General features: G+C 40.9%; 3 protein-coding genes across 3 annotated transcripts; all 3 read left to right on the forward strand.

Annotated features, from left to right (window-relative positions):
• Positions 1-4,265: 4,265 nt before the first annotated feature.
• LOC119725455 lies at positions 4,266-5,756 on the forward strand. The gene has a single exon (XM_038196862.1). The coding sequence runs from the start codon at positions 4,266-4,268 to the stop codon at positions 5,754-5,756; it is 1,491 nt and encodes a 496-aa protein (XP_038052790.1).
• A 17,065-nt stretch (positions 5,757-22,821) lies between these two features.
• LOC119725855 lies at positions 22,822-32,980 on the forward strand. Its single transcript, XM_038197447.1, has 3 exons — positions 22,822-23,028; positions 23,381-23,638; positions 28,124-32,980. The coding sequence occupies exons 2-3, from the start codon at positions 23,530-23,532 to the stop codon at positions 30,448-30,450; spliced, it is 2,436 nt and encodes an 811-aa protein (XP_038053375.1). The 5' UTR covers positions 22,822-23,028; positions 23,381-23,529; the 3' UTR covers positions 30,451-32,980.
• A 5,533-nt stretch (positions 32,981-38,513) lies between these two features.
• On the forward strand, positions 38,514-42,416 carry LOC119725456. The gene has a single exon (XM_038196864.1). The coding sequence runs from the start codon at positions 38,514-38,516 to the stop codon at positions 42,414-42,416; it is 3,903 nt and encodes a 1,300-aa protein (XP_038052792.1).
• The last annotated feature ends 29,673 nt before the right edge of the window (positions 42,417-72,089 follow it).

Here is a 72,089-nt window from a genome sequence, read left to right on the forward strand (position 1 = left end):
GAAAGGTGGTCCTTCAATTTGATGATACTTTTGACTTGTTTGGTGACTACATCGGTGATTACTATTAAGGAATGACTAATGATTAATTTCATGACTATATGTCAAAGGGTTTTGGAATTATGGCTAATTAATTATTCATATGTATGAATGCCAATTCTGCTCGGTGTACACGACGTATATGCGAAAATTCAGTTTTCACGGCGCGTAGCGCCGGAAAATTTTTCGCTACGTGCAAACCCGTGGTCCGATTTTTATTTTTTTGGTATCAAAAGATGCGCAAAGCTTGAGGCTAAAAAGTCATAATAGCTTGGGTCGCGAAAAATTTTTTTTTAGAAGCTATCGCGGAAAATGTTGAGGGGGGGGCGGATTCCGCCCCCCCGGCCCTTTTAGGGTTAACCTTACGTATACATCTTAATGTAGACAATCGATAACCTCGATCTTAAAACTTGATAATTGCAAGTTGGACAAAACTGTAATGACAATATTTTGGCATCCTGATGAGAAATATTAACCGAAATCTAGAAAATGCATGCAATATGAAAGAAGTATCATCTAGCAAACACTCGTTACGTGCTAAAAGGTTTTTTTTTTTCATGCAGAATTTTGGCGTTTTTATCCCAGATTTTCTCATTCCCAAACAAACTGTTGATCGGGGAGCATGTTTTTTTTCAATACGGTACATCATAATCCACATGTCTGGAACGTTTTATAAAATATCTCGAAAACTAAAGAGTTGTTGGCCTCTAGTCCAACGGACTACCAAACGTGTAAAGACGGACCATTGGGAACGGGTCTAGATGAACATCACGTCGTAACTACTGTTATTATCTTTTATTAAGTTAAGAAGTTAGGGAAGCATAAATTCCTAACCCTGTTCGTATCCCTCCTTACGAAACAAACTAGATGGTACATAAGAAACCACATTTGACGATCGTTTTCTAATGATCATGGAATAAAACAGAAACACATGCCCGTCGATACATTGTGATTGTTCTTATCAGGTAGTTTCGCAGAGATGTGGGTTAAGGGGAGACTGTCAATCTTATCGTGATCCCTTCCTGAGTCGTGCCTGGCCAGTTACAAACGTGAATGGGAGTAACAGGTGTTTATTGGAAACTTATAAGGATACAAAGAACATGGAAAAAACAGTGTCAGCCCAGGCATTACTCTCCGAATACAATCTACGTCCACTGATAACTAAAGCCATTGCATATTTGTTGTTTTCCAGATAATTATCGTCGAATTGGGCCACACATTATAAAGAGCGAAATGTCACACTGACTTCACAAAATGAAGCGAACGTCTTCACATCAACAAGATTCTGACGGGCCCGTCAAAACATCACGACAGGCCGTTGGCACTCGGCCTGCTGATGACGCTGGTACTTCTACCAGGCCGTCTACAAGTCAGATCCCCAAAATATCTGGAGTTACATCAAGGGAGGAGGTTGGCACTCAGCCTGCTGATGATGCTGGTACTTCTACCAGGCCGTCTACAAGTCAGATCCCCCAAACATCTGGAGTTACATCAAGGGAGCAGGTTGGCACCCAGCCTGCTGATGATGCTAGTACTTCCACCAGGACGTCTACAAGTTGTACGTTAAAAATTCGTCATTCTTCTTTTGTTTCATTGTAATAAATATTCCGTCATCTTTGTTTTCACACTCTAAAAACTCCCTGGTTAGACTGACCCGTTATCTGCATCCGAATTGACCTAACACTTTTCCGGATAAAAAAATGACATTTTGCTAGGTCATTTCGACACAGATAGTGTCGTTTTTCATACCTGGGAAATTATGTCTAGGGTACATTGTATTTTGGACTCTTCACGCGCAAATATGAATACAGTTCGGAGTAATATATTTTTGTTCTTGTAGCGGAAGTATCAGAGCCGACTCTCTCCGATGTCGCTCGGAGGCTTGGTCACGATTGGAAGGATCTTGCAATACACCTTGGCTTCACATCCGCAGACATCTCAACCTTCGAGGCCGACAGCCCAGGCAATGTCAACTATCAGAGATTCCTGATGCTCGTAGCATGGCGACGAAGGCAGCCCACCATTGGAGGTCAGATGGACGTGTTGTGTGCAGCATTGGCCAGGATCGACAGAAATGACATCGTTACGTGCCTTCAAGGTAAGTCTGGTTTGTTTGTATCATATCAACCATGATTGCTAAACTTACGAACTAATTAACGTACGTACTACGAACTGATTGAAAATTCTAATTCAATTTCCGTAGGAATACGACATTTACTCATAATAGGTATATAAATATTAAGTTTTCTTCAACAAAATGGCAGTCAAGTATGTCTGTAGTAAACGATTTTTCAAATCCAGTCCATCATGCAGTTTGTGGAGTTTTGGTTTCATCTTCGTTTTATATTGCAATCAACTTCACACAGTAGGAAACCAAATATTGTTGTCTGATTTCAATGCGCTGTTGTTTTTAAAATTGTGAGAAAAAAAAACAAAAGGCACTTTTGGATGCTCCAAGACGCTTTGCATTGAACTTTGATCCAGAAAAACTTAAATACATCGTGATAGAAAGTTTTTTTAAAGAGGTATTATCAATGTTTTTCTTGTACTCGTTGTTTTTAATCTCCTATAACGATTGATTTATATGATTTATTATTACGGAAAACTATGATTGTTTTTCCTCGAATAAGGCTTTCATTTTTTCAAAATCAATGAGATCCTCATATTCCACCCCCAATTATACAGGATAAAAAATGATGATAATGAAGGAATGCTTAAGTTCATAAATCTATTCTCAAATAGCCTTACAATTGTGCAGGAAATGCATTGCAGATTTTTTTGTTATTTTTTTAGTGGGGGTGGGAAACCAGGTCACCGGATCCCTCTAGCAAGGCGTGCCTATTCCTTCATTCAAGTCCCCATATCACCCTTACTTGCTAAAATCTATATACACCCCTTCACTAACCGTCAAATAAATGTCGTCGAAGATTGCCCTTTTATTATGCATTTTTTTAGCATGTTGTACATTTGCCCCATATGCTACAAATATGGATCGCAAAACAGTCGGCAGATTGACTTTACAAACCCCGAAGAAAACGCCCCTATTGCATTCTGATAGAATGGCCCGAGACGGCCTAACCCACGAGAACCATATAGTCGTTCCACACAACTATTTTTCACGTGATTAGTCCGGCCGTAACCAACGTTTGGCGGATTTGTTTTTTTTTTTCGATGTTTCGTTTTAAAATAAATACAATTTTTGTATTGTAAAAGAGTAGTCCAAAAGGTCACACAAAATAGATTGTTTCGCAAACATCTCAAAATGGCATACAGTACTGTTCAACTGTTATCATCATCCTAATTACAGCTAATTTATTAACGCTGTTTTAAGGAGAGTGGCTGCTATAGTGAGAAATGTGGCCAGGCTAAATGTTGCATTTTCTGGTATTTCTGACCTCGTTTCAGGGCCTACTGGTGGATTTGCACCCCGTACTAATCTGACGAATATCCAGCAGCTTGTTATGGAGCACAACAAGGACCAAACACGCACCATCCCTGCACACCCCTTGGATCCTTCCAGGACATTGGATATTGACCAGTTTTCTGATCTGGAACTCACTCAGAACGTAGAAGGTAATGAGACAACACAAGAACCCATTCGTTTACCGAAGGGGACACGGAATTTAGATAAAGCTAAAACAAAGCCCCTAGACTCTTTAGAAGATATGCTTGACGTTATAGTAACAAAGCTTAGGGTCCTTCTTTCAGGAAGGGCGGGATTTGGCAAGTCTACTCTTTTATTGAGATTTGCAAATGCGAGCACCGATCCCCATTCCGTGATGGCAAAGTTCAAACTTGTGTTCCCGTTAAAGTTGAGCCAAATGCAACAGACGAGTTGCGTCCTTAAGGCCATACTCGACCAGATTTTACCTAATATTGAGAAGGCAGTTTTGAAAAAAGTTATTGAAGAACACGAAGCGGATACAGCTTTCCTATTGGACGGATTGGATGAGATTCCATCCGATGTTCTCAATTCTCCGGCCCCGGATGGTGGCTATGGGATCAAGGATATTTTGTATAACAAGGTGTTGAGACGCAGTACTGTCTTAGTATCAACTCGACCACACATGGTCGACTTTGCCATCAAGGGATACCCACGCTACACTCACATGAAAACATTGGGTTTCACGCTCGACACTGCAAAGAAGTACATAAGTTCTTATTTTGCTCAAAAAGGTGCCGCCAACAATGGGACATTATTAATTTCACAGCTGTCATCCAGCTCATTAATGCGCACATTGGCCCAGATCCCAATCCTTGTACTCTTTCTGTGCATAGTTTGGGATAATCTGTCCAAATTGCCTGATCATTTAACGACACTTTACAAACAGTTTGCTGATGTTCTAGTCAGTCGTTGTTGCAATGAAGGCGAGGATCAGGAGGCGCTGATGAATTCAGTCGCAAAAGGGCTTGGGCGAGTCGCTCTTGATGGGTTACTAGACCCCAATGGGGAAAGGCTCGTATTCTCCTCAGAAGAATTTGATGAGAAAGCCTTGACGGATGGGTGTCGATTGGGTTTCGTTCAAGAAGAAAGTTTCACGAGTGGCTTGACGAAGATGAAGGTAGTAGCTTTTCTTCACAAGTCTATGCAAGAATACTTCGCAGCAGACTACTTTGCCAATTTGCATAACGCAAGCGAAGAGGAGTTTCACGAGAGGTTGAAGCAGATCAATCCATACAACGTCCGTGCAATGGAATATCTGCTTCGGTTTGCATGCGGCATATCATCGGGGTCTCCGGTTACTTGGCTCATTCTGGAGCACGTTCAAAAGCTTGACGAGGTTTCACTGCAGAAACTGCCGCGCCTGCTGTGGTTTGAGTCTGGTCGTGACGAACTGGCTGATAAGCTAGACCGACCAACACAGGCGCAATGTGATAGTCAGGAGGATCTGTTAGCAATGCGCTATTACTTGCAGTGTCTCCGTCAGCCATTAGTAGAACTTAAGCACTTAACCGTCAGCTGCAGATCGCATGAAGAATTGGCGCTTTTGAGGGGAATTGATAGCCAAATGCATGATGAAACTTCAGTTTACATTGATTTAAGTATCACATGTGGATTGCATGAATGCCTGGAGATGCTGGGGAAGATACTACCGATTAATAACATCAGGTCAATCAGCAGATTTCAGGTGTTTGTTTCTTACTACGTGTCGGAAAAGACAGATGAGGAGAGGCACCCGCCCGTGGAGGTGGATGAGAGGCTTCGTGGTCAAATAGAGCTTTCACTGGCGATTGGTGAGAATTCCCACCTTGGTGAGCATGTGTTAGGATCCCTGTCTCGTGTATGCAAGCAGATCATTAAGCAAGTCGCACTGTATGGAACAACGTATAATGACGTCATTAGACTAGCGAATGCACTGGCTGGTTGTGATAGGTTGACAGACGTAGAAGTGCGCAATACCAACCTTCACGGCCATCTGGCTGGTGTAGCCCCTCTTATTTCTCCATCCCTGGGGTTGATGACATTACACTCATGTGGACTGAATGAGGATGACGTCCCTGACCTGATCAGCATCCTCCCTGCCGGGCATGGTTTGGAGGAGCTTGATGTTTGTGGCAATGCATTCAGCACAGTTGGATCGGAGTCTCTTACTGCTCATCTGAGGAATCTACCTAAACTGCACTCTTTTGGGCTTTATTACAACGGTCCCAATGCAGAGTGTATCAGGGAAATGGTCGAGCGAAATCTTCCAAACGTCCGGTCCAGTCATTTTTATTAAATGATACAAAAGATATCATTAATGTGTTGATGTTCTTACCAGTTACATCACCAACATTTCAAATTGGGCAGTTGGGCTATTTCGCTCGAATCTCCAAATTAGAACTGTTGTTGACATCATTGCAGTGACATATTCCTATCATATTTCTGTGTAAATCACAACGTTGGTTGTGATTTAAACGGACACATATTCCGTGAAAATACACGTTGAGATAGGCGGGGATCCCGGGGGTTGAGGTCGAAAACCCCTTCCTGCTCCGTCACCCAAAAACCAAAACAAAAAAATTATAACAATTATTGTAATGATAATTACCCATATATATGTTACCTGTCTGCAAATATAGGATATAAATATAAAAAAACGGTGTCGGGCATAACAACCTCCCCCCGCCAACAAAAATATTCCTGGATCCGCCCCCGTTTAGAAGTATTTCAAATGAAACTAGAAATGTGTTTGTGGACAAACACAAGCTGTTTCGGATATTTGAAATACTCTGTGCACGTGATGAACAATCAGTGACGGCACTATAAATGTCATATATTACAGCACATTATACTATGTACATGTCAAGTCACAACCAAATCGAACATTATAGTTCTGTAGATATAGACCTATAACAGAATAAAATGCCCCTTTAAGGGACTTCACATGACATTTGATGATGATATCACTTCAATTTCCATCTATAACACATCCATGTGAATATGCATACCAAGTTTTAACCCAATCAGACTTGTACTTCCGAAGTTCAGTTTGAAGAAAAACGTGCATCTTTAATGTGATGTAACCTGACACTTCATGACGCCACGATGACGAATTTCTTCTAGGACTATCTAAGGGTAGTGGTCTAAGTGTGTACCACGTATATAGTCGATCAAATTTACGAAAGTGCCAAAGAGGAGCGTTTTAAAACGTGTACAAAACCTATGGGGAAAATGTGCATCTTTAATGTGAAGTAACGTAGCACCTGATGACGTCACGATCACGAATTTCTTCAAGGACCATCTGTGGGTGATGGTCTAAGTGTGTACCAAGTGTAACGTCGATCGGATTTACGAAGATGCCAAACTGGAGTGTTTTAAAACGTGTACAAAACATATGGGGGAAAATGCATCTTTAAGGTGACGTAACCTGACACCTGATGACGTCACGATCACAAATTTCTTCTAGGACCATTTGTGGGTGGTGGTCTAAGTATGTACCAAGTCTGAAATCAATCGGATTAAAAAAAAAGTGGCAAAGTGGACTGGTAGAATAAACGTGTGTTTAACCTATGGAGAAAAAGGCTGAAAAAGGAGAAAAAAATAAGAACCAGGAAAAAAATCTTAACGAAAACAAGAGCTGTTTCGGTGTGTACACCGAAACAGCTAATTACGCGAAGAACATCACGTATCAGACGTTTTTCAGCGGAATTGGCGTAATGGTGAATGCATTAGTGTTAATTACGATGGAATAATAAACAAACTACAGATCAAAAAATTACCCGAGCAAAAATACAGAGGAAAGATAAAAATACAAATGTCATCCAAGATTAAATGTAAGTTTAGTAACTTGGTTCATGGTCTGCCTCTGTCCTCTTGTACCTTATTCATATCCCAGGACTTCGTGAATTCACGCCCCTTGCCTTCCACCTCAGCATGTCTACGAACGGAGCTTGGCATTACAGTGCATGCTTGCCTCTACACAATCGGTACCGGGTTCACATCTTGACAATGTGGAATGACTAAAAATGTATGTAGTGTTACGTACTTCCCTTGCCTTCGATATTATCTTTTCCACGGTTTGAATCCAACCAAGACTTTGTTGTTTTCACTGAATGCTCGTTTTACTCAATCTGGCTATCCGCTTGATCTTTTCTTGTTTCTTGTCTGTATTGGCGAGGTTCACATCCAACTAGGGTTTCTTTGAGGCTTATTGACTCTGAATCGTGGCTGTTGTAATAGATGTGTTGTCTGGACATTTGAGGTGGTGGCCGGGTACTCCCATTGCACAACCATTCGGTTTGATTCCCGTCAAGGTCAAATGCCACAGCTGCATCACGTGGTTTCTGCCAAGAACTGTTCTTTCTCATCCCTCTCTTGCTTCTTAGACTTGAATTTCCTTCCTTATTTTCTCTCAACTCTAACGAGTCACCTGAGGATTGCCAGAGACAAAACGCTGAACATTCCTGAACACATCCAAGGCAACCACATGAAATACATATCATGAAGATTTCAACATTTGTTGGCTTAGTCCCAAAAATCTGTTCAAAATTCCAGCGTACAGCTTTACAACTCATCATTTGCATTTTTCAATCAGACCTTGAACTGTGCTGCGGTCATATTAATAATGACTCACACAGAGCTGTTCTGAGCAAGTGAAACTTTATGACAAATCAATAAAATCTTGCGTAAATATCCACTACATGTATTGTGAAACACAATTGTCAGACATTAATCTATGCTCCGCCTGAAAGAGTAATTAATCAATTGAAACAAGAAGAGTTTTTTGAACACTCATTGAGACATGTCATGTGACGTGTCATGTGACATGCAAGTACAGAACTTAGTTTGAATGTGTATGTAGTCTGGTTTTATGAAACATCTTCAAGACTAAATTTTGCTCTGTTTTATTTGTTGACTGTTCATTCTTAGTAATACGATGTCAAGATTTGTCAATTCCATTGTCTCGAGGTTGATATTCTAAATTATTTTCAATACAGAAACTTACCAATTGAAAGTACAGTATGGTACTATTTCGAAACATTATCGCATTTCATTTTGTTTTTTCCAATATACTTCATTTCTGCAGTACAATAATTGTAAATTTACAAGCATCCAGAGTCTATGTTAGCTGTGATTCGCAACGAATCTACAGTAATCTCTGGATTCCTACTACAGTCGACTCTCGTTAGTACAAACTCTGTTAATACAAAATTATGGTCATAACAAACATACAGCCTTGGTCCCGACTGTGCATTTATGTGCACAATGAATGGGACTGATGTTCCTCTTAATACAAATTCTGATATAACAAACAAATTGGCTAGGTCCGAAAGAGTTTGTATTAACGAGACTCGACTGTATAATACCTCTAATAAGCTACACTTTTATTAACTGTAATATCACAAGGATAGATTAATATGTAAGAAAATTGCACACCATGTATGTTTAATGTATGTAACAGCTAATGCAAACGAAAACTTCAAGCTGTAGTCGAAAATATATTCATGGATTCCAGAGGAAGGTTTGTTTTTGTAACTGTTTCTTTTGTATTTGAATTTAAAAATGAAACCACGGTTTCCACAATTTTTATATGAGACGCTCCACTAATCTAATTGTCAGTTTCGGTAATTATTAGAATGATTTATTTACTTGTACGCTTCTTTGTTAAGAGTATAATATAAATCATTAATATGAAATGAATGTTTTCCGAATTGTCTGCTATTCGTTTTGACCTGGATGCATATATTAAATGATGCAAGGTCATAATCTCTTCCATGTTACTTTTGCAACGTCTATGACTACAACTTTTGGTTGAATTTAACAGAAATTATTTAACCAATTGGTTATAATTATGTTATGTTATGTTTTATTCCACAAATAGAAACAAGCCCCATAACCCCGGGGAAGGGTACAACAGTGAAATTAAACATACAATATTTGGCAGGTGGGTTAACAAAGAATATGCTTTGACATTACGTCATGCTTTGCCTCTTTTTAGGATTTGTACATTGGAAAATAGAATTAGCTACACATATAATAGTATGTATATCTGCCGACGACATCACGAAAATTAATTGGTCATTTTTGTTAAACCATTAAAACCAGGCTCCATTTCACAAATGTCACTGAGTTATGGAACAACCCAATTTTGGGTATAGTTGCAGTTTTTACCATTTCTTGAGTAAAAAAAAAACCAGGCAATTTCTTTCAGTGCATTTCTTAGCACTTGTTGATTTTCCGGATTTAACATCTTTTTTTTGTTTTATATTTGCCTGGAAGAAAAGTTCTCAAATCTTCGACTTCAATGATACTAAAACACTAGCAATTAGGCAATAAATGTGTACATATCAAAACGATTAAGTTTTTTATAATGTTTATCCTGAAATTTAATCTGTATGACAGAAATATTTGTATGGACTTCTTTATTTTGGTAACTTTTGTATAAACTTGCAGCTAAATTATTTCGGACATAGTGAACAAAAATAAATGATATCAGAGATATTTTATATCTTGGTTTGTAATATTTTCTTTGTTAAAACAAAAGACTTATATTATCAAGCCAAAGTTTTCATCGTCAAATATTCTGCTTTACTCCACAGCTTGCTATGACGCATTTCCTGTGTATTTTTGCTCGTGGGTTCTAACCCTTGCTGTTATCTCTGCAAACCTGCTGAAAACGGGGGTGCAATAGTAGGATGTGTCGGTGCAAGTTCAGGTCAATTCTTTCTTTATAAATCCATCGACTTCTATGAAGTTTGACTGTATACCTCCTCCAACCCCCAATGGAGCGATGTCCCCGCCCCCTTATTGCACAGAATACTAAACGTCAGTAGTTGACTTTACACTGCTGCCTGCCTCGTCATGTTTGCAATAGACTACAATAAGAGCGCCCCCATTTCAGCACTGGAACTACATGTATATCGCTCCTTCTTTAAAGACATTATACACAGCAGCCATCTTGGAGGGCAATGCATTTGTTTTGCTGGGATATGCATGAGTCAACCTTTCATGCAGTCATTGCTACTAGATTACAGAGCAAAAGACGCCCTCTCAGATGGCCGCTACGCGTGAGGTCGATTTAAAATATGTTGGGGCTAGAAACAATCAGGCGTTTAATTACAAGGAGCTGTTTGCAGTTGACCCACCTGCTGAAGTGTCAGGAGAAGATTCGTGGCAAGAATTCCTTGAAGGGCTGACTTCTCATCTCGTCATTCATCTAGCAATTTCTTGCCCCTCCTCCAGGGTGAGTTTTTCATTGCGTCCGGCCCGCAAATAAGCGAGGCGTCAAATTTGTGAAAGTAGGCTGCTAAATTGAATAAATCTTACGGAGAAACCTGTACAACTAAAAATCGGACATGGCATTCTTTCAAATACTCGGTTTCTGACACGGGGTTTTCTGAAACATTGTTTGTGGATTGTAAACGATATGGGTATGTCAACGCGACCTTGCTCGGACGGAAGCATGCAATATAAGCCTGTTATCGTCACCGCTGTGTGTTCATTCCGTTATTTATTTTCTCCCTTTGAGTAACTATTTCCCTTATTTTCAAAAGAGCTCTTATTACATAAATTTAATCTAGTCAGTCCCCCGACCAACCCCGCTTAGGCATCTCTGGTATGCAATTACGTCATATCTTTGATCGCGCCACCCCGGCGTGCGGGAGATTCGAATCAGTTGCCTCCATGCTCACGATCAACTCACTACACATTTCTGTAGCCAACTATTTGTAAGTATTTTACTTTAATTTCCGTCATGTTTATTTCTGAACATTAATTCACTGTAAGCATTCATCCGTATTTTACTAGTGTCTGGCTCGATAATCATGGATACATGTATTTTAGTTTACGCCGAAATGTCTATCATTCCTTAGAGCCAACGCCCTCATTTTACAGGCCTTCCCCCGGTACATGGACATACAAAGTATGGATTCTTATTTGGGATACAGTTATAGTAATATTATGGTGTTATTTATATCGTTGAACTATGTATCAAGGTTGTATGCATATTTATTTGCTATTCATATTTTTTCAACAGCACCCTATAATGCCGCCGTAAACCCCTGTACACCCAACTGTTTCAACCCGTTACCTCACTGTGTGTGTTGACGATTCCTTACCCTGGGAACGATTGTAAGTTGATGTAATACCAGTGGGTTTCTTCATTTAAATAATTCATTGGATTAATTGTATTAAAGGATTTGTGGACTCCTCCACTACCGATGATATTGTCGATAAGGTGCTGCCCATTCTTAATTGGTATGATGTTCTCCTAAATCTATCCATATAATTGTTTCATTGTGTATTTTGGTGCTGATATGATTGTATTATTTAATATGAATGTTTGTATTTGCCTTCGGCTTTAGCTTTAACCTTCATAGCTTAATACTTAAATGACCATAATTACAAAATGCTTTCTTTGCTCAAATTTCTCATACGAACTTGGTTTGAATATTCCTACTAGCATGACATATGGACAACATCGGTCATTGCACTACCAGGTGGAAATAACGACCCCTCCTCCCTTCTAATAAGATGACTCAAAAAAAAATGTTTGGGTCATTGTATTTGAAAACGTTTCTAACGAAATTGAATCTCTAAACACATCAACCGATAGCTGCAAGATATTTCAACTTAATACAACTGGTGTATATCGGGTTTTTGCCAAAACGAATGTGTTATTGTTCCCTGAACGTTAACTTGCTTTCAGATTGTATTTTCGCTTTTTAAACACTTTTTTCGTTTTTCGGTTTCTAATGAAATTAAATCCCAATGTAACACATCAGGACACATCAATGGACGAATTCTCAATTTCAATACATTTGCTATTTGTTGAGTTATTGCCAAAAACAAACGTGTTCTTTCTGCTCAATAGTGAGGCCAATGTCCCTAGTATTTTTTTCCGGGGGGACAAAGCACATCCCCCCATCCTTTCCCTAGCATATTCTCAATTTATTATTTTTTGAGGATGTGTGGAGGACATTTGCCACCCACCCCCTTTTGATATTTTGTTAAAATAATGTGTATTAAAAATAGCAAATTTGACTTCAAAACTCGTTTTCTGTCTGTTTTTCTTCTTCGCCCCTCTTTTTTTTCTCCCCCCTCCTTTTTCGACGGGTGGGGGGGGGGGGGGGGGGTGGCAAGCGGCCCCCTTTCCCCCCACCTAAAGACTCCCATGAGTGAGGCATCCGGAATGATGTTTCGTCGGTACCGTTGTTTGCAACTATTGATTAGGGGCGCCCTCTATTGACAAAAAAATTGAAGAAGACCGTTAGGCCGGTTTGTCTCCGGCAGTGCGATATATATCAATATTTTGGTCCGACGCGCCCATTTTCGATGAAAGCAGTAGGCGAGTAAAACGCTCTTGCAAAGTACTGTAACAATCGAACTACCAATTCAGTAAAACAGCCATTTCTTTCTTTGCAAGAGAAATGTGAAGCTTTCGTTCCTGGAAAATTGAATTTCATTAGGATTTGGTTTGTTTTTTCGCGTTTAAAACACGAAATTGTTTTTGCCATTGCATTTTAATTGTTTGGCGGTTTCTCATCAAATTTAGTCTATAAGAAATGTTAATTAATACTGGTCTTTCTTGGGTTATTGCCCCAAACAACGAGTGCGCTTTTTCGACATAAGCTCAGCACGGGTACGAGTACTACACTGTCAATAGATATCTTCCTTCATAAATTCAAACTCATGCACGCATGCGCATAAATTGGCCCAAGGGGAAAAAAGCGAAGCACTTGGGTCCAAACAGTGTTGTCATTTTCTCTCAATTTCTCCAAAATTTGTACATCTGTCTTTTGAAAAGTCCCTGAACTCGTGATATGTATGTTTTGTGGTCTTAGTGGTTTTTTGGGGGCAAACAATAAGCATGTATAAAATTGATTTCGTGCCGTGCGCACGAGGTCAAGGGAAATCAGCATGGGCCAATCCATGTGCATGCGTGTATGAATTCGAGTTTATTGTGAACTGGTCTTTTGTGCATGCGTGGGCCGCTGGGCGTTGGCGCACCGTCACATTATGTCGCTTTCCTAGCCTGCCGAACTCAGGACAGTGTTGCATATTGATTCATACTGTCTATAACAACGGAACCGAACCTATTGAAGGACATCGGCGTAGGAACCCGGTACAGTACACACCAACAACCTGCAAGCCGGACCATGTCACAGATGTTTTCTTTTTGTATCTACCCTGATCCCGATTCAAGATCTAACACATCACTTCTTAGCACGTATCTTGCAATCTGAGGAGAAAGTTCCTGAAATCTGCCAGGTACATGTCCGGAGATCAGCCAAAGCAAAGACAAGACCAGAGTCAAACAGGTACGTATACTGCAGGCACTGTGTCGAGAGTAACATTTGAACGATCTTGGATCCGCGATCAGTTCCCTTGGCCTCTGTGACATCCGTGATCGGTTGGCTCGGTTGGTACATTTGTACTTCGTGTGGATCTGACTGTATTCCGTCAACTGTTTGTCTTCGGTAATGTATTTATCTGAGTCGATAATGTATTTATCTGAGTCGGTAATGTATTTATCTGAGCGTAAAGCAAAGTACACAGCTGTACGATCAGTCAAATGCCCATGTACCTGCACACGTCTGTTGTACGAGTATGTTTAATGTTCAGGGGATGCACCCAGACTGGGAATTTGAGTTCTCAAAAACATGCAAAATAAAACCCTATTTACTCACTCTTTAGCCAACACAATTCTCCGAAATTTTCACTGGGCAAAGAAAAAGGTCCTCAGCATTTCACCAACCAAGTTAGAAGACTCAACTCAATTTCAAAGGTGATTTTTCTTCAATATTTTGCACATGAGAGGGAAGTCAAGGGATTTCAAAATGAGGCTAAAGACTAGACTTATCCATGTCTTTCCATGGTCTAACTGTTCGAAAAGACTGACTTCTTCATTCATTGTCATTATAGTCTGGTGACTGACTATGGTTGAATGTGCGGCAATAGAGACTAGTACCTCACATCCTATATATTTGTTTGGCACAGTTGAGTGATGTAGTTCTGAAGAGTTTTGGACAGGCTGTTTCAGATGCCCGTGTATTTTCTTGTATTGCGTGTTGTCAGTACCTTAGTTGTGGGACTCTCATACACAATATTGAGTCCAACATTTCTGGACTAGGTTGCCCCTAAGATAGTGGCTGGAGTACCGTTTTTGTGGGAGGGATTTGGCCAAATACTCCGATGAGTCCGGCCAATGATTTTGAGCTTCCTTCGCGCCTGGTCTTCTCGTGCTTGAATTGAATAAGTTCAAAGAAATTATTTAATCCATTTCCCCTAAAAGTATCATTCATTTAAGGTTTTCAGGGTGGCTGTGCAACCGAAGTCCAGATTCCATACCCTGTGCGTGTGTTTGTATAGGTGCAGACTATAGGCATCAATGAGAAATGCGTAACCTCAAAATAGATCAAGAAAATGCTCATTGCTCCAACTGCTGATAGAGACACTTACATGTAAATCAAATGAAAGCTTGATTACCCTCTTTTACTTACTTTTCCATTCGGGGTTAAACAATCACTTAATATGTGCTGACTTTTCACTACAAAAATGACGCCTCGCGGATAAGCAGTCCTGAAGCCCATATCGCCATTTTGAAAAAAAAAAACTATCCAGACACTTTATTCAAAATTAGAGATACTTTAATTGTGTCAAAATTTATGCAAAGTTTTCCAGAAATACAAGTTCCAAGACCATTTCAGAGCTAAGGCCCTTCATTTCCACCAACCCTCAAATTGTGATTTGGCCGGCATAGGCCATTTTGGGCCTATTTAATTACTGGTGTACACCACCCGTAGGCCTAATGTAGTTTAGAATATGGCCAAGCTTTCAAAATGGCGGCTTCGTCACGGCAAATCCTGACTGTACCATTGCCTTAACCGTATGGAAGTTGTCGTTTGACACGTATCAATGATTTCGTATACAGGCTCTTAACATAAGAAAAGAATCATTGTTGCTGCACTAGGCCTTGACTCAATAGTATGGCAATGCCTTCGGGCTTGAGCTTTAGAAATTATGTTCCCTCGACAAACAATATTTTTGTGTGTGTCTGTGTGGTTATTTTATGCACAAGCCTTGCCATTCAACCGAACTGCTAAATCTCCAGTGTACACTCCTGAAACGAAATGAAAGTCACAGACCGCCTACATATTTGTTAAAGTGTGTAGAGAAACAAAGTACTAATGCACACTGGATGTAATACACTGCAAAAGATGGTTTTCTTTAAATAAGCGACTTTTTTCCAGAAAAAGAATTCAAGAAACCTGAACCTTTCTTACCCCTCGATAGATTGTCCAAGAAATGACACAATAAAATATTTCTTAGAAAGAAAAATCACTTTTAGCAGTGTGATATGTGGCCCTTTTAAGAAACAAGATTTGTTTGTCCTAATCAAAGTTTCATTCATTGCTTTATAATCGTCTTCACGATGGTAAAGAGTGAGGATTTAGTGGTCATTGGCCAATATGATGACTGCAGTTAAAGTTTGGTAGTTTTCCAACTTGGTATGAGATAACTCAAAATAACTGTCAACAGATTAAAATTCTTTGCATTATTGGATTGTTTTATTAATTAATATGTCAGAATTGTCTGTAATGATACATCTTCCCAGTTGTTAACCACCTTGCTATCAACAAGTTCAGCCGCCGCGTTCCAATGAATCGCGAAGGTAAATGAAACCACATGCTGAATCAAGTGTGGCTGCAGTCTGCACGAACGCGAAAACAAGGCAAGCCTTACGCAGAGCATATGACGTTTGCATGTTTTCACCCGATTACAATATAGATCCTCTTCTCTTTTCCCAGTGCGGTGTCAAACACGCCGTGGGCTTGAGCTGCTAATTTTGGTGGATGGTGTGTGGATGGGTGCGTGGGTGATAGCGTGGGTGGACATTTTACTGGGCCTGATTGTATTCATACAGCTCAAGTATTGCAGCTCTGCATTTCAAGAACTGTTGCGCAAACACTGTTGCGCATGCGTTTAGTTTGCATACTTTTTGCATATTTTTTTGGCCCAAAACAGTGATAATGTGTACGAACTCATGCAATTTACTACAAATGGTACCAAAAACAGTTGCACCTTTGTATACGTGCAAGTCACACTCACCTTGCTCGTATACAAAGGTGCAACTGTTTTCCGTACCATTTGTCATAAATTGCATAATTGTGTACACATTATCACTGTTTGGGGCCAAACAAAGAGTATGGCTAGATAGCTCAGGATTTTCTGTACTGATCAGTCGTAATTTGCCCAAGATGGGCCCAGTAATTTAAGTTAGTTAGACCAAAAAAAATTAGTGGGGACCTTTTTTGGATTGAGTGTATTTAAGCACCAACAGTTTTAGGAATAATGATTTTTTTTTTCCGTCCGAGCTGTTATGTTGTTGGTGATTCATTTGTAGTTTCAGTTCGTGAAAGTTAGCGAATGACCTTTTCTGAGAAACGTTTCAATAAGTAAATCTTGATGTTCAAACAAGAACAAACACACTTAAGAATGTGTTCCTATTATGACATCACAGCCATTAGAACGTCCTCACTTGTTAAGAGAACCAGGAAACCACGGTTAAACATGTTCAATGTTTAAAGGGGCACTGCGTCCTGAAATCCCCGAAAATTTCATGTTTTGGATTTTTACTTATCCTATTTTAGACACCTGGTTGAAAAGAAACCGACCTTATGCCTTACCGTACACGAGAAAAGACAAAAAAAATATGTTGTTTACATCGGACATGTCGGAGCTCAGACGGTCGTAGCTCAGACGCACCTTGATAGCAATAATGTCCATCTGTGTTTATTACAAGGCCTTTCCTTCATATTCGTTCAGTGACAGTACTTCTACCTAGTTACTACCAAGATGCCGAAAAAGACCGTTCAGCAGTTGGATGCATACATTAAGGCAACAGCCGTCGTGTACGACCACTCCAACACCAAACTCATCAGCAGGAAGACTAACGTCAAACCAAGGAGGAAACAAGCTTTCCTGTCTGGACTGCATTTCGGGAAAACGTCTTCTGATGATTCCTATGCACAGAGGAGACCATTGAAACGATGGATTCGAAGAGAATCGAGGGCACTCGCCAAAGTCAGAGGTAAACAGCAATGACATTTACACAGTCATACATTGAGACAAATAGAAGCTATATGAGAATTGTAACTTTATTTTGAAGGATTTATTTGATGTTTGATTCTTTCCAAATAGTTGTTAAAAAGTTTTTAAAAAATTGTACTATTAAATGCAACACCTTTATAAGAATAATGTCAGTGACAATTGTAGTTTTAAAATAAATTCTTCGTTGATCTCATTCTATTGTTTAATAATTTATTTCTAAAACTACACAGTGTTTCCCCCTATTTTCACAGTAATACCAAAGACGGAAAACAGAAACTGCATCTCTTTGTCCGGACTCCTCTCTCAAAAAAACCCAAGACACTTTACTTTGAACTCCATCCCGAGACATCAGTCACATCTCTTAAGGAAACAATCCAGAAGAGAATTGGTGTTGAGGCACGATATCAGCGTCTGTACATCAGGAGAAACTTCCAGGTAGGTATACTTTAATATCAATACAGATAATTTGAAATATCCCATCTTAGATATTGGCGTTATGTGATTTTCCAAATGGTAATATAAAACGTAAAATCGCACATGTTCATGTTTTAATCACTTTTATTTTTATTGATGATACACACACATTAAATACACAAACACATTACAATTAATCTCTCCATACTAAAGGTTAAACGAACATAATTTAAATTTACAAATAACGAAAATCCACTGTGTTTCCCCTGATCGTTTAACTTATTTTCAAACATTATTCACTTTGGTAGCTGTGTGACCTACTCACACTTGAGGAGAATGGTGTCGGCAACGATGAAATCATCTCGCTCCATCTTTCAGTAGATGGTCCGAATGATGACAGTGTATCAAAAGGTAAACTACAAAATGTGGGAATAGAATTTTCAAGTAAATAAACTGTATCTTTATTTGATATATTAATAAAGAAGAAAGGTGTATTTTTTGTTTTAGCTTTAGGTAATGATATAATTTCTTTACTTTGGTAACTGATACGTTAGTGGACGCATTTGAGAATGTTTCACTAAAGTTAATCATTATTTTGGTAGACAAAGCCAACATTGATGATGAGTACCTCAAGGACTTGTCTTCGAAAAGTGAATCATCATGGAAGGAACTAGCTGAACATCTAGGATATGAAGAAGCGGAAATTGCAGACATCCAATCCAGCAACGAAGGCGGCAATGAAGCGGGCCGTCACATGCTACTCACTTGGTGGGAAAAGACGACAGATCGCGACGAAGCAGCTCAGCAGCTGAGACGAGCATTGGAGGCCATCGGGTTGACTGATTTGGCCCAAAATGTACCAGGTACGCCTAGAAGTGAGGACTAATTTTTCAAATCAGACCACACGCATTTGACAGCAAATAGGCTATTAAAAAAACCTGCTCATTTAAAAACCGAATTAAACATATTAGTTCAAACCATTTATAAACGATATGATGCCCTCTGTTTTCCTGCATGTATTAGTAACGAATGAATCAAGTGACGAAGCATCTGGGCCCGAGCCAGAAAGGCGTCAAGATGCAGGAGTTGACGAGGAGAACAAAGAAAGCAAGGCGGCATCAACCAAAGAAAAGACACGGAAAAAGTAAGACATTTGTGATTTAGACAAACCTCGGCGCATCTGGTAAAAGGGGTGATTAAATGCTGCTATTTGTACTGCACATTGTGTTTGAAGAATTACCTGGCATCACATCTTATTTTGTAAATAACTAAACGTTTTGTTTAAAAACAACATTTTCTCACTTAAACAATGGTGTTCAAAAATGGTTAAAATAATGGTCCATGGTCTTTACCTTCATTACTATATTGTAATTGCCAATTCAACCTATTAAAAGTGCATTAACATGCAAAACATGTTTTTTATTGACAGTCTCAGTTATTTACAAGTCTTCATCGGATGTCACCTGACACAAAAGCCCAGAACGCTTTGTTTCCAATTGGATCCAGAGACATCTGTCTTGTGCTTAAAACATATATTAAACGAGATCATCAGTGTTCATCCTCAACAACAACGATTGTTCATCCGTAGAAACTTTCGTAACTTTGAGGTAAAAATGGCTCCACATTTTTCAAAATTACCATGTTGTAAAGTATCAATCAATATTTCATTATAAAAGGGCGTGGATCAGAAGCAGCAGTATCATTTGCGTACAAACGCTGCTCTGATATCGGTACAATTATGTTCAGGAAACAATAAAAACATAATTACTGGGGGAAATGGTTGCTTAAAGACCCAACGATTTTAAATAGTCTCAATTTTTAAATTCACCACTGAAAAACAATGTTTCCTTCATTATGTTTTAATCAAAACTACGAGACTTTCGTCTTTAAAAGACCTCCGTTTAAGTTAAGAGAGTATTTTGTGAAGATCTGAAATTTAAAAATGTTGATTGGTTTCAGCTTTGTAACTTGCTGACACTTCATGACTATGGAATACAACAGGACGAGAATATCTCACTCCGCCTGTGTACTGATGGCCTACTGGGCGGTGGACCAAAAGGTAAAGTAAAATAATATATCTTGGGATGCCAAATCCGCCTATCAAACTATATTCATGCTTGAGCACATACGTTTTTATGTCGCCTTAACAAAGTTTTTTGAGACACTAACCAGTTTTAAATTCTGTATGACCCTACGGTCATCATATCGCACAACTTCTCCGATTAACTAAGTGACCTGTTTGATACTTAGTTTCCTATTTTAATGCGAATATATACCTTTTTTTCTCGAAACATTCAGGGTAAAATACGGCGCCCAGAAAATGTCCAACTTCAAACGCGAATTACTCGAAACAAGGTTTTCGCTTATTCGTCTGTGTGTCAGCTCTGCAACGATTTAATACCCGAGAAATAGGTCTCGGGAAAGCTACATTGTATTTCGGACTCTTCCCAGGCATTGATGAATACAGTTTGGAGTAATATATTTTTTTGTTTTTGTAGCGGAAATATCAGAGCTGACTCTCTCCGATGTCGCCGGGAAGCTTAGTCACGATTGGAAGGATCTTGCAATACACCTTGGCTTCACATCCGCAGACATCTCGACCTTCGAGGCCGACAACCCAGGCAATGTCAACCATCACACATTCCAGATGCTGGTAGCATGGCGACGACTGCAGCCCACCATTGGAGGTCAGATGGACGTGTTGTGTGCAGCATTGGCCAGGATCGACAGAAATGACATTGTCTCGTTTCTTCAAGGTAAGTGTGGTGGTAATCAGAAAACTAAAGTTCTCTTGAGGTTCAATTAAAAGTTCCAGATTTGATTTATTCGATTGATTTTTTCTGGCGTTCAATAGCTGTCACTTCATTGGTGTTCACTAGTTCAGTTGATTAACTTTTCACTTGATTCAGATCAGTTCTTTCACTTGATTCAGATCATTCAAATAAATACTGGAAAATAACCAACACAAAGGGATATAAAAGTGCATCTACATGTACATGTACATGTAAAGTGGACATGTGGAAAACATGTAATTAACATGTGGGATAATTGGACATGTTGCAGCTCCCAAAAACATGTGATTATATAACCCCAAATAAATCCCAGGTGTATTATAAACAAAAAGAGCATTTATCATACTTTAAATCCCAGAATTATACCAAGATCTAAATCCATTATTCACCAGGGGCAGTAAACTCAAAACATTACAAATGACATTATTCAATGACTCAAAATTACCTCACAATAATTCTATGAACTATAAAATATATCGTAATTAAATTACCTCTGTCCCTATGTCAAGTTTTGGGGAAGAACCTCAATTGTTTGTAGTCGAAATTCGCTAACGATTTACAAAATGTGATCAGACGAAGATAATGTACGACGCGCAGAACATAACAGCGCCACCATGCGGCAAAAATTAACAAGGCGCAACCGCCGTCACAGTAAGTCTGTTGAAGTGTTGTAACTATAACAGTGCGCAATGCTTTAATGAACCATACTTGTTGCATGATAAACCAAAGTGGTTAAAATGTCTAATTCAATTTCCACAGGACTACGAAATGTACATATAAGTAGTACATAAATTATGTTTTCCACCACAAAATGACAGTCGAGTATGTCTATATCAAACGCGTAAATCTGTATTAAACGATTTTCAAATCCGTTCTATCGTAAGGCTCGTGCAGTTTGCGTTTTATCTTCGTTCACATAGTAGGACACCTACAGGGTGTGTCAAAAACAGCGGAACCAAACCCAACAAAAATATGTTCATATTTTATTTTTTTTTAATAATGACAGGAAATATAATAATAACAGGAAAACCAATTTCATAATCTACTTCTCAATTAGGCAAAAACTGATATTACTTTATCCGTTCAAACAATATCAACAGTTAAACACAATGACCATAGAACCTCTTTCGTCCAAAATTGTCTTCAAACATCACCAGCGATACAATCTCAGTTTCAAAGCAAAAACAAAAATAACAAAGTCCTTTTGAAGGCCCGTTTAAAAAAAAATGGTGTTTGTAAATCATATTGTTTGCCTAGCCAGAGTTGTTCATAAAGATATTGTGTACTACAATTTACTAGGACGTCACAAGAAATCAGGGCAGCTCGTTGGCTGTCAGCCTGCTGATGATGCTGGTACTTCCACCAGGCCGTCTACGAGTCAGATCCCCCAAACATCTGGAGTTACATCAAGGGAGGAGGTTGGCACTCGGCCTGCTGATGATGCTGGTACTTCCACCAGGCTGTCTACGAGTCTGATCCCCCAAACATCTGGAGTTACATCAAGGGAGGAGGTCGGCACTCAGCCTGCTGATGATGCTGGTACTTCAACCAGGCCGTCTACAAGTCAGATCACCCAAACATCTGGAGTTACATCGAGGGAGGAGGTTGGCACTCGGCCTGCTGATGATGCTGGTACTTCCACCAGGCCGTCTACAAGTCAGATCCCCCAAACATCTGGAGTTACATCAAGGGAGGAGGTTGGCACTCGGCCTGCTGATGATGCTGGTACTTCCACCAGGCTGTCTACGAGTCTGATCCCCCAAACATCTGGAGTTACATCAAGGGAGGAGGTCGGCACTCAGCCTGCTGATGATGCTGGTACTTCAACCAGGCCGTCTACAAGTCAGATCACCCAAACATCTGGAGTTACATCGAGGGAGGAGGTTGGCACTCGGCCTGCTGATGATGCTGGTACTTCCACCAGGCCGTCTACAAGTCAGATCCCCCAAACATCTGGAGTTACATCAAGGGAGGAGGTTGGCACTCGGCCTGCTGATGATGCTGGTACTTCCACCAGGCCGTCTACGAGTCAGATCCCCCAAACATCTGGAGTTACATCAAGGGAGGAGGTTTGCACTCAGCCTGCTGATGATGCTGGTACTTCCACCAAGCCGTCTACAAGTCCGATCCCCCAAACATCTGGAGTTACATCAAGGGAGGAGGTTGTCACTCAGCCTGCTGATGATGCTGGTACTTCAACCAGGCCGTCTACTAGCCATGGTGTTGGCGTATCAGACGACACCTCAAGTTGTACGAACAGAGCCGTAACTCTTCACTTTTCTCATATGTTTTGTCTTATTTGTTTTCACAATCTAAAATTTGCCTAGTTAGACTGACCCGTAGTCCGTCCCAATTGGCGCAACACTTTTCCGGGTCATAAAAAGACACTTTTCCAGGTCAAAATGAAATTTTTTTTTCTGGTAAAAAAATAACGTTTTGCCAGCTCAGAGCTTTTGGAGCCAACAAATATCGATTTTGAGCCGAGAAAAAAAAGAAGGCTAATGTGGATTCCGGGTAAACCTGACATGAGAAATTGCATCAACTTTTTCTTCCAACGCAGTTTTGAGTATAATTTGAAGTTATATCCTTTTTGATCTTGTAGCGCAAATATCAGAACCGACTCTCTCCAATGTCGCTCGGAGGCTTGATCACGATTGGAAGGATCTTGCAATTCACCTTGGCTTCACATCCGCAGACATCTCGACCTTCGAGGCCGACAACCCAGGCAATGTCTACTATCAGAAATTCCAGATGCTGGTAGCATGGCGACGACTGCAGCCCACCATTGGAGGTCAGATGGACGTGTTGTGTGGAGCATTGGCCCGGATCGACAGAAATGACATCGTCATGTTCCTTCAAGGTAAGTCTGGTTTGCGTTCATCAACCGTGATTGATGAAGTACGAATTATTTAACGTACGTACTGATTAACGTAGGAACTGATTTAAAATTCTAGTTCAATTTCCGCAGGACTACGAAATGTACTCGTAACAAGTGTATGAAAATCTATTTTTTTTTCAACAAAATGGCAGTCAAGTGTGTCTGTATTAAACGATTTTTCAAATCCATTCCATCGAGCAGTTTGTGCAGTTTTGGTTTCATCTTCGTTTATTGCAATCAAGTTCACATAGTATGACACCTCAAGCTACTTGTTAAAAGAAATTGAATATCACTTTTTACTTTTTCTAGTTGATTGTTTAACTGTTCCTTTCGTAGCAGTTTATTTGTATCCTTTGCATGATATCGACATTTTCCCTCATTATATAGTTGTGTGAATGTCAATCTTGTATATTTTACTTTCGTTTTCTCGTCGCGTCCATCAAAATATGTAACTGTTTACTTGTATGCCTTTATATTTGTCGAACTGATAGAAAAGTAATTAATAGACACAAATATTTGAATTCACTACAACAAAAATGTTGTCTGATTTCAATGCACTTTTGTTTTTGACATTGTGAGAAAAAAAGAAGAAGGCATTTTTGGATGTTCCAAGACGCATTGACTTGATCTTTGATGAAGAAAAACTTAAATAGATCGTGATAGAAAGTTTGTAAGAGGTATTATCCATGGTTTTCGTTGAACTCGTTTTTTTTCTTCTATAACGATTGTCTAACTTGTATGATTCATTTTACGGAAAACTATGATTATTTTTCTATTTTGGCAGTGTGTTTCCTCGAATAAGGCTTTCATTTCGTTTGTTTTTCAAAATCCATGAGATCCTCATTCTCCACCCCCCCCCCCGAATGATACAGGATAAAAAAGTTTTTATTAATTCATGTCTTTTATTCATTAATCATAAATCAACAACAACAACCAAAAGACATGGAGGAAACCTAGAACATCATGAACATGAAAGACGAATCAAAAGAAACAGTCTAAATGTCAATGAAGCAAGGAACTAGAAATTAATGTAGAAGTAAGAGACAAATTGACAAATTAAATAATTAACAATTTAGCATAACAAGAAAAGCATAACAAGAAAAGCATAAACCAGGGAATAACGATTGCTTGGCTAGGTCAAGGGAATATTGATGAGTGGGATGGGCGATGTGAAAGAATACCTTAATCTTGAGAATCAATCCAAACGGGGCTGTATTTTGAGTAGAAGATTACGAAGGATGAGACCAGTGCTGTTTTTGACAGGTGAGTGGTGAGTTGCCGTATTTCGGTTTTTGTCATCAGATTGAATAGGGAGCGGATTTGTGTTTTATTGTTTTCGTCTATGAAGCCTCTACTTCCTATTTCCAAGGCGATGAGTTTGGAGTTGAAACCTATCTCACGCAAATCTCGTGTTAGGTTGGCATATTTTTGCATTTTGTAGTCATGGCTTTTAGTTATGTTAGTTTCGAATGGTACCGTTAATTCAACTATGGTGATGTCTTTGTTATGTTCGTCTGTTATGACAATGTCTGGCTTAAGTGTGGTTGGTAGTATGGATGGCGGGATGGTATTGCCGCCAGGAGCGTGTTTACCATCGAGATCGGCAAAGAGTTTGCGGTTAGAGCAGCTGTTGTACATTTTGTCTAGGGATTTACAGATTTCCAGTAAAACTTTGTTGTGGCGATAGGTGTAGCGGCCTTGATTGAGCATTACTGGGCAGTAATTGAGGACATGTAACAATGTTTCCTTGGATGTGCAAAGTGTTTTATTGGGGTCAACTGACTTACCCCAGAGGCAGAGATTGGTATTGACTGGTAGAGTATCTATGATTGCATTGAGTCCAAAGCGAAGAATTTTCCGAGGTAAATTATACATTATTGATTTCCAAGTGATGTTGGATTTTTCCGTTTCCATAAGTTCTAGGAGACGGCCTTGTTTAGCAAGGGATTTGATTTTTTGATCCCATGTATTAGCAATGTCCTTTGCTACGGATGACTTGATGACTGTTTTGAGTTTGTGCAAATGTTTTCCCGGGCTATTGTCTTTGGCCGGTATTTCCTTCAGAGCTTTTTGGAGAACGTTTTCTGAATAGGCAGTAACGGAACATTTTCTAGACCAGGATGATTCGCGGTGTAGTTTGGAGTCTAGACATTTGTTAACCATATTGTCTCCTTTGATTCTTGTGGAGGCATGAGCTAGGGCATGACATTCTCTGTACAAGAACGTGAGTGATTTGATCCCTAATCCAGAGTTGGAATGGAGGAGGGAATTGGTAGCACTTTTGGGCAGTCCTCCCCATTTTTTCAGGTACTTATCGATGTTTTGATCGAGTGTGTTTAGATCAGTTTTAGTTATGTCGTGAACAGTCAGGCAGAATCGTAGTGAAGAGAGTAGGTAGTTACAATACACCTTTAGTTTGTACTCATCACGGATTTTAGATTCATCTATTCTGTTAAGATACGAAATAATTTTCTGCTTAATGTGGAACATTGTGTCGCGTGCTTTCCCACTGAATGTTATTATCGACCCGAAAAATGAGTGCGGTTCATCTTTAATTGTTGGGATCAGAAAATCGTTGATTTTGAAGATTTTTTCTGTAGGCTTGCCGCTGCAGAGAGACAAGGATTTGCACTTGCTGGGTTTGAGAATAAGATTCATTGATTGAGCTCGAGACACAATGTTGTTGATTATACGTTGGTGCGATTTAACATTGGTGGTTATGAGATTAAAGTCGTCGGCAAATGGGGTACAGATGAATTTAGTGTCATCTATGGTATACCCAAAACGTAACTCTGATTTGATGTATTGTACCAGGGGGTTAAATGCTATTACAAAGATAATGGGTGACAGGGGATCTCCTTGGAAAACTCCCTTTTTGAATTGAAAGATTTCACTATTCCAGCCAGGTCCCCTAACATAGCCTGTCAGATTGCTGTATAGGTTCTTGATATAGCCCTGGATGATGGGAGGGAACTTGTTTCTTTCGAGTTCATGATAAATAAGATCGTGTTGAACACTTCCAAATGCATCAGCAAGATCAAACCATGTAACATGCAGTGTTTTTTGATTGGCTTTGGCATGAGATATGAGCTCATGCATGGTTTGTGTGTGCTCGATGCATCCGTTGATACCTTGTATGAAAGCTTTTTGCATAGTAGTGTCGATAAGTTCATTGTCTATGAGGTACCTATTAAAACGTTGCGACAGTAACTGGTGATAGATTTTGGCTACGCAGCTGTTGAGGGCGATCATACGGAAGTTCTCAGGCAGAGATGCTTCTCCTTTCTTGTGGATGAGGCTGACTTTGCAGCACGACCATGATCTTGGCGGTGATCCAACTTGCATGATCCGGGAGAAGAGGGTGGCCAGGAAATGATGAGTGGCTGGTAGCTTTTTCAGAATTCCGTAGGTGATATTGTCCGGGCCAGGGGATTTATTTGATGACTTGTGCTGTAGAACTGATTTGATGTCCCTCGGCCGAACCGGTGTGAGGTCAAAGTCCGTGCCGTCATCGGGTACTCGGATGTAAGGGAACCAGTTGAGATCGTTGTGGATGAAGTGGGCTGAGGAGGAGTATTTCTTTGTATAATACTCATTTGCACAACATTTTGTGAAGGATGGCTTGGTAACGTCTTTGTACAGTTCGCCTTTGGTAAGGCGCTTTGCAAATTCGTAGAAATTGCTGTGAAATAGTTTCTCTTCGTGTTCAACGTTTTTCAGATCTTTGGTTTTCTTGAAGACTTTTTTGAGAGCACTATAGTGTCTGTTCGCTTCGTTGAATCTCTTGCGGTTTTCATGTGTACTGTTTTTTCCAAACGCTCTTTTCCTCAATTTGTTCATTTCCTTTTTGGCATTGGTGAGTACTCGGGGGTCATGAGAAACATACCCCGTGTGCTTATCTGATTCAACTAGTTCCGGTTTTCCTTTGACAAAGTTGAATAATGACTCTGTGAACACCTCACCTGCTTGTGACGGAGTTATATGACCCGACGATAGGTCGAAATGGAGAGGGCCAAGTTGTGTTTTCAGTTCCTGGTTCCAAGTTTCCCACTGTGAGCGAGGTAGGTTTGGCGTCACAAACCTGAGTGGCATGATGCGTGACAATACACCATGACAGTAGGACCATGGGTTAACAATGGGATGAGTTCCATGGTTGGTTGCTTCTGAAAGCACTGTCCTGTCTAGAGTAGCTAGCAGGGCCAAAATGGTGACGACAGTGGCACCCGTGGCCATCTTACAGCTGGTCCAATGAAGAATATTGAAGATCTCGGTTAATCTTGGTTCTTGGAAGTGATTCCTGTCTCGCAGGGTTCCTGACTTCGAGGATGAGTGGATATTAGGATTTGGGATGAAGGAGATGAGTATAACTGGGCACCAAAAGCAATTTTTGCATAGGCTTGACGGAGCCGTGGTGTCCAGATCTACATCCCTAGAATCCAATTCAGTTTAAATTCTGATTCGTTTCAGGTCCTACTGGTGGATTCGCACCCCGTACTGATCTGACGAATATCCAGCAGCGTGTTATGGAGTACAACAAGGATACAACAAGCACCATCCCTGCACATCCCTTGGATCCTTCCAGGACTTTGGATATTGACCAGTTTTCTCAACTAGAGCTCACTCAGAAAGTAGAAGGTAATGAGACGACACAGGAACCCATTGATTTACCGGAGGGGAAACGGAATTTAGATAAACCTAGAACGAAGCCCCTATATTCGTGTGAAGATATGCTTGACGTTTTAGTAACAAAGCTCAGGGTCCTTCTTTCAGGAAGGGCGGGATTTGGCAAGTCTACTCTTTTATTGAGAGTTGCAAATGCGAGCACTGATCCAAATTCCGTGATGGCAAAGTTCAAACTTGTGTTCCCATTAAAGTTGAGCCAAATGCAAAAGACAAGCTGCGTCCTTGAGGCCATACGCGACCAGATTTTACCTGGCATTGAGAAGGCAGTTTTGAAGAAAGTTATTGATGATAACGAAGCGGACACAGCTTTCCTATTGGACGGATTGGATGAGATTCCAACCCGTGTTCTCAATTCTCCGGCCCCGGAAGGTGGCTATGGGATCAAGGACATCTTGTATAACAAGGTGTTGAGACGCAGTACTGTCTTAGTATCAACTCGGCCACACATGATTGACTTTGCCACCAAGGGATACCCGCACTACACCCGATTAAAAACTTTGGGTTTCACACTCGACACTGCAAAGAAATACATAACATCCTACTTTGCTACAAAAAGTGACGCCAAAAATGGTGAATTATTAATTTCACACGTGACATCCACCTCATTGATGCGCACACTAGCCAAGATTCCAATTCTTGTACTCTTTCTGTGCATAATTTGGGATAACCTGTCAAAATTGCCTGATCAATTAATGGCACTTTACACACAGTTTGCTGATGTTCTGGTCAGTCGCCGTTGCAATGAAGGCGAGGATCAGGTGGCACTGATGAAATCAATCGTGCGTGGACTGGGACCAGTCGCTCTTGCTGGGTTGCTAGACCCCAAGGGGGAAAGGCTGGTGTTCTCCTCAGAGGAATTTGAAGAGAAGGCCTTGAAGGATGGGTGTCGATTGGGTTTCCTTCAACAAGAAAGTTTCACGAGTGGCTTGAAGAAGATGAAGGTAGTAGCTTTCGTACACAAGTCTATGCAAGAGTACTTTGCAGCATACTACTTTGCCAATTTGCATCACGAAAACGAAGAGGAGTTTCATGAGAGGTTGCAGCAGATCAATCCAGGCAATGTCTGTGAAATGGAATATCTGCTTCGGTTTGCATGCGGTATATCATCGGGGTCTCCGGCTACTGCGCTCATCCTCGATCACGTACAAAAACAACATAACAGGGAAATTTTTTTTCACGAATTTGAACTGCAGAAACTGACGTACCTCATGTTATTGGAGTCTGATTGTGGCAAACTGGCTGATAAGCTAGACCGACCAACTAAAGCAGAATGTGGTAGTCAGGAGGATCTGTTAGCAATACGCTATTACTTGCAGTGTCTCTCGCAGCCACTAATAGAACTTAAGAACTTAGCTGTTGGCTGTAGATCGCATGAAGAATTGACGTCGTTGAGGGGTATTGATAGACTACTGCATAATAACACTACAGTAAGCATTGATTTAGGTGTCACCGGTAGATTGCATGAATGCCTGAAGCTGCTGGGAGAGATACTACCGATTGATAACATCAGGTCAATCAGGAGATTTCGGGTGTCTGTCGCGTACACCGTGTCGGATAAACCAGACGAGGAGATGCAGACAGCCGTAGTGGTGGATGAGAGGCTTCGTGATCAAATAGAGCTTGAACTGCAGATTGGTGAGAAGTATCACCTTGGTGAGTGTGTGTTAGGATCCCTGTCTCGTGTATGCAAGCAGATCATTAAGAAAGTCGCACTGTGGTGCAGAACGTATGATGACGTCATTAGACTAGCGAATGCACTGACTGGTTGTGATAGGTTGAAACACGTATCTTTGTCCTATACCAACCTTAACGGTCATCTGGCTGGTTTAGCCCCTCTTGTTCCTCCATCCCTGTGGTTGTTGGTATTAGCCTCATGTGGACTGAATAATAATGACATCCCTGACCTGATCAGCATCCTCCCTGCTGGGCATGGTTTGCGGTTGCTTGATGTTCGTGGCAATGCATTCAGTGTGGTTGGAGTGGAGACTCTCACTGCTCATCTCAGGAATCTGCCTGAACTAGGCACGTTCTCGCTTGAATACAAAGGTCACGATGCAGAGCGTGTCAAGCAGCTGGTCAAGCAAAATCTTCCCAACGTCTTCTTACTTTAATTAAATGATACAAATAAATACAATTAACTGTTTGATATTCGTACCAGTTACATCACCAACATTGCCAATTGGGCCTTTGGACTATTTCGAATCTCCATATTAGTATTGTTGCCGTCATCATTACATGTCGTCATCATCATTATGTTTCTATGTAAATCACAACAAGACACACATTCCGTAAAAATACACAATGAGATAGGCGCGGTTCCCGGGGGTGGAGGTTGAAACCCCCTCCCTTCTCTGTCACACAAACAGAGAAATATAACAATTATAGTAATATAATTACATATACATGTATGTCCACCTGTCTGCAACAATCGGACATTAAAAATGTGAAGGGCAAGACCCCCTCCCCCCGCAAATATACCTGGATCCGCCCCTGTTGACAAGTATTACAAACTCACATTACGTAGAGTACATCAAGTATCAGACATTTTGTTCAGCAGATTTGGCGTAATATTGAATGTATTGGTGTTAAGTACAATAGAACACTAACAAAAAATACAGAGCAAAAAATACCAAAACAAAATTAAAGAGGAAAGATAAAATACATATGTCATCCAGGATTGACTGTAAGCTTAGTAACTTGGTTCATGGTCTGCCTCTGTCCTCTTGTACCTTGTTCATATCCCAGGACTTCGTGAATTCACGCCCCTTGCCTTCCACCTCAGCATGTCTACGAACGTAGCTTGGCATTGCACTGCTTGCTTGCCTCTACACAATCGGTACCCGGTTCACATCTTGACAATGTGGAATGACTCCGCCTTATAGTGCTACGTACTTCCCTTTCCTTTCATCTTCGCCAGGGTTCGAATCCAACCATGGCTACTTTGTTGTTTTCCTTGGATGCTCGTTTTACTCACTCTTTCTATCCGCTTGACCTCTTCTTGTTTTGTTGTCTGTTTTAGCGAGGTTCACATCCAACTAGGGCTTCTTTGAGGCTTATTGACTCTGAATCGTGGCTGTTTGTATGAGTTGTGTTGTCTGGACATTTGTGGTGGTGGCCAAGTACTCCCATTGCACAACCATTCGGCTCGATTCCAATCAAGGGCAAATGTCACAGCTGCATCACGTGGTTTCTACCAAGAACTGTTCTTTCTCATCCCTCTCTTGCTTCTTAGACTTGAATTTCCTTCCTTATTTTCTCTCAACTCTAACGAATCACCTGAGGATTGCCAGAGACAAAACGCTGAACATTCCTGAACACATCCAAGGCAACGTCACATATGAAATACACATCATGAAGATTTCAACATTTTTTGGCTTAGTCCCAAGAATCTGTTCAAAATTCCAGCGTACAGCTCAACAACTCGTCATTTGCATTTTTCAGTCATAACTATAATGACTCACACAGCGCTGTTCTGAGCAAGTGAAACTTTATGACAAATTAATAACATTTTGCGTAAATATCCACTACATGTATTGTGAAACACAATTGTCAGAGGTTAATCTATGCTCCTCCTGAAAGAATAATTAATCATTTGAAACATGAAGAGTTTTCTTGAGCTCTGAATGTGACATGTCATGTGACACGTATGTACAGAACTTAATGTGAATGTGTATTTAGTCTGGTATCCTGTTTTATTAAACATCTTCAAGACTTATTTGCATTCTGTTTTATTTGTTTACTGTTTATTACCAGTAATACGATGTCAAGATTTGTCAATTCCATTGTCTCGAAAATCAGTTTGACAACTGGCGATGAAGGTGACATTCTAAATTATCTTTGGTACATTAAATCTGATGAAAAGTACAATATGGTACTATTTCGCAACATTATTGCTTTTTTAGTTTCTCATTTTACCTCATTTCAGCAGTACATTAATCGTAAATTTACAGACGTCCGGAATCCATGTTATCTGTGATTTGTTACGAATCTACAGTTTACTGTGAATTCGCAACGAACCTACAGTAAACGCTCGATTCCTACTATAATACCTCTAATAATCTACACTTTTAATAATAGTGTGATATCGCAAAGATAGTTTAATATGTAAGAACATTGTACACTATGTATGTTCAATGTATATAACAGCTAATGCATAAGATAAAATTCAAGCTATAGTCGAAAATAAATTCATGGATTCCAGAGCAAGGTTTTTTGCAACCATTTGTTTTGTATTTGAATTTAAAAATGAAACCAAGGTTTCCACAACTTTTGTGTGAGACGTTCCACTGATCAAATTATCCGTTTTGGTAATCATTAGAATGTCTGTGCGTCGTGGATTAATTTACTTGTAAGCCTCTTTGTTTAGAGTTTGATGTAAATCATTTATATGAAATGAAGGTTTTCCGAATTGTCTGCTATTCGTTCCGACCTGGATACATGTAATGAATGATGCAAGGTCGTAATCTCTTCCATGTTACTTTTGCAACGTCTATGACTACAACTTGTGGTTGAATTTAACAGAAATTCTTACCCAAACAATTGGTTATAGTTTTGTTATGTTGTGTTTTATTCCACAAATAGGAACAAACCCAATGACCCTGGGAAAGGGCACAACAGTGAAATTAAACATACAATATTTGGCAGGTGGGTTAACAAAGAATTTGCTTTGAAATTACGTCATGCTATGCCTCTTTTTAAGATTTGTACATAGGAAAATATATTTAGCTACACATTTAATAGTATGTTTATCTGCCGACGACATCACAAAAATGAATTGGTCATTTTGTGTTAAACCATTAAAACCAGGCTCCATTTTACAAATGTCACTGAGTTATGGAGCAACCCAATTTTGGGTATAGTTGCAGTTTTTACAATTTCTTGAGTAAAAAAAACACCAGGCAATTTCTTTCAGTGCATTTCTTAGCACTTGTTGATTTTCCGGATTTAACATCTTTTTATTGTTTTATATTTGCCTGGAAGAAAAATTCTCAAATCTCTGACTTCAATGAAACTAAAACACTAGCAAGTAGGCAATAAATGTGTACATATCAAAACGATTAAGTTTTTTTATAATGTTTATCCTGAAATTTAATCTGTATGTCAGAAATATTTGTATGGACTTCTTTATTTTGGTAACTTTTGTATAAACTTGCAGCTAAATTATTTCGGACATAGTGAACAAAAATAAATGATATCAGAGATATTGTATATCTTGGTTTCTAATATTTTTGTTGTTAATACAAAAGACTTATATTATCCAGCCAAAGTTTTCATCGTCAAATATTCTGTTTTACACCACAGCTTGCTATGACGCATTTCCTTTGTATTTTTGCTCGTGGGTTCTAACCCTTGCTGTTATCTCTGCAAACCTGCTTGATACGGGAGTGCAATAGTAGGATGTGTCGGTGCAAGTTCAGGTCAATTCTTTCTTTATAAATCCATCGACTTCTATGAAGTTTGACTGTATACCTCCTCCAACCCCCAATGGAGCGATGTCCCCGCCCCCTTTGTACACAGAATACTAAACGTTAGTAGCTGACTTTACACTGCTGCCTGCCTAGTTATGTTTGCAATAGACTACAATAAGAGCGCCCCCATTTCAGCACTGGAACTACATGTATATCGCTCCTTCTTTATAGACATTAAACACAGCAGCCATCTTGGAGAGCAATGCATTTGTTTTGCTGGGATATGCATGAGTCAAGCTTTCATGCATTCATTGCTACTAGATTACAGAACAAAAGACGCCCTCTAAGATGGCTGCTATGCGTGAGGTCGATTCAAAATATTTCGCGGGCTCGAAACAATCAGGCGTTGAACTACAAGGAGCTGTTTCCAGTTTATCCACCTGCTGAAGTGTCAGGAGAAGATTCGTGGCAAGAATTCCTTGAAGGGCTGACTTCTCATCTCGTCATTCAACTTGCAATTTCTTGCCCCTCCTCCAGGGTTATTTTTTTACTGCGTGCAGCCCGCATATAACTTAGGCGTTAAATTTGTGAAAGTAGGCTGCAAAATGTACTAAATCATACGGTAAAACCTGTACAAAATTGAATAAAAAAGGGGCATGGCATTCTCACCAAATTTCGAAGCATTGTTTAAGGATTGTAAACATATGGATTATGTACACGCGACCTTGCACGGACGGAAGCATGCAATATAAGCCTGTAATCGTCACCGCTATGAGTCTATTCCGTTATTTATTTTCTCCTTCGAGTAACTATTACCCTTATTTTAAATAGAGCCCTTATTACATAGTTTTAATCCAGTCAGTCCCCGACCAATCCCGATTAGGCATCTCTGGTATGCAATTACGTAATATCTTTGCTCGCGTCACCCCGGCGTGCGGGAGATTCGAATCAGTTGCCTCCACGCTCCCGATCAACTCACTACACATTTCTGTAGCCAACTATTTGTAAGTATTTTGACTATTTGTAAGTAATTTGACTTTAATTTATATCATGTTTATTTCTGGACATTTAATTCCCGTAAGCATTCATCCGTATTCTATACTACTAGTGTCTGGCTCGATAATCATGGATACATGTATTTTAGTTTACGCCGAAATGTCTATCATTATTATCCTTATCGTATAGGCCTTCACCCCGGTACATAGCTCCATAAATGTGGTCAATTTACTGGACTACCTCCGTAAATAAAGGCCACACTTCCACCTTGTACAAAAAATGTCGAACTTTGTCAAATTTTGATTTTAACATTTAGGATTAGTTTGTAGTTTGTCTTTGCTTTAGAAGTATACTCACCCTCTTGATAGGCTAATGAGAAAGTGCTGCCTTTGTCAGATGTCTAATTTTCGTGAAATTTCAAGTTGAAATATTGATACCCAAACGTGTGAAAATGAATCTGAAAATGTCATGATAATTAAGGCCAAGAAAACATACCTTCGGCTCGGATCACCCGACCGACCCAATTTTCTGAGACAAAGCAAATTGTGTTTGGTGAGGGAATATAAGCGTAAATAAGGGTACAGCACAGTTTCCCAATCGTCATTAGTCAGATATGTCCACCCCATACAATTGTATCTGCATTTAGTTTCTGAATTTCCAAAAGAGAACATATACATGTACTATGTGTTGCAACTGCGCTGCATGCCTTGCTTGAGGGCGCGCTTCAGTTTCGTGCATTCGCTTGAGGGCGCACTTTCTGCCGTGACCGCGCGGCTGACTCCACCGCTAAAAGTGATTTTCAGGGTTCAAAACCAGCATTTTCATACACAAATAGGGGTTCAGAGATACTCGGTTGGGTAAGTGATTATTCCGTTAATTGTTATTTGACTGAGGGATATAGATTTGGGGGCGTAAATGTACTTAGTGGGAAAATATTGGGAATTTTTGATGGGCTTTCCTGCATGTTTTGATACAGTCTGTTATTATACAAGTTATTGTAGGGACATGGACTCATCTGATCGCCGTTATTACCTGGTTCTCATTTGTATATGTGTGTTGTTTCACCTTACTGATAGGCTAATTTAGGGATGATAATTATGGCAATTACTCCTGATTACCTCATTGTTTATTCTCCATTTCCCTTTCTAATTAAAGCTCACATTAAAAGGGAGGGATAATCACCGAAGCTGTTCGAGGTGTTATCGGGAGGGTGTTTTACTGTTTGTACAACTGCTGTTCAACTGTCTTGGCTGTACAACTGTATCCCGATCATCCAGTGTATCCAGTGTAAGCAGATCATCCAGTAAACTATACTGCTAATAACTCATCTCCGTGCCCACTGGTGCCCATATACCTGTACACTGAATTGTTTGTGCTGGAAAATAAAGATTGAAGTGAGCAACCATACAAATTGGATTGAGTCTACAGAAAATTGGTCCTTCGAGCCGGATACAATCCAGCAATTTATCGACATGTCTGTCAACGGTGAACCCCAAGCTGAAGAACCCCAAACTGAACCCCAAGCTGAAGAACCCCAAGCTGAAGAACCCCAAGCCGAAGAGTCACGACCTGCTCGTCATCGGCGTTACCCGCTACACTTAGCCCATGATCACCAGGTGACACTTCCGCCTAGTCTACAGCAGCAATCAGAATTATTTCAGCCCCAGCGACCAGTGGATCCTGGCCGACCCCCTTCCATTCGCAGTGGAATCTCACACAACTCCTCAGCTAGATCGTCCAGGTCGGAGATCGTAAAGCGTCTTGCCGAACAGGAGTCACGCAGGAAACTTGAGGAGCTCCGGAGAAAAGCAGATGAGGAGAAAGCAAGGGTCCAATTCCAGGCCATGCAGAGGGGAATTGAGATTGACTCAGACTATAGGCAGGCAGAGATTCAAGTAGAGACTGAGAGACTGCAACATGAACTTGATGTTGTTGAACAAGAAGAGCAAAATCAAATGGAGTCAGGTCATAACTTGCCGGGTCGGGATGAGTCAATCAAAAATAGAACAAGTGCATGGGTAAACAACGGGGTAAGTATCTCTGAGCCCACCGTGTTTACGCCGGCTGGTACTGATACCTCAGTGAATCCTTGCACATATATGCCAGTGTCTGCGCCATTGCTGCAGCCCAGCATTGCCACCTCCATGACAAGTTACGTTTCTCACGGGGCGGCGAGCGCGCAAGCAACAAGTTCCTTGCCACATTCCTTTAACCCAAATCTTCCTGCATTTTTAGTTCAGTCTTTACCCACAGTTCGTTTGTTCAATGGTGTACCAGTTGCACAGTTCCCGTCTACCAGTGGCGCACCAACAACAAAAGGATTGGGTGGTCAGTGCTCAACGCAACGTGGTCCTCCTAGTCAGCAGCCTGCAGGGAACGACAAGGGTCCGGGACCGCCAACCAGTAGAGCAGACGTTTCCAGTGGTGAAGAGCAGAGTGAACCAAGTTCCTCGGGTGATGATGACCCATCAGAGGGTGATACAGGTAACAAGCATTCATGCTGTCCTAAGGGAACTTCCAATGCGACGGACAAGCCCCTAACTCCTGTTGCCAATGCCAGTAACAGTCCTGTGACAGCTTTCACAGGCCCATACGGCTGTGGCTTTGGAATTTGGGACAGTCTCCCGAAGCTGGACATCCCTAAGTTTGACAGTGAGCATGATGTTAGGCAGTACGTTACCTTTAGGACATTGTGGGACAGCATCATGAAGGGCCCTATGTGCCACCTACCAGAGGCCACCAAGTTCACCTACCTGCGAAGTCACCTTGGAGGTCGTCCACTTGCTATCGCCGATCGCAACCTCATCTTGGGAGATGGAGCATATGCCGCCACAATGAAGCAGTTTCACAAGGCCAATGGAGATCCAGCACGAATAATCCAAGGCCTACTCGATCAGCTGGAGTCTCGTCCTGTCCTGGCTCACAACGATTGGTCTGGACTCCGTGACTTCTCTGATGAGCTAGCTACTGCAGTAGAGACAGCAGAAAAATTCGACTTCCGCGATGAACTTAAGCATCATCGCTATGCCACTGAACTGGTAAAGAAATTACCTGAAAGGCTGCATTCAGAATTCCTTTCCAAAATGTGGAATCAAGACCAAGGTATGAAATACACCGTACATCATCTCAGCCAGTGGTTAAAAAAGAAGACCGGTCCTGCTGGTTTGATCCTCCTAGAAAGGGCAAGCAAGTCGAAGTCCACCAGGGAGTCCTCACCGTGGAAGAGTCAAGGGCAGAAGAGGTCTTCTGGAAGCCAACCACATCCATCGAGGTCTTACATGGCCCAAGCTGGTCCTCAGTCGGCAACAGCTACGCCAACAATCAAGAATAAGAAGGCCAACTGGGAGGCTAAGGCCCAAAGTCCAAGCAAAACATCTGCAATGACTCCTGAGAGGATTACTTGTCTGTACTGCAAAGTAAAAGAGACAGGCCATTACCTGGAGACTTGCGAAAAATTCAAGGGACTGAAACGGGACCAGAAACTCCAGTGGTTGACAACAAACCAGCGCTGCAGAAAATGTGCTAAGAAGCACGAAAAGGATTGCCTGTATCCAAAAAAGTGTGAAGAATGCCACGCTGACCATCGCACCAGTCTCCACGAACTCAATGAGCCAACAGTAAAAGAAGCTGTATTGTGCTCAGGAGTTGGGCCTAGTCCAAGAGTTGACTACAACCGTGATGTGCTGATCAAAGTTGTACCACTCACTGTTCATGGACCTGGGGGTAGCATCGACACCTTCGGCGTGTTGGATTAATGCGCCGTAAGGACCATGGTTCTCCAGTCAGTTGTGGAACAGTTGGATATTTCAGGCCACAAAGAGAATCTTTGCATTACCACAGTGATGGGCGACACTAAATGGAAGGGAGAATGTGTCAACTTTCAGGTCTCGGCTCGGGGAGACGGCGAAAAGTATGCTATACAGTGCGCATTCACTGCCCCAGATGTTCAACTGGTCGATTACAGTGTGTCCGCAGAACAGCTACAAGACAAGTGGCCTCACTTAAGAGGGCTAGCCTTGTTTTCTGCCCATAGAGTTCAACCGTCTGTGCTAATCGGTGCAGACCATGTTGAACTCACGCTCTCATCTGAAGCCCGCTCTGGTCCAAAGTCTAGTTCACCTGTGGCGGTGAACACCTTGTTTGGCTGGACTGTTCTTGGTCACCAAGGTCTGCAGATCCCTGGCAAAACTTTGGAAGGCCAAAGGGTTTTGTTCACTTCATGCACCTTACAGCAACCAGACCAGAAGCTGCACCAGATGATGGAGCAATTTATGACAGTTGACAAATTACCGCAGGTAAATGAGAAACAGGCAACCCGCTCAAGGAATGACAAATTGGCCATAAGCATCTTGGAGGAGAACACCAAGGAAGTTGAAGTTGATGGTGTGAAACGACTAGAGACCCCGCTTTTGTGGAAACCTAACCACAAGAGACCTTCCAATCTCCCACAAGCAGTACTGGCATTGGCCCGCTCAAACCAGAGGAAAATTGAACGGAACCCAGATTTGTCTGATTATTGTCGCTCATACATCCGGAAGCTCCAAGACCAGGGACAAGTGAGGAACCTTGGACCGGTGGATGATTTGTCGGCGGACCAGCAACAGGGTTGGTACATTCCATGTCATGTTGTGCACAGCAGTGGAAAAAACCGTCTCGTTTTCAATTGCTCGTTTGAGTGTGGTGGACAGAGCCTCAACCATGAATTGCTTGCTGGTCCAACTTTAGGTCCATCGCTCTTGGATGTTCTCTTGCGTTTTCGTCAGGGTAAGGTGGCAGTGTTGGGCGATATTACCGCCATGTTCCATCAAGTCAGACTTCTTCCTGAAGAGCGACGAATGTTCCGATTTCTTTGGAAAGATGACCAGCTTGACAAGTGGGTTGTCTTTGAGTGGATGGTGCTGCCTTTCGGGGCTGCATGCAGTCCCTGCTGTGCAGCATTCGCCCTTCAGAAAGCTGCTAGGGACCGGGTCGAGCAGTATCCACAGGTTCAGTATACAGTAGAGAAAGAGACGTATGTGGACAACCAGCTGGCCAGCCGAGATAGCGAACAAGAAGCAACCGAACTTGTTCTTGGCACACGCAAATGCCTACAAGAAGTAGGATTTCAGATGGTGAAATATGCAAGCAGTCACCCCAAAACACTTCAAGGTCTTCCTGTGGAGGCATGCTCAACTCGTCAGGTGCAGTCATTGTCCCTGGGTCTACAAGAAGGCGATCCGGAACCGGCTCTGGGATTATGTTGGGACTGGAAGAGTGATGAGTTGCATCACCCAGCGAAGGTTCCAGACAACCAGGTGCTTACTAAGCGCATCGCTCTCAGGGTCCTTGCCAGTCAGTTCGAACCACTGGGGGATATTGCACCATTCACTGCAAGAGCCAAGTTGTTGGTTCGTGACCTGTGGTTAGAAAAGTTGGATTGGGATGAGAGGGTGACAGACACCGGCTTGACCCAGAGGTGGGAGGAGTGGTGCACCGAGTTGGAACACATCCCACAGATGCGCCTGCCGCGGTGTTACACACCGCCATCGGTTGACACAGCAACAGCAAAGAGGTCTCTGCATATATTTTGTGATGCGTCAGAGAAGCTGTACGGAGCAGTTGCCTACCTGCGTACAGTTTACAGCCAAGGGGAGGTCCATTTGAGCTTTGTATTGGCCAAATGCCGGGTTGCACCAAAGCGCTTACTATCCATGCCACGTCTTGAGCTGATGGCAGCTCTCCTCGGTGCCCAAATTTGTCAAGTTGTCCTCGAAGCCCTGACAATTGAGATCCAGTACTCTGTGATGTGGAGCGACTCCACCACAGTACTCAGCTGGATTCAGTCAGAGTCATGCCGTTTCAAGGTATTTGTTGGAACCCGCATAGCTGAGATACAAACATTGACTGATGACATTGAGTGGCGCTACGTCCGGAGTGAGGACAATCCTGCTGATGATATAACCCGTGGCTTACCGGTTTGCAAGCTGGGAGAAGGCTCAAGGTGGACTGAGGGCCCAAAGTGGCTTCTGGATCCACAAGAGGAATGGCAGAAAGACAGTGCAAGTGTCTTGGCCCAAACTCGTGTCAACTCATCAGTAGGACAGAATGATATAAGGAGTGTCTTCTGTGGACTCACAGTTCCTACTTCAGAGGTAGACGTTGATTTCAAAGCCTTTCCCAGTTGGGGAGAGTTGGTAAGTGCGGTTGGTCAGCAGCGTTACACAGATGACCAGTTGCTCGAGGGTACCTTAACTCCAGATCAACGCCGTGAGATCGAGATCTTACTGCTACGACGGGCACAGAAGGACACCTTCAAGGAGGAAGTCACTGCACTTTCATCCAATAGGGAACTTTCTCGTAATAGTCGTCTGCTGGAATTGGCGCCTGAACTTGACCCAGCTGACAAATTGATCAGAGTTGGAGGTCGGCTCAGAAGGGCAGCCAAAAACGACTCAATTTCTATTGAGCCTCATCCAGTCGTACTTGACCCACACCATCCTGTGACAAAACTCCTGATAAAGGACGCTGATGCCTATCTCAGTCATCAAGCTGGAACCGAACAGGTGTTTGCCCATTTGCGACGCCGATTTTGGATCCTTAGGGGACGCAGTGTGGTCAAGGGAATCTTGCATGCTTGTCCTGGATGCCGTCGCTGGCGAGGAACACCCAAGGTCCCACGTATGGGTGATCTTCCAGAGTGCAAGTTGCGTTTGGGAAAACCACCTTTCTACTCGACAGGAATGGACTGTTTTGGGCCCATGACAGTTAAAATTGGGCGAAGACAGGAAAAAAGGTGGGGGTTGCTTTTTAAGTGCATGACCACTCGTGCCGTGCATCTTGACCTTCTCGAGAGCCTTGATGCAGATCACTTCCTGATGGCCTACAGGCGTTTTGCCTCCCGCAGAGGAGTTCCGTTTGAACTTCTAAGTGACTGTGGAACCAACTTTAAGGGGGCCAATACAGAAGTCGAGCAGACCTTGAAGGCAATGGAACCAGATATTGTCCAGCGACTTGCCAAGTATCGAGTCAAGTTCAAATTCAATCCCCCCAACGCACCCCACTTTGGGGGTACCTGGGAGCGGGAGGTCAGGTCAGCCAAGGGGGCACTAAAGGCTGTACTTGGAGATAGGACAGTAACAGATGCTGTGTTACGCACCGTGCTAGTGGAGGTCGAAGGCATCCTAAATTCAAAACCTCTTGGATACGCTTCATCTGAGATAGCCGACGTGGATCCGGTTACTCCAAATATGCTCCTGATGGGAAGACGGGATCCAGCGCTACCAATGGTAGTCTATGACGAGAGCGAACTGAGGGGTCGTAGGAGTTGGCGGCACAGCCAAGTGCTAGCTGATCAATTTTGGCGTCACTTCGTTAGGTCCTATCTTCCTAGCCTTCAAACCCGCCAGAAGTGGCAAAGGGAAGAGGAGAACCTGTCGGAAGGAAATGTTGTTATGATAGCGGATCCTCAGCTATCAAGGTCGCAGTGGCCAGTGGGTACTGTTACTCAAGTCTTTCCCAGTGACGACAAGCGAGTAAGGGTGGTCAACGTTCAAGTGAACAACAGAGTCTACAAGCGTCCTGTTGCCCGGCTCATAAAACTAGCCAAGTATGACGAAGGTGATACTCCCGGTTTGACCAAGGTTATACTCACCCAGATCCCCATTCCCTTTAGGCTCTGTGGCATTAGGAACTGAGTGCGTGCGCAAGAGTAGCAAACCTGTTGTTTCGTGTTAACTGCATTTTCCAGTGTTTGAAGTTAAACTAAAAGTTTTGAAGTTTTTGTAATTGCAATTACTGTTTGCAAATTTCTTGTTAAAATTTGGAGGCGGCCATGTTGCAACTGCGCTGCATGCCTTGCTTGAGGGCGCGCTTCAGTTTCGTGCATTCGCTTGAGGGCGCACTTTCTGCCGTGACCGCGCGGCTGACTCCACCGCTAAAAGTGATTTTCAGGGTTCAAAACCAGCATTTTCATACACAAATAGGGGTTCAGAGATACTCGGTTGGGTAAGTGATTATTCCGTTAATTGTTATTTGACTGAGGGATATAGATTTGGGGGCGTAAATGTACTTATTGGAAAAATATTGGGAATTTTTGATGGGCTTTCCTGCATGTTTTGATACAGTCTGTTATTATACAAGTTATTGTAGGGACATGGACTCATCTGATCGCCGTTATTACCTGGTTCTCATTTGTATATGTGTGTTGTTTCACCTTACTGATAGGCTAATTTAGGGATGATAATTATGGCAATTACTCCTGATTACCTCATTGTTTATTCTCCATTTCCCTTTCTAATTAAAGCTCACATTAAAAGGGAGGGATAATCACCGAAGCTGTTCGAGGTGTTATCGGGAGGGTGTTTTACTGTTTGTACAACTGCTGTTCAACTGTCTTGGCTGTACAACTGTATCCCGATCATCCAGTGTATCCAGTGTAAGCAGATCATCCAGTAAACTATACTGCTAATAACTCATCTCCGTGCCCACTGGTGCCCATATACCTGTACACTGAATTGTTTGTGCTGGAAAATAAAGATTGAAGTGAGCAACCATACAAATTGGATTGAGTCTACACTATGCGTACTTCACGTCTGGGCGACCAAAATACATGGGGACCGATATCACAGTTGGGCAACAAGCGTGACAACGCACGCGACTATGGAGAATTTGCCAAGAAATACAATGATTTCATGTACTCATTGCGCAGGGCACTGTATTAAGCAGTGTATTGTTCAAGTCTGAGTATGCAGCAGACATATACATTCTCACTACGTTCCGAAGACTGCAATTCCAGTCTGTGATAAACGGTCGTATTCACATGGTGCGTGCCGTGGATCAGTGTTCAATGTAACGGTACCTGTACTGTACGTAAGTGACGACGTTTGTCAAGTCTATCTGCACACATTGTTTATCGCGAGCGTACGTCACTGGCACGGCACACCTTTATAATGTTTCTGCATTGCAACAACCTCACATGTTCTTTCCTTTTCATACTGGCTATACATCCGATGAAACTGAACCTTATTCTTTGATGAACATCGGTGGATTTGTGTCTGAATTCGCACCCAGAACCAAGTCCCAGAACGCAGTGAACCGACCCGTTCATTGGTAGACTGTGATGCCACAGTCTCGGTAGCTGTTTGCAACACACAGCCCGTCGGTATAGCAAGTCAAACAAACAAAGGTAGGAAATGTTCTAGTTTGATTTCAATAAAAAGTAAGAGAAACAACTTGTTATTTTCCAAAATAATGATTACCATTGCCATTACGATATACTGTCATTGTAAGCGGAAGAAAAGGAGTAACAGCTTGATATGTAATATCGACCAGATTTAGACTGAACTATATTTTTCCTTTGTCTGAAACAGTTAATTTATGTGGGTTTCGAAATGTTGATATTGTGTTTTTGTAGTAAACATTAAATATTAGATATTACTCACGAACGGTAATATTATACTATTTATGACATTCATATGGCGGTATTTGACTTCGTTAAACCTGTTTTCGTGTATACGTGTGTTCCTTTTTGCAAAGATAAGATTCATAGGCAACATGAATCTCCGCCCGAGGATTGCATAAAATCACGTCATTCGCGTTCAATACAACCATACGACTAGGACATCTTTACACTACTTATTAAGATTTCGAAATAGACCTTAAGCCATAGAGGGCAATGGTTTTGTATTGCGTGCATAGGCATGAGTGAACCTTTTGTGCACTCACTGTTACTGCATGTAAATTAAAATACCAAAGGTCATCCTCTGAGTTATTTGCAACGCGTAAGATTCAAACCACTGAGTCTTGGAAGATTGGTTTATTTCAAAATGTTCTTTTCAGCTCCGACTCATTTTCATCACATAAGAGCATTATAATTATATGCTACACATTGTTCTTATGAAGGGGAATACCTACAAAGTCTGGGAACTCAAAGTGGTCCTTCGATCGTAAACTGTCATCCATCTGCCCACCGTTGGACTCAAACTTCCGTATATCACCAACAGCAAAACCATGGTTTATTTTAATGAATTTTTGCAACCTTACCCGCGTCTGAATATTAGCGATTATTGATCTGTTCGTAATATCTGCATACTGTATATCTACGTGTACGTGTACAAGCACCATATTGCAGGAGTATTTTGATTCAAATGGACTTTCATACCAGTGCCAACACTTAGCAGACACCTAGCTTTGATCAAGCTCATTGACATAATGGAAGGACTCGAGACCCGATAAAAGCACGCTTGTAGTTAATAATTCACAACTTCGACATGTAAGATAACCTCAGCAGCTTTAGCATGCAATGGTAGTCTGTATGAGCGATGAATGTAGGTAGGGAACACGCAGCGCCGATGTAGCTTTTAAGTTTTAGGAAACGGTGGTTGATATGACGCGTGCTGACGGCACGCCCTGCTAGGGGGCATGACCCAGAAAGGTTTGAAATATGTGATGCTCTCTCCTGCATTCCAAGTCAGTGAAAATTATATATAGGACTTTTAGCATTCAGTTTAATCGTTGTGACCCCATTTTGCTGGTATCATAACATTAGTCAGTGGCTGAAAGGCAGGATGCAACACCCCTCCTCCTTGATACGCCACTGACACGCCTCCATTGGTGGCCGGAAGGACTTGTGTTGAACTAGTATAGGTTTCCCAGTTGTTTCAGCATTAAGAAGGGACAGTTTTCGTCATTGATTTATGCTATGAAAAGCAAATGAAAAAGTTGTTCATCAGAATAGAAATAGTTTTCGGGATTGTTCTAGCTTGTGTGAAGTGAAATGAATAGGTCTCTTCTTGATTATGTTATAAAGGAACAGTCCATCATTTTTAAAACTATCATGAAACCAAGTATGCTTTCAACAACAATTACGTCAGTTACTGTACCTTTAAAGGGTCAATGAAATGAATTTACCACTTGAGACATATAATGTGCTAATATCTATTTCTCTGGAATGTATAAAAAAAAAGTATAAGAAATCCATATAATAGTACAAGGTTTCGAAAGTAGCACTCTTTGTAACAATCAATTTTACCTGACAACTGAGGGCGCTGCAGCGTGATGTCTTTTTTAAACACTCGTCAGATAAGGGAGTTTCGCTTCAAGTTCAAAGCCCAAAATTGTGTTTATTATTATTGCATATATATTTTTTTTAATTCTTACTGTCATATACAGTCTGAAACAACAATAAACCGCTGCAAGCAGTCAACATATTCACAGCTTACCCCGAGCATTCTGGTGACATTTTAGGCTTAAGCAGATGTGAAACTGAAATGTCTGCCTTGACGTCACAAAATTTGCTCATGAATATGGGAATTTGTATTTGTATAAAAACCATAAAGGCAACAAGCCCCTAAACTGGCAATTTCAACTTAAAATATAAAGTTAACTGAAACATAAAGTTACATTTCAAGTATTACCAAAGAAATGCCAGAGTATCACTCTTAATTATTAACTCGGAATAATAATGACAGGTTTGGTATAAACATTACAACAGCTGATATCAATACGCGTAATCAATATCAATATCCATGAAGTAACCAACTGAAGGAGACAAAAACTGGGAAAAACCATAATACGATGATGAAGTTTGGTTTTTTTACTCAAAATTTCATATCTCTGAAGGCGCTCCTTGTTACCTGTTAAAACTAACTTTGTAATGACAGGCTTGGTAAGCATGGCAAATGCCAATATCAATACGCGTACAAGCAATACGCAGTATAAGATTTGCGAACTATTTTCGATCGGAAAAATAGTTCAGTCAAACGTCAGGTGATTTTTCTGGCATCACGCGATCATTTCACACCGAAGTCACAACTCAGGCCCTACTAACATTCAGCCAACGACAGCGATATATTTGAAAACGGATTCTTGTTCTTTGATGAACATCGGTGAATTTGCGTCTGAATTTACACCCAGAACCCAGTGAACCGATGCGAGGCTTTGATGCCACTGTAAGGGGACAGGTTCTGCGCTTGGTAGCAGTAATCAACAAAAGAATGATTATAATGATGATACACTGGCACAAGCTGCCATTGTAAGCAAACGAAAAGGATATGTTGAGGAAAATGGACGAGGAATTCTATATTCGAGCTGTGATTCACTCTCCTCGTCCATTAATAGTTAAACGAATCTGCAGTTCCCAATAGATTCTCCGACCTGAACTATTTCCTAAAACAACAATAGTTTATGCAAACAAGCTTTCTGGTTTACCACAATTTCCACGTTTGTGAATAAGTGTAGATTCGTACAATCTATTCAACTTTGCCTGCATGGCCCTGTGCTTGCATCATGACCAGGTCCTATTGTTTGCCACTCGGATTGGTGCACATCTGTGTTTCAGTCATCATGATGCACAGTATAATCGTCATCATGGAAAGTCACAAACACAGTCACAATCACACATGATTACAGGGTGCCCTATACCCCCACCACAAAAAAAACCTTTGTTCACACTCAGATTTCTAAAAGGAAACTGGATAGACATATGGAAGGTACTGTATTATATGCATTTTATTAGATAAAACGCATATAATACATATTGTTTGCGTTTGTTTATGGTGTAAACCGAGAACACACACGTGCAACATCATCAATGAATTGAGAAATTGAACCAAATTGAGGACTCCTCGGTTGGAATACATGCAGAAAAACAATAAAGCTGTTGCAAACAAGTAATAAACAAAGGAAAAGGGAAGAGGAACAATTGAAAATCTTCGATTTACACCATAAACAAACGTGCTGGTGTGTGTGTAAAGACGTTTTGTAAAGATGAGATTAAGACAGCAGAATTTTTTAAGTGACGTGAGGTATATACGAAGCTTCTTCCACTGCCTAATACCATTGCGATATACCGTTTTCTGTTGAACGCGGCGGGTTTGCGTAAAAAGGCCCGGCGCATGAGGCCTGCTGTACGAAGCACCATTGCAGGACTCCTATGATATTGCGTTCCAATGGACTTTCATACCAGTGTCAACAACACTTAGCAGACAAACTTAGCTTTGAATCAACTCATTGACATGGAAGTAGGGATCCGAGACCTGCTTCATGTTACTTGTGGTTAATAATTCACAACTTTGACCTGTAAGATAACCTCAGCTGCTATGCATACAATGGTAGTATGGACTACGAATGCACGTATAGGTGGCAATAGGAATTGTGTGTTCTGAAAGCCTGTATTTGAAAAAAAGACATGTGTGAAGACAATTATTGTCAGCCTTGATGACCCCGCCCTTCACCCAAGTCACACTGCGGGGCCGAGGCTGCAAATAGATAAACGTCACAACGAATGCAATTGTCTTGCGTGATATTAAAAAACGATTGAAACGAAGCATCAAAGGCCACTTAATCTCCTTTCCTAAAATCGCTAATACTTCCTGAAATAACTACCTTTTTATCATCCTTATTCGTGTACCATATTAAGTCAGACAATAGACTCGGAAAATAGACTGTAGATTCGTGTAAGACTTGCACGAATCTATAGTTTCGAGTCTACTCTCTGTTACTGAATGTGGGAGGACCTAACACATGTATATAACACTCAGCAAAATTCTTTCACAGATACCCGCTATAATGTGAACACGGTTAACCCTCACTGATAACGTTTACATCACACACGGTCCATGCGACACTTAGATGTTAAAGATTAAACCACATAGACAATCGGTGAATGACCATAGAATTAAACAGAAACACCTGACCATCGATTATTCTCATCAGGTGTGCCCTTTTACTGGTCGACTGATTTCCTGATTCCTGTTTTCTGCATGATGACTACTAGCTATGTGATGGCCAACAGCCAATGATGGGAAATTGACTAGGACGTCTCACGAAATGAGGTGAGTTGATGTTTAGAGCGCCAGTCGGCCGCTCTGCAGTATGTGCACAAATAAGTGTCTACCTGGCTATTTTGAAATAACTAAAAACCATGAAGTCCATTTTGAATGTTTTTAGTGTGCAGATACTTCTTATCCTTGGTCTAAAGCCGTGCATGTTGTGAACAAGAGCTGCGGTTGGGACTGGAATAATTAAATCTGGCTATCAGTCATCATGGCAAAACCTCAATATAATGCTCAAGGGCAACTGAGTTTAATTCCAAACCACAATGTTTTTTTTCACAACATGAAGGGTTTTAAACAGCTATTACATAACACAGCACCAAAATTGGTTAAGGCAATGAATTTGTGCATATTGTCCAACATTTCGTTGAGATCTATTGGCCTTTGTGCAGCGGTGAGTGACTGAAACTAAATTAACTTATTGGTATTTAGATTGAAGATAAGGAATATCTGCACAGTCGAAAGTTTTCAAAATTGACGTCATGATTTTGTAGTTATTTCAAAAATAGTCAAACGGACTCTTTTTGTGGGACATACTGTAAGGTGACAGATTAAACGGTGGTGGAAATTGTAAGGTGTGCCTTCGCCTTCTTTGAACCCCTCCCCTCCCCCTATTTACTGCAAGCTATCCACCCTTAGTACAAAAATCGTTGGAAATATCTTCTCTAGTTTTTTTTTTTACTTGTTTTGGCATTTTGACCCAAAGGAATCTGGAACCGGCTCGGACAATTATCGGCGTACAGTCAGAAGCCGGTTACTTGTTTAAACCCAGTCCAGTTCACATGTATTCCCTTAGTATTAAACTCGCGGTTCCGATAATTAATATTGTTTGTGCGCACATGTGTGTGTTACGTTTTGTAAAGATGAGTTCTAGGTAAAAGAAATATTTTGGTGACGTGAGGTATATACGAGGCTACGTACAGTGCTTTATACCATTGCGAAATACCAATTTATGTTGAATGGGGTGGCGTTGGGTACGCGGGCCCGGCGCACTTGGCCCGCTGTATATTGAAGCACTATTGCAGGACTACTTTGATGTAGCGTTCAAATGGACTTTCATACCAGTATCAACAAGCAGACAAACTTTCAACTCATTGACAAAATGGAAATAGGGATCCGAGACCTGCTTCATGCTAACCTACTTGTGGTTAATAATTCACAACTTAGACCTGTAAGATAACCTCAGCTGCTAATGCATACAATGGTGGTATAGGGTACCAATGCACGTATATGTAGCAATAAGAATTGTGTGCTCTGAATGCCTATTTTATGAAGACAATGTTGATAGCCTTTGTGATTAATAAACGTCACAACTTATGCAATGTTCTTGGGCCCCGAAAAAAAATTGGATTCTAAATGCTCTGTGGTGCTATCTGAGGCAATTTCTGACCACTTTAACCAATATTTTCTAAGCAAAAGATACATTGTAGTACATAATAGGGCCCTGTAAATGAGACACGAGTTCAAAAATCTGGGGGGGGGGGGGACATTTGATATTGTGTCCCCCACCCTTCAAAAAGTGGGGGGGGGGGACCAGTCCACCTGTCCCCCCAGGATTGACGCCCATGGCGTCATGTAGATCAATTATATTTTTTTTAGAAACTCAAAATCCCAGTGGGGGGGGGGGGGCGACTGGGGGGACGACAAGGTTTCATGGGGAGCTGTGCCCCCCCCCACGCCCCCCCCCCCCCCTCCGTGGCTACGCCACTGATTTCAAGGAATTTTAATTGGTCTATTATTATTATTTAGCTTATATGAATGGAGGAACAAGTTTGTGCGTGGCCGATTCGCGTGATATCGCTGACTGAAACTGTGTGACCCACGGACCACCTGTCTATAATACGTGTTCCGTGGTGTGAGCGAGCAGTGCAGTGGGTGTTAATACGCATTTTAGATTATCATTATGCGCTATGTCACGCCGGTTGTCAGCTCACTGGTCCGCGGTCGCCGGTCGAAGGGTCGTTTCTCAGTGGTCATCATGTGGATCATTCGCAACTATTTAGATTGAGATCAATGATAATTTCTTTAAAAACTCAAAATCTCAGTGTGTGGGGGGGGGGGCGACAAGGTTTCATGGGGGGGGGGGCGCGGTCGCCCCCCCCCCATCACCCCCCCCCCCCCACCCCCCCCCCGGTGGCTATGCAACTGATAGTTCATAGGCCACCCCACTCCCATGTCCTAACATCATAATCCTGTTTAATACACACGCCAAAGTTTTGTTTGATTAAAGTCATTCTTTCAAAGCGAACAAAATGGACAAATATACATTTTAGTGTGTTTACATATTCGGGGAGTCGGAGTGGCGTAGCGGTACTTTCCTCGCTTCCACCGCTGTGACCCGGGTTCGAATCCCGTCTTAGCCAATGTTGATTGGGTTTTCAGTCCCTGCCTGGGTGTTCCCCAAAATATTTTCTTCTTTTTCTCCCACCTCCAAAACTACCAAAACTCTAGAAGCTACTGAGGGCGCTTTTTGAGGAATCATTGGTTTCACCTTACCAGAAATGGATGATGATAATAATAATAATAATAATAATTATTACTATTTTCGCCCCAATAGGGTGACTTTCCCATAGACTTGTGCACAAACCTAAACTGTCACCTAACCCAAGTTTACCTTATGTTTTTTTTCCACGAAATTTAGTATTTATACTAATTGGACCATGGGGAATCGATCTAGATGGTTAGCGACATCAAAATTCCTTGTCCTAAGGGTCGTTTTCATAAAAGGGCGACAGTTATTTTGTCGCCTCAATAAGGTGTATCGCCCTATTGTGGACGGAGTTCGCAAAACCTGTCGCCCTATTACAGTAATTGTAGTAATAATAGGAAGTAATACGTTCCATTACTGTGAACAGAAATGGCAGAGTACGGAAGGATGAACGTATCTACTACAGCTACTCCGACTACAAGTGGGAATGGGACATCTGCCTGGACTGAGGCGGTAATCTTTGGGCTTGTTTCCAGTCTTGTGACCCTAATTTTGGCTGTGCTGGGAATAATTGTGACAATAGGTAGGTGAAGTTCTTGATTTCAAGTTTATTGTCATATACATAATGGCTTGTGTTAACTCTAACCTTCCCAGATACTCCAACAATAGACGATTTTGCAGGATTACAGGCTATGTGGCAAAAACATGTGCCAATGTCTTATGCCGCGGACCCTGTGTTGTTTATGCTCAACCGCGCATACATTTAGGCCTCGATTATACTTGAAATCCTCCGCACTGCTCCATTTTGTCACTTGACATTTATTGCTGGTGGATGTTGCAGGATTGGGGCAGTGGTCAACCCTAATTCAAGAAATAATGCATGACTTTGGAGGATTGAGGCTGTAGGCAATTATTACATGGAGGCATTTGTAGGATTTTGCAAGATTGAGGTTGCATCCTAGCAAAAATGCATAGGGAGTTAGGGTTAATAGGTATTTTGTGTCGAGGATGTCAATTCCGTGTTTGGTTTTTCCCTCACTCGGTTATTTCGTTACACAGTACACTCGGGTTGGACTCGAGCAAACGAGCCTACCGGGGTCAGTTGGCTGGTTCAAGTCCAATGTATATAAAGGATACCGCAACCAATCATACATTTAATTCTGCGCCGGGAAGACAAAACTGGAGGCTATTGAAGTTCCATCTTCTTCACTATCTCTATCCTACCCGCTTTTTTAAATTGATGCTACAATTAGCAAAAATCAAAGATCAACATCAAGGCATCAATTAACAAATAAGAACTCAATAAAAATAGACATTCGTTTTTAAGGCTTTCACATCATTTTAAATTTGAAAATAATGACAAACATTTTGATTCTGTTCTTTCGTATTACAGTGGAATGTTATCGTATGTACTGCAGAAAAGGTCGAGGTAAGGAAAAAAACTTAACGCAATTATCCTTACCATAAAGGTCGTGTAAAATGTACAAGGTACAGAATCGTATTTTTTAATTTCTGCGTAATACCGCAATTAACAAGAATTTGCAAGTAATTGACAAATAATTTATTCACAGTGTCTTCTATATCTAGTTTTCATAGATCAGCCGGTTTGATCATTACAATTCGTTTACCCAACAGGGTGTAACTTACGGTCAACACACTCACAATAACGCCGTCATAGAGTCTTCGCAAAAATCGTTGGATCTAAAACCATTTTAATAAACGGAATTTAATTTTAATCACTTATTTCCATTTCTACAATATTAGGTAACATTTTGGTGGTGATGGTGGTTCAGGAACACTTCCGTATAAATTGAACAGATCGGGGGGACAATTAAGTCTTAATTGTTTAGGCATGGATGTCAGTGAATTTTTAAAGAGAAACGTTTTGAGAACACATTAGTTTACAAATTTCTACAGCCTGCATCTCCGAACATTCATGCCGAAGATGGGGAATTATGAAACGATTCATTGATTAAACATGACATCATTTTATACACAGTGCCAACGCGTTTATAATGATGGTAGGGATGTCTCAGTGTACAGGGTGAGTCAAAAAAGGACACCCAAATGGCGCCCCCTATTTTTTTTTTTATAAAGTGCTGCATGTAGCGCGTTCCAGATCTAGGATGTAAAAGCTTAAGTAATAAGCTTTCTTTTTGTAAGAAAAATCACTCAAATTGCTCATGTAGTTTTCCAGTCATGGACTTTTAAACGCAAACACTGTTTTATAATTTTTTCCACGGATTTAAAAAAGGTAAGTTATACTTCAGCAAAACGAGGACAATTCACATATCCAAAAAAAGAATACATCAGAAGTAATCATGATAACTGGCACTTATCATAACATTTATTCAAAAACTTGCTGCTTCCAATGTTAAAAACATGCTTTATAATGTCAAGACTTTAAAGTGTTGCTCTGCCTTCTACTCTCATATCGTTTTCATGATACAACATAGTTTCATTTTAAGGAAATATCACTTAACCTTAAACGTGATCCGTGGATAAAATGTTAAAACTGTGTTTGTGTTAAGAATTCCATAAATGGGAAAGTAAATGAGTGATATGAATTATTGACTAAAAGAAAGCTTATTTTGTGGGCTTTTACACCTGGATCTGGAGAGCGCTACATTCAGCACTTTCTTAAAAATAGAGGGCGTTATTTGGGTTTCTTTGCTTTTTGACTCACCCTGTTAATGAGCATGTGATCATTTAGGAAAACCTGCGAGAAAGTAGTTGCTTGTAGTAAATTACGAGAAAGTAGTTCTGTTCACAATGTCTGCAACATGTCTCTACACTTGTTTATCTTTAACTAAACCATATTAGAAGAATTAAAATGGTCATTGTTATTACTTGCGCACTAACGTCTTGAGCAAATTCAGGCCGGCCAGGACAAGTTTTCGAGCAGTGATCGATTTGTGACGTAATTTACGCCTCCGTACAAACAGCATCGCGCGAACGCCTCTTGTTAAACAATGGGCAAAGGTCTGGGCTCCCTATTGCGTTTTATGAAGCTCGCGGCTGTTGCTAACCAGCGGTAGAACCCCGTCCAAGACTCTGGTTTCAAATAGAGTAGTCCAATCATCAATCGTTCAAACAAAGCTAGTCGAATTAGGCTATAAAGTAGCGGATCCGAAGGGTATCAATGGTATTTTTTTTCTTTCAAATATGAACAATATAGGGTTTTACCCTTTACCGACGTATTTTTATAAACATTTGTGTATGAAAATTATTACGATGTATCGTAATAATGGGGGGGGGGGGGGTATACTTGTGTGTCCATCGCGATGGACACACAAGTTCCCCGCCCCATTTTTTTCAAACTGGCCGTCACGCCTCTAAAAGGATAAGTAATGGCTCCACCGCAAAGTTCCCTCCCCCCCACTGGCTACGCCACTGCTGATGACGTCACACTTTGTGTACGTGTGTGCTTTCCTATGGTGTTTAGTGGACCGTGGGCCCCTACTGGCTGCATAGGAAAGTGCATAAAGTTTGTGTAAAAAAGTGTGGCGTCATTGCTTTTGGGGGAATTGTAAAATGTCGTCATCATTTGTGTATTTATATTTCCTAGTTCAATAGTCACAGTGTCACTAGCTGAGTTCGATGCATAGTTATAGCCTCTACGAGACGTCTACTCCAATTACAATATACATACATAAACAGGATCCATTTGAGCAGTTTTTTGTCGGTAACGTCATCAAAATGGTTTCCTCGTTGTACAGTGGTGTATCCTAACGTGGTGCAATTCGATTAAGTTTCCTCAACTTTCGTCAAGTTGTCAATTAACTTCTTTGTTGATTAGCTTCATATTCATTCAGTCAAGTACTGGCACTATTACCTGTTAATTGCTGTTGCACCATTGTCAACATTTCAATTACTCACAATTAGATCCGAAATTTAAAAAAAAAATGGTGGCATCTGGAAATTGGGCGCAAAATCAGCCGACGTGACGCACTTCAGCAATTCTCGGATACTCCCAAGAACACAGTTCCGAATTTCTTTAAAGATGCAAATGTGTTTAAATTATTATTATCTCCACCCCTACATCCAACTCCATTAGCAACTGTTTCATATTCCAAAGGTCCATTTTAAAAGTGTTCACCGCGGGATTTTTGTCATTTTTTTTCATATTGTTTGTCCCACTCCCAAGAAAAAAAGAAACATTTTCGTTGATGGCTATCGTCGCGTTTAGTTGTTGATTAATTACCAAAGTTAATTAATTAGCGGCTCAATTCAATAATTGATTGATTTTAAATATATACAAAAACACAAAAAAACAAGAATCATTGAAAAAAGTCTTTATGAAATGATATTTCGATGTTGCTATACGCATGGCTGTTACTTAATTAGTCTGCCGACCTGATGATTTCCTTGGCTAAAATAAATAGTATGTAATGTGTAACATATATCATCTAACCTTTTTCACTCGACAGGAACTTGGGATATTAACACGTGTCGGGACAAGCTAATAAAGCAATACAGCAATGTCTTCATCTCTACACACCCTTACAGGACCGATCAACATTATCAGGCGGCAGTTGATGAGATTTATACCGAGATGCCCCTTTGTCAAGATGATTATAAACAGGTGCCTAAAGAAAGGTTGGGGAAACTAAACAATGATGTAGCTAGAACAAAACCGTTAGACACCTTGAACGACTTGTTAGATGCCGAAAAGATTGAGGAATTATTAATTATTCTTTCAGGTGGAGCTGGCTATGGCAAATCAACCATTTTAAAGAAAATCGTGGATACTTGGGCAAAACGTGACTTATTTTCCAATATCAGGCTTTTGTTCTTTCTTGAGTTAAAACAAATGAAAACCCCTTGCGTCATTGATGCAATTTTAGACCAATGTTTTCAGCTAGATGAACAGCCAGATCGCGATGATTTAATCAAGATAATCACTGTCAACCACAAGGAAAGTGTGTTCTTATTGGATGGTTTAGATGAACGGCCCGATTTGCTTGCAAAACCCGAGGAGAATATGGAGTATAATAAATTCTGTCTCTATAACATATTGCATAACAAGGTTTTTCGAGACAGTCGCGTGTTGGTGGCAACAAGGCCACATATGGTGGAACATCTTCAGAAAGACAACCAGAAATCATCTGCTCTCGTTCATACATCGGGTTTCACACCCGAAAGCACCAATCTGTATATCAAGAAGCATATCAAAGATGATAATAAAGCAGACAAGTTAATTAAATGCTTACAGGAAAAGGAAATGTGGAAGAATATGGCGCGTATTCCACTTCTTTGTCAGATAATGTGCATAGTTTTCAGTGAAAAGAATGAATTGCCTGACCGTGAAACGACACTGATCACACGCTTCACGGAGGTTCTTGCAAAGCGCCGCTGTCGGGAAAATGAAAGTTGGGAGAAGAAGTTGGATTCCGAACTCAAAGATCTCGGAAAGATTGCATTTGAGGCATTGATTGACGGGAAACACGAGTTGGTGTTTGAGTTTGATCACCGTGAATCCGTCTTAGGAAAGTCTGCACCTGGAGAGATTGGCTTCATACAACTTGAAAGCGACACGAGTAGCAGCTTGGATGAGAAGATAAAAGTGACGTTCCTCCACAAGACCTCTCAGGAGTATAGTGCGGCTTACTTCTTTGCGCACCTGTATGACGAGAACAAAGAGGAGTTTCATGAGAGGTTGCAGCAGATCAATCCAGGCAATGTCCGTGCAATGCAATATCTGCTTCGGTTTGCATGCGGCATATCATCGGGGTCTCCGGCTACTTGGCTCATTCTGAAGCACGTACAAACACAACGTACCGATAAAGCGGTAGTGCAGAGACTGACGCGCCGGTTGTTATATGAATCTTGTGACAAACTGGCTGATAAGCTGGACCGACCAACTGACGCGAGATGTGATAGTCAGGAGGATCTGTTAGCAATGCGCTATTACTTGCAGGGTCTCCGTCAGCCACTAGTAGAACTTAAGGAGTTAACTGTCCGCTGCACATCGCATGAAGAATTGGCGCCGTTGAGGGGTATTGATAGATTACTGCATGATGACACTACAGTAGACATTTATCTAAGTATCGACGGTAGATTGCATGATAGTCTGAAGCTGCTGGGGGAGATACTACCGATTGATAACAACAGGTCAATCAGGAGATTTCACGTGTCTGTCACTTACTTTGTGCCGGAAAAATCAGACGAGGAGAGGGAGACACCAGTGGAGGTGGATGAGAGGCTTCATGATCAAATAAAGCTTGAAATGCGGTTTGATGAGAAGTCTCACGTTGGTGAGCGTGAGTTAGGATCCCTGTCTCGAGTATGCAAGCAGATCCTTAAGAGAGTTAACATTATTTATATCACGCATGATGTCGTTATTAGACTAGCGGATGTAATGACTGGTTGTGATTGGCTGAACGAAGTAGAGGTGTTTGATACCAACCTTCACTGCCATCTGGCTGGTGTAGGCCCCCTTGTTCCTCCATCCCTGAAGTCGTTGACATTACACACATGTGGACTGAATGATAATGACATCCCTGACCTGATCAACATCCTCCCTGCCGGGCATGGTTTGCAGGAGCTTGATATTCGTGCCAATGCATTCAGTCTGGTTGGAGTGGAGACTCTTGCTGCTCATCTCAAGAATCTGCCTGAACTACGCAAGTTTTGGCTTAAATATGAAGGTCCCGATGCAGAGCATGTCAAGCAGGTGGTCAAGCAACATTTGTCAACAGTTCCCAACTTATTTTAATTAAATGATACTAAAAGATTACATTAATTTGTTGATTTTCGTACCAGTTTCATCACCAAAATTTCAAATTCGGCAGTTGGGTTATTTCACTCGAATCTCCAAATTAGTATTGTTGTCGACATCATTACAGAGACATATTCGTATTATATTTATGTAAATCACAACGTTGGTAAGCATAACAAAGACACATATTCAGTGAAAATACACGTTGAGACAAGCGCGGATCCTGGGGGTGGAGGTCGAAACCCCTCCCTGCTCTGTCACCAAAAAAACTTAAAACAAATATAACAATTATAGGAATAATTAATTACCTATACATGTATACCTGTCAGCAATAATCTGACATTAAAAAAAAAATGTGACGGGCATGACAACCCCCCCCCCCCCGCAAAAATCCCTTGATCCGCCACTTTTGAGAAGTGTAACAAAATTTAATTAAGTAAAATACACCACGTATCAGACATTTTTCAGCAGATTTGGTTAATAATGAATTAATTTGTGTTTATAATTATGGAACACTAAAAATTATAGAGCAAAAATTACCCAGCAAAATTACAAAATTACAGTGGACAGATCAAATACAGATGTCATCCAAGATTAAATGTAAGCTTAGTAACTTGGTTCATGGTCTGCCTCTGTCCTCTTGTACCTTGTTCACATCCCAGGACTTCGTGAATTCACGCCCCCTGCCTTCCACCTCAACATGTCTACGAACGCAGCTTGGCATTATAGTGCATGCTTGCCTCTATACAATCGGTACCCGGTTCACATCTTTGCAATGTGGAATGACTCATCCTTAAAGTGCTACGTACTGCCCTTTCCTTTCATCTTCTCCATGGTTCTAATCCAACCATGGCAACTTTCTTGTTTTCCTTGGATGTTCGTTTTGCTCAATCTTTCTATATTCGCTTGACCTCTTCTTGTTTCTTGTCTGTTTAGGCGAGGTTCACATCCAACTAGGGTTTCTTTGATAGGGTTGTTTGCATAAGATGTGTTGTCTGGATATTTGAGGTGGTGGCCTCATTCGGTTCGATTCCCGTCAAGGGCAAATGCCACAGCTGCATCACGTGTTTTCCGCCAAGAACTGTTCTCTCTCATCCCTTTCTTGCTTCTAAGACTGAAATGTCCTTCCTTATTGTCTCTCAACTCTCACGAGTTACCTGAGGATTGCCAGAGACAAAACGCTGAACATTCCTGAACACATCCAAGGCAACCATATGAAATACATATCATGAAGATTTCAACATTTGTTGGCTTAGTCCCAAGAATCTGTTCAAAATTCCAGCGTACAGCTCAACAACTCGTCATTTGCATTTTTCAGTCATAACTATAATGACTCACACAGCGCTGTTCTGAGCAAGTGAAACCTTATGACAAATTAATAAAATTTTGCGTAAATATCCACTACATGTATTGTGAAACACAATTGTCAGAGGTTAATCTATGCTCCTCCTGAAAGAATAATTAATCAATTAAAACAAGAACAGTTTTCTTGAGCTCTGAATGTGACATGTCATGTGACACGTATGTACAGAACTTAATGTGAATGTGTATTTAGTCTGGTATCCTGTTTTATTAAACATCTTCAAGACTTATTTGCATTATGTTTTATTTGTTTACTGTTTATTACCAGTAATACGATGTCAAAATTTGTCAATTCCATTGTCTCGAAGATCAGTTTGACAACTGGCAATGATGGTGACATTCTAAATTATCTCTAGTACATTACATCTTACCAATAGTACAATATGGTACATTTTTGCAACATTATTGCGTTTTCAGTTTGTTTTACCTTATTCAGCAGTACACTAATCGTAAATTTACAAACTTTCGGAATCCATGGTAACCGTGATTCGTTACGAATCTACAGTAAACTCTCGATTCCTAATATAATACCTCTAGTAATCTACACTTTCAATAATAGTGTGATATCACAAAGGAAGTTTTATATTTAAGGCAATGAATGTATATAACAAGCTGATGCAAACGAAAACTTCAAGCTGTAGTCGAAAATATTTTCATGGATTCCAAAGCAAGGTTTATTTTTGTAACTGTTTCATTTGTATTTGAATCTAAAAATGAAATCAAGGTTTCCACAACTTTTCTGTGAGACGCTCCACTAATCGAATTGTCAGTTTTGGTAATCATTAGAATGTCTGTGCGTCCTGGATTTATTTACTTGTACGTATGCTTCTTTGTTTAGAGTTTGATGTAAATTATTCATAAGAAATGAACGTTTTCCGAATTGTCTGCTTTTCATTCCGAATTGGATACATGTAATGAATGATGCAAGGTCATAATAGTTCCATGTTTCTTTCGCAACGTGTATGACTACAACTTTTGGTTGAATTTAACAGAAATTCTTACCCAAACAATTGGTTATAGTAATGTTATGTTATATTTTATTCCACAAATAGGAATAAACCCCATAACCCCGGAAAAGGGTACAACAGTGAAATTAAACATACAATATTTGGCAGGTGGGTTAACAAAGAATATGCTTTGAAATTACGTCATGCTTTGCCTCTCTTTAAGATTTGTACATTGGAAAATATATTAAGCCACACCTATAATAGTATGTTTATCTGCCGACGACACCACAAAAACGAATTTTTTTTTGTTAAATTATTAAAACCAAGCTCCATTTTACAAATGTTACTGAGTTATTGAACAACCCAATTTTGGGTAGTTGCAGTTTTTACCATTTCTAGAGTAAAATTAACCCAGGCAATATTTTCAGTGTTTTTCTTAGCATTTGTTGATTTTCAGGATTTGACACCTTGTTTTTGGTTTATTTTTGCCTGCAAGAAAAATTCACAAATTTCTGGCTTCAATGAAACTAAAACACTCGCAATTAGGCAATAAGTGTGTACATATCAAAACGATTAGTTGGTTTATTTTAATGTTTATCCTGAAATGTAATCTGTATGACAGAAATATTTGCATAAACTTTTTTATTTTTTGTAACTTTTGTATGAACTTGCAGCTGGATTATTTCGGACATAGTGATCAAAAATAAATGATTTCATAGACATTGTATATCTTGGTTTGTAATATTTTCTTTGTTAAAACAAAAGACATATTTTGAAGCCAAAGTTTTCATCGTCAAATATTCTGTTTTACACCACAGATTGCTATGGCGCATTTCATTTGTATTTTTGCTCGGGGGTTCTAACCCTTGCTGTTATCTCTGCAAACCTGCGTGATACGGGAGTGCAATAGTAGGATGTGTCAGTGCAACTTCAGGTCAATTCTTTCTTTATAAATCCATCGCCTTCTATGAAGTTTGACTGTATACCTCCTCCAACCCCCAATGGACGATGTACCCCCCCCCTTGTGCACAGAATACTAAACGTCAGTAGTTGACTTTACACTGCTGCCTGCCTTGTTATGTTTGCAATAGACTACAATAAGAGCGCCCCCATTTCAGCACTGGAGCTACATGTATATCGCTCCTTCTTTATATATATTATACACAGCAGCCATCTTGCAGGGCAATGCATTTGTTTTGCTGGGATATGCATGAGTCAACCTTTCATGCATTCATTGCTACTAGATTACAGAACAAAAGACGCCCTCTAAGATGGCCGCTACGCGTGAGGTCGATTCACAATATTTCGCGGGTTAGAAACAATCAGGCGTTGAACTACAAGGAGCTGTTTGCAGTTGACCCACCTGCTGAAGTGTCAGGAGAAGATTCGTGGCAAGAATTCCTTGAAGGGCTGACTTCTCATCTCGTCATTCATCTTGTAATTTCTTGCCCCTCCTCCAGGGTCATTTGTTTTATTGCGTCCAGCCCGCAAATAACTTAGGCGTTAAATTTGTGAAAGTAGGCTGCAAACTGTACTAAATCATACGGGAAAACCTGTAACAAATTGAATAAAAAAAGGGCATGGCATTCTCACCAAATTTCAAAACATTGTTTATGGATTGTAAACGATATGGATTATGTACACGAGACCTTGCTCGGACGGAAGCATGCAATATAAGCCTGTTATCGTCACCGCTATGTTTTTATTCAAGTACTTATTTTCTCCCTTAAAATAACTATTTCCTTTATTTTCAATAGAGCCCTTATTACATAAGTTTAATCTAGTCAGTCCCGGACCAACCCCGCTTAGGCATCTCTGGTATGCAATTACGTAATATCTTTGCTCGCGCCACCCCGGCGTGCGGGAGATTCGAATCAGTTGCCTCCACGCTCCCGATCAACTCACTACACATTTCTGTAGCCGACCATTTGTAAGTATTGTTACTTTAATTTATATCATATTGATTTCTGAACATTTAATTCACCGTAAGCATTCATCCGTTTTCTATTCTACTAGTGTCTGGCTCGATAATCATGGATACATGTATTTTAGTTTACGCCGAAATGTCTATCATTCCTTACAGCCAACGCCCTTATTTTTTAGGCCTTCACCCCGGTACATGAAAATACAAAGTATGGGTTCTTATTTGGGATACAGTTATAGTGATATTATGGTGTTATTTATATCGTTGAACTATGTATCAATGCTATATATATATATTTATTTGCTATATGTGTACAGCACCCCAGAATGCCGCCGTAAACCCCTGTACACCCAACTGTTTCAACCCGTACCTCACTGTGTGTGCTGACGATTCCCTACCCCGGGAACCATGGGCGTCGCGAGGGGGGGGGGGGGCAGGGACCACTCCCCCCCCCCCCGGAAATGCAAAAAAATGGGGAAAAAAAGGAGGAAAAAAAAAGAGGCGCGAAGACAAAGTGGTGTAAATTTAATGAGGGGGGGGGGCAAAATGTCCCTGCCCCCCTCTAAAACTGATAAATCGAGAATGTGTTGAGAAATACAAGCATTTTTTGGCAAAAACATTTTTTGCCCCCCTCTAGAAAAAAAATCCTGGCGACGCCCATGCCGGGAACGATTGTAAGTTGACGTAATACCAGTGGGTTTCTTTATTTAAATAATTCATTGGATTAATTGTATTAAAGGAATTGTTGACTCCTCCACTACCGATGATGTTGTCGATAAGGTGCTGCCCATTCGTAATTGGTCTAATGATCCCTCTGAATCGATTTACGTAATTGTTTAATCATAATTTTGGTGCTTTTATGATTGTATTATGGATTTTTGTATTTACCTTCGGCTTTAGTTTTAACCTTCATTAACGAATACATCCATCTTGATCTGCGAATACATCCAGAGATGCTTGCAGTGACAAGGCCTAATACCTGAAGGACCATAATTACAAAATGCTTTCTTGGCTCAAATTTGACATACGAAATTAGTTTGAATATTCCTACCAGCATATGGCATAGGGGAAACATGTTATTGCCCAAACAACTATGTGTTCTTTTTGTCTAATAGTGAGGCCAATGGTGTCGGCATTTTTTTTTTTTTGGGGTGGGGGGGGTGGGGGGGGGTGACAAAGCAGCATTTCTCCCAAATATTTGTACTTTCTCTAGCATATTCTCCATCAATCATTTATTTGTTAGGGTAGGCGGGGACATTTGACCACCGTATCTCCATTGACACCCCTGCAGACTCCCATTTTTATAAATGTGTATTTAATTAATAGCAAATATGACTTCACAACTCTTTTTTCTGTTTTTCTTCTTTTCCCTTTCTTTCCCCCTCCTTTTTCGGTGTGGGGGAGGCAAGCGGCCCCCTTGTCCCCACTTAACAACGCCAATGAGTGAAGCATCGAAATGATGTTTCGTCAGTACTGTTGTTTGCAACACTATTGATGTTGAGCGCCCTCTATTGACAGAAAATTGAAGAAGAGCGTTAGGCCGATTTGTCTCCGGCAGTGCGCCACCAATAATTTGGTCCGACGCGCCCATTTTCGATGAAAACAGTATGCGCGTAAAATGCTCTTGCAAAGTACTGTAACAAACGAACTACCAATTCAGTAAAACAGCCATTTCTGTCTTTGCAAGAGAAATGTGTTGTTTTTTTCCTGGAAAATTGAATTTCAATAGGATTGGGTTTTTGTTCGCGTTTAAAACACGATATTGTTTTTGTCATTTCAGTTTAAGAGTTTAGTGGTTTCTCACCAAATTGAGTCTGTAAGAAATGTTAATTAATGCTGGGCTTTCTTGGGTTAGTGCCTGAAACAACGAGTGCGCTTTTTCGACATAAGGCAAAAAAAAAAACTCGGTCTCTGGTCAGCGCGCACGTCGATTTTAATCATGCGCGTCAACCTTTTTTTTCTTCAAATTAACACGGAAGCTGCAACAGAGCCCTCTATTGCCGCATCTCCTCAAATTTTTGTACCAAAAGGCACCAAGGAATGCGGAAATTGCATCTGGGCAAATGATAAAGGGCACCAAGGCAAATTATAAAGGACACCACTGTATAATGAGGACACAAAAAAGCGAAATAGTACCCACCTTGTCTGTACAATTCAAGCTTGAAAAAAAAAGCCACCAAAAAAAATAATCGCGTCGCCGCATCAATTCCGGAACTTCGGTCTGACCAGAGACTAACTATTTGTTTTTTGGCCTAAGATAAGCATGAGTACGAGTACTACACTGTTTATAGATAACTTCCTTCATAAATTCAAATTCATGCTAGCCTTGCTTGGTCAATGCTCTCCTCGTTATTCGTCCCGTACGCGGTCAATCGTCGGCATATATCCTCACGCGCTATGCACATGCATGTAAAAATACAGCGCGAACAGCGACCTCACGCGGCCACTATTTTTATGCAAATCAGTTGAAGACGAAGTCGAGCCTTGGTTCAATCGTCCATATGAGGTTTTGGGGGTTGGTGCTCATTATGTTAATAGCCTTAGCTGACCTTAAATGTCGTTTTCTTATTGGTCGATCGTTGCGTGGAAACTTCCATAGTGAAACGTGGCACCGTAATCCATACACGTACACATTGTGTGTCTCTGCACACGGCACCAATGCACAAAAACTGTGGTTCCTGTCACGTCCGCAAAAGCCGGAATAGCTGCAAATAATTTGATGACGTCAGGATTTACCAAGGTGTGATTGGACACTCCACATATTAGCCACGCCTACATTATCTGTATTCGCATACGAGGTCGTGCGCTGGAAATCTAGCGCAAAGTAAAGAAAAACATAAGCTTTGGCCGACGATTGAACCAAGGCTCGACTTTGTCTTCAACTGATTTGCATAAAAATAGTGGCCGCGTGAGGTCGCTGTTCGCGCTGTATTTTTACATGCATGTGCATAGCGCGTGAGGATATATGCCGACGATTGACCGCGTACGGGACGAATAACGAGGAGAGCATTGACCAAGGCTAAATTCATGCACGCATGCGCATCAATTGGCCCAAGGGGAAAAAAGCGAAGCACTGGGGTCCAAACAGTGTTGTCATTTTCTCTCAATTTCTCCACGATTTGTACCATCTGTCTTTTGAAAAGTCCCTGAACTCGTGATATGTATGTTTTGTGGTCTTAGTGGTTTTGGGGGGCAAACAATAAATATTTATACAATTAATTTCGTCCCGTGCGCACGAGGTCAAGGGAAATCAGCATGTGCCAATCAATGCGCATGCGTGTATGAATTTGACTTCATTGTGAACTGGTGTATTGCGCATGCGTGGGCCACTGGGCGTTGTCACACCGTCACAAGTTGCTTGCCTGCCTGCCAAACTCAGGCCAGTGTTGCATATTGGTTCATACTGGCTATAACAACGGAACGGAATAATCGGCGTAGGAACCCGGTACAGTACTCACAAACAATCTACAAGCTGGACCATGTCACAGATGTTCTTTATTTGTATGTACACTGATCCCGATTCAAGATCTAACACATCACTTCTTGGCACGTATATTGCAATCTGAGGAGAAAGTTCCTGAAATCCGCCAGGTACATGTCCGGAAATCAGCCAAAACAAAGACAAGGCCAGAGTCAAACAGGTACGTATACTACTGCAGGCACTGTGTCGAGAGTAACATTTGAACGATCTTGGATCTGTGATCAGTTCCTTTGGCCTCTGTGACATCCGTGCTCGCGGTAGAGTTGCGTTTTCAACATGAATTCTTGTTCACCGCATTCAAGTCTCTTGTAATTGCATGCTTGACTCTTCATTTTGTTTATATTGAATTGTGAACCCTCGCCCCTACTGTTTCAAAATGGTGTCTTCCTCGATCTTGCCTTGCCTGATATTTCTTTTCTCACAAGGTACTTCGTGTGGTGCTGACTGCATTGTGTCAACTATCTGTCTTCGGTATTTTAATTATCTGCGCATAAAGAAAAGTACACAGTTGTACGAAGAATCAAATTCCCTAAGTACATGCACATGTCTTTTGTACAAGTAAGTGTAATTTTCAGGGGCGCACCCATACTGGGAATTGGATTGCTCAAAAACCATCAAAACAAAATCAGGCCAACTTTACTCACTCTAGCTGTAGCCAGCAAAATTCTCAAAAGTTGTCATTGGGCATAAAAAAAAGGTCCTCGGCATGTCACCAACCAAGTTTAAAAACTCAGCTCAATTTTCTAAGCAGACTTTTCTTCAAAATTTTGCACATGAGAGGGAAGTCAAGTGATTTCAAAACGGGACTACAGAATAGACTGGTACATGTCCAACCATTGTCCAACTGTTTAAAAAGACTGACTTCTTCCTTCATTCTCATTAGTCTGGTGGCTGGCTGTGGATAAATGTGTAGAAATAGAGACTAGTACCTGCCAGCCTATTATTTGTTTGGCACAGTTTATTGGTGCAGCGCTGAAGAGTTATTGGACTGGTTGTTTCAGATGCCAGTCTATTTTCTTGTATTGCATGTCGTCAGTACCGTACCTGAGTTTTACGACTTGCAAACACAGTATTGAGTCCCAAATTGTCGGACTAGGAAGTGCCTGATATAGTGGCTTATTCACCGTTTCAAGTGGGAGGGATTTGGCCAAATGCTCCGATGAGCCTGGCCAATGATTTTGAGCTTCCTACGCGCATGGTGTTCTCGTGCTTTAACAAGTTCACAAAAATTGTTTAATTCACATCCCCTAAAAGTATCTTTGATTTAAAGTTTTCATAATGGCTGCAACCGAAGCCCAGATTCCATACCATGTACGTGTATTTGTATAGGTGCAGACCAGTAAATATAGGCACCAATGAGAAATACGCAACCTCAAAATAGATCGAGGAGATGCGCATTGCTCCAACTGCTGATCGAGACACTTACATGTAAATCAAATGAAAGCTTGTTTACCCTCTTTTACTTTCTTTTCCATTTAGGGTTAACAGTGACTTAATATGGGCTGACTTTTCACTCAAAAAATTTCGCCTCGCGGATAAGCAGTCCTGAAGCCAATATCGCCATTTTGAAGAAAAAAAATATCCCGACAAATTAGAGCTACTTTGTGTCCAAATACATCCCAAATTTTCCAGAAATACAAGTTCCAAGACCATTTCAGAGCTAGGGCCCTTCATTTCCACCAACCCTCAAATCGTGATTTGGCCGGCATTGGCCATTCTGGGCCTATTTAATCACTGGTGTACACCACCCGTAGGCGTAATGTAGTTAAGAAAACTACCAAGCTTTAAAAATGGCGGCTTCACGGCAAATCCTGACTGTGCCATTGCCTTAACCGTATGGAAGTTGTTGTTTGACACGTATCAATGATTTCCTATACAGGCTCTTAACATAAGAAAAGAATCATTGTTGCTGCACTAGGCCTTGACTCAATAGTATGGCAATGCCTTCGGGCTTGAGCTTTAGAAATGATATTCCCTCGACAAACACTATTTTTGTGTAAATCTGTCTGTGTGGCTATTTTATGCACAAGCCTTGCCATTCAAACCCAACTGCTAAATCTCTAGTGTACACTTCTGAAACGAAAAGGACAGTCACAGACCGCCTACATATTTGTTAAAGTGTGTTGAGAAACGAAAGTACTAATGCATACTGGATGTAATACACTGCAAAAGATGGTTTTCTTTAAATAAGCGACTTTTTTCCAGAAAAAAAATTCAAGAAACCTGAACCTTTCTTACCCCTCGATAGATTGTCCAAGAAATGACACAATAAAATATTTCTTAGAAAGAAAAATCACTTTTAGCAATGTGAAATGTGGCCCTTTGTGTGAAATGTGAGCCGTCTTAATCAACATTTCAATCAATTTGCTTAATAATCGTCTTCACGATGGTAAAGACTGAGGATTTAATAGTCATTGACAAACATGATGACTGTTGTTTGAAGTTTAGAAGTTTGCCAACTTAATGAGATAACTCAAAAAGCTGAGGTATGTCAACAGATTATAGATCTTTGTACATGTACTGCATTTCATCGTTTGATTAATATGTCAGAAGTTTCTGTAATGATACATTTTCCCATTTTGTTTACCACCTTGCTATAAAACAGTTCAGTCGTCACGTTTCATTGAATCGTGAAGGTAGATGAAGCAATCTAGCTGAAACAAGTTTGGTTTTGTGCCGTGCGCTCGAGGTCAAGAGAAATCAGCATGGGCCAATCAATGCGCATGCGTGTATGCATTTGACTTCATTGTGAACTGGTGTATTGCGCATGCGTGGGCCGCTGGGCGTTGGCGCACCGTCATATGTTTCTTTATCGGCGTAGGAACCCGATGCAGTACACACAAACAATCTGCATGCCGGGCCATGTCACTGATGTTTTCTTTGTGTATCTACCCTGATCCCGATTCAATATCTAACACATCACTTCTTAGCACGCATATTGTAATCTGGGGAGAAAGTTCCTGAAATCCGCCAGGTAGGATGGGTTGCCATATTATCGCGGTATTTGTCACGTTTCTCGTTCAGAATACAGATTGCCTTCTAACCTTTTCGAATTGTCCTGTTTTTTGTGTAGTGTAACTCTTCCTTTTCAAATTAATATAACAAAATCCGACGGTGGCGTGGTCTGTTCCGACGTACAATGCCTGTGAAAATAGACATGCGCGGAGTGTGCAAATGGAGGTGGACTCCCTATTATCGCGGTATGCGGGAAGTGGTTTTTATAATGATCCCAACTTTTTTATTCGTAGTTAATTTTTGACCAAAACATCCCCTGAATAAAGTCTGATATTTCCCCTGTAACGTTCAAGTTGATTACAGACTATATTTCTGCGGGATGACTTCTTAAGACCCTGCCTTTCCCCCGAAAGGAGAACACAAATCCCTGAGGCAAGTCTACAGATCGGCGATTGAGGATAAAATTTATAAAATTAATTTTTTTTTCCAAGAAATGAGACAAGAACAAATTTATCAGTGAAAAAAAAACATGTTTAGCAGTATAATAATTATGTTGACCTTTTACAAAACAACATTTGTTGTCTTAATCAACGTTTCAGCCATTGCTTAATAATCGTCTTCATGATGGTAAAGAGTGAGGATTTGGTAGTTATTGCCAACTTATATGACTGCAGTTTGAAGTTTAGAAGTTTGCCAACTTGGTATGTGAAACCTCAAGAGGCTAGGGTATGTCCAAAGATTATAATTCTTTGCACTGTATTTGATTGTTTGATTAACATGTCGGAAGTTGTAATGACACATCCTCCAATTTGTTTACCACCTGGCTATAAAACAAGTTCAGTCGTCACGTTTCATTGAATCGTGAAGGTAGATGAAGCTAGCTGAATCAAGTTTGGTTTCGTGCCGTGCGCACGAGGTCAAGGGAAATCAGCATGGGCCAATCAATGCGCATGCGTGTATGAATTTGACTTCATTTTGAACTGGTGTATTGCGCATGCGTGGGCCGCTGGGCGTTGGCGCACGGTCACAAGTTGCTTGCCTGCCTGCCAAACTCAGAGCAGTGTTGCATATTGATTCATACTGGCTATAACAACGGAACGGAATAATCGGCGTAGGAACCCGGTACAGTACTCACAAACAATCTACAAGCCGTACCATGTCACAGATGTTCTCTATTTGTATCTACACTGATCCCGATTCAAGATCTAACACATCACTTCTTGGCACGTATATTGTAATCTGGGGAGAAAGTTCCTGAAATCTGCCAGGTACATGAACGGAGATCAGCCAAATCAAAGACAAGGCCAGAGTCAAACAGGTACGTATACTGCAGGCACTGTGTCGAGAGTGAAAGTGAACGTTCTTGGATTCGCAATCAGTTCGCTTGGCCTCTGTGACATTCGTGTTTGGTTGATTTGGATTTTTAACATAAATTCGTGTTCACATCGTGTTTGAGTCTCTCGTACTGTGTAATTGACTCTTCATTATGTTAGTATTGAATTGTGAACCCTCACCCCTACTTTTTTTTCCAAAATGGTGTCTACCCTGATCTTGTCTTGCCTAGTAGTATGTCTTTTCTCACAAGGTACATTTGTACTTCGTGTGGAGCTGACTGTATTCCGTCAACTGTTTGTCTTCGGTTGTGTATTTATCTGAGTAGGTAATGTATTTATCTGAGTCGGTAATGTATTTATCTGAGTCGGTAATGTATTTATCTGAGCGTAAAGCAAAGTACACAGCTGTACGATCAATCAAATTCCCCATGTACCCGCACACGTCTTTTGTACAAGTATGTTTAATGTTCAGGGGATGCACCCAGACTGGGAATTTGAGTGCTCAAAAACATGCGAAATAAAAGCAATCCAACGTATTTACTCACTCTTTATCTAGCACAATTCTCCGATTTTTTCACTGGGCAAAGAAAAAGGTCCTCAGCAGTTCACCAACCAAGTTAGAAAACTCAACTCAATTTCAAAGGAGTGTTTTCTTCAATATTTTGCACATGAGAGGGAAGTCAAGGGATTTCAAAATGAGGCTAAAGACTAGACTTATCTATGTCCATCCATGGTCCAACTGTTTAAAAAAAGACTGACTTTTTCAGTCGTTGTCATATATAGTCTGGTGCCTGACTATGGTGAAATGTGTAGAAATAGAGACTAGTACCTCACATTCTATATATTTGTTTGGCACAGTTGATTGATGTAGTACTGAAGAGTTATTGGCCTGGTTGTTTCAGATGCCAGTATATTTTCTTGCATTGCATGTTGTCAGTAGCTTTGGGACTCTCATACACTGTATTGAGTTCAACATTTTCGGACTAGGTTGCCCCTGAGATAGTGGCTGAAGTACCGTTTCATATGGGAGAGATTTCGCCAAATACTCCGATGAGTCTGGCCAATGATTTTGAGCTTCCTACGAGCCTGGTCTTCTCGTGCTTAATTAAGTTCAAAGAATTATTTATTCCACATCCCCTAAAAGTATTACTTATTTAAGGCTAACAGTGTGACCACGCAAGCAAAGCCCTGATTCTATATCATGTACTCGTTTGTATATGGGTGTGCAGACTAGTAAATATAGGCACCAATGAAAAATGCCTACACCTCAAACTAGATCGAGGAAATGCTCATTACTATCACTGGTGATCAAGATAGTGCATCAAATTAAAGCTTGTTTACCATCTTTCACTTTCTTTTCCATTTGGGGGTAAACAATGACTTCATTTGGGCTGATTTTCCACTTCAAACTAACGTCGCCTCGTGGATAAGAAGTCCTGAAACCAGTATCGCCATTTTGAAGAAAAAATATTCCGACACTTTCTTGCAAATTAGAGATACTTTAATTTGTGTCCAAATTCATCCCAATTTTTCCAGAAATACAAGTTCCAAGACCATTTCAGAGCTAAGGCCTTTCATTTCCACCAACCCTAAAATCGTGATTTTGTCGGCATAGGACATTTTGGGCCTATTTATTTACTGGTGTACACCACCCGTAGGCCTAATGTAGTTTAAAATATGGCCATGCAAGCTTTCAAAATGGCGGCTTCACGGCAACTCCAGACTGTACCATTGCCTTAACCGTACGGAAGTTGTCGTTTGACACGTATCAATGATTTCCTATACAGGCTCTTAACATAAAAAAAAAGAATCATTGTTGCTGCACTACGCCTTGACTCAATAGTATGGCAATGCCTTTGGGCTTGAGCTTTAGAAATGATATTCCCTCGACAAACACTGTTCGTGTGTGTGTGTCTGTGTGGCTATTTTATGCACAAACCTCGATTGCCATTCAAACCGAACTACTAGATCTCTAGTGTACACTTCTGAAACGAAATGAAAGTCACAGATCGTACATATTAAATTTTGTGTGTAGAGAAACGAAAGTACTAATGCATGCTGAAAGTAATACACTGCCAAAAATGTTTTTTTTAAAGCGACATTTTTTCCAGGACAAAAAATAAAGAAACCTGAACTTGGCTTTCCACTCAGTGGATTTTCCAAGGAATGACACAATAAATTATAAGAAAAATCACTTTTAGCAGTGTGAAATGTGGCCCTTTTTACGAAACGAGGTTTGTTTGTCCTAATCAACGTTTAATTCATTGCTTTATAATCGTCTTCACGATGGTAAAGACTGAGAATATTGTGTTCTGAAGGCCCGTTTTTGACAAATGTTCTTGTGAAGACAATTGCCAGTCTTGACGACCCCCCCCCCCTCCCG

Source organism: Patiria miniata, unplaced genomic scaffold (assembly GCF_015706575.1).
Source record: "Patiria miniata isolate m_02_andy unplaced genomic scaffold, ASM1570657v1 HiC_scaffold_19, whole genome shotgun sequence".
In the NCBI taxonomy this organism is placed as follows: Eukaryota; Metazoa; Echinodermata; class Asteroidea; order Valvatida; family Asterinidae; genus Patiria; species Patiria miniata.

Coding starts and splice junctions, on each gene's coding strand:
- LOC119725455 (XM_038196862.1), top strand. CDS start 4,266: ATGCGCACATTGGCCCAGATCCCAATCCTTGTACTCTTTCTGTGCATA.
- LOC119725855 (XM_038197447.1), top strand. CDS start 23,530: ATGCTGGTAGCATGGCGACGACTGCAGCCCACCATTGGAGGTCAGATG. Junction 23,639..28,123: donor CATCGTCATGTTCCTTCAAG/GTAAGTCTGGTT, acceptor GATTCGTTTCAG/GTCCTACTGGTGGATTCGCA.
- LOC119725456 (XM_038196864.1), top strand. CDS start 38,514: ATGGTTCTCCAGTCAGTTGTGGAACAGTTGGATATTTCAGGCCACAAA.